A 72,089-nucleotide genomic window follows, 5' to 3' on the forward strand; every position below is an offset into this window, starting at 1 on the left:
AACATCATATTACACAATGCATATAGAGTTTGTTCGAAAATGTGCATATTTAGCGGCACAAATCGTGGTTATACAATGAGAAAAGTTGCCAAGCTGCCCAGAAAATGTCGGGCGCCATCTTGGAGAGGCACCTCTTCTAATCAATAAATAATCATAAACTTGACTAAAAAATACAGGGTGGACAGCAAATGAAAGACAAATTAGTTCTTAATGCAATCGCTTTGTTACATTTTTAAAATTAACCTTACTGCGCAATACAGCGTGCGCTAAACAGAGGCTACACAGAAATTAATGCCGGCTTATGCATTTAACATTTTTCAACAGAACAACGATTTATCAGCATAAATAGTTCTTACATTTCGATGAACTCCCATCAGAATCTTGGGAAAGGTGTCCTTTGTCCAGAACAATCGTCTTTTGGTCGAAAGATGTATTCTTGTCCTGTCGAAATAGCCGCTAACGTTCGGCATGTGCCGGAAAGGTGTCCAAATCTTGAAAGCGCGTCACAAAGAAATACCAGAAAATCGCAATAAACTGATATAAATTGCTATAAGTCGGTTTAAATTAACTACCTTATGATGTCTTTAACAACTATAACGAATAAAAACATGACCGGAGATATAGAACTGGCTAAACGAAAGCTTGGCAGGAGGCCACTCTGGTGTCCATACTGCGTCAGGCGCACCGTTGAAAAGGACGGTACTTCCGCTCCAGGGTCTTATATAAGGTCCCAGATTGCGCAATCCACTCCATTCAAATTCTCACCACTTACTGACATCTAGAGGAAGGCGTATGCAGTGTTTGTAGCCCCACAGCGTACACAGGGACTTATAAACTGACCCTAGAACAGGGACCTCGATTTCTGAAATCTCACTCCCTGGCAGGAAATGTGCTGCAGAAGGAGTTCTGTTTCACTCAGAGACATAATTCAAACGGTTTTAGAAACTAGAGAGTGTTTTCTATCCAATAGTAATAATAATATGCATATTGTACGAGCAAGAATTGAGTACGAGGCAGTTTAATTTGGGGACCAATTTTCACAAAGTTGAAACAGCACCCCCTATACTCTCAAGAGGTTTTAAAGCAGACATTGAATATCCCTTTGAGTATTGTGAAGTTAATGACACTTTGGATGTTATATCAATACACCCAGTCACTACAAAGATACAGGCGTCCTTCCTAACTCAGTTGCCGGAGAGGAATGAAACCGCTCAGGGATTTCACCATGGTGACTTTAAAACAGTTACAGAGTTTAAATTCTTTGACTGGAGAAAACTGATGATCGATCAACAACATTGTAGTTACTCCACAATACAAACATAATTGACAGAGTGAAAAGAAGGAAGCCTGTAGAGAACAAAATATATTCCAAAACATGCAATAAGGTTAAACTGCACTAAAGTTAAACTGCAAAGTTAAACTGCAAAAAATGTGTTAAAGAAAGTAACTTTATGTCCTGAATACAAAGTGTTATGTTTGGAGCAAATCCAACACAACACATCACTGAGTACAACTTTTCATATTGTTTAAGCATGGTGGTGGCTGCATCATGTTATGGGTATGCTTGTCATCGGCAAGGACTAGGTTGTTTTTTAGGATAAAAATAAACGGATTGAGCTATGCTCAGGCAAAATCCTTAAGGAAAACCTGGTTAAGTCTGCTTTCCAACAGACACTGGGAAACAAATGAACCTTTCAGCAGGACAATAACCTAAAACACAAGGCCAAATATACACTGGAGCTTACCAAGACGACATTGAATGTTCCCGAGTGGCCGAGTTACAGTTTTGACTTAAAATCGGCTTTAAATCTATGGCAAGACTTGAAAATGGCTGTCTAGCAATGATCAACAACCAACTTGAAAGAGCTTGGAGAATTAAAACATTTGTTTTTGCTAATATTGTCAAATCCAGGTGTGCAAAGCTCTTAGAGACTTACCCAGAAAGAATCACAGCTGTAATCACTGCCAAATGTGATTCTAACATGTACTGACTCAGGGGTGTGAATACTTATCTCATTTACATCTCATTTACACTTCTGTATTTCCTTATCAATAAATTTGCTAAGATTTCACGAAGCAGGTTTTCACTTTGTCATTGCGGGGTATTGTGTGTAGATGGATGAGATTTTAAAAAATCTATTAATCCATTTTGAATTCAGGCTGTAACACAGCAAAATGTGGAATAATTCAAAGGGTATATATACTTTCTAACAGCCCTGTAGGCTACTGTGTGTGTGTGTCAAATCAAATTGTATTTGTCACATACAGGGTGTTTACAAACACTACAGTAACAAGATCATTCACATGTATCGATCACAAAACCATTTGATGTTGGCAATTATTTTATTAATGATTACTTCATTGGCAAAGTTGGCAAACTTAGGCAGGAAATGCCAACAACGAACAGTGAGCAATTGTATTCATGCATAAAAACTAAAAATAATGAAAGAAAAGCATTGTAAGTTTGAATTTTGTAAAGTTAGTGTCGGAGAGGTGGAAAAACTATCGTTATCGATCAATAATGACAAACCTCCTGGCATTGACAACTTAGATGGAAAGCTACTGAGGATGGTAGCTGACTCTATAGCCACTCCTATCTATCATATCTTTAATCTGAGCCTAGAGGAAAGTATTTGTCCTCAGGCCTGGAGGGAAGCCAAAGTCATTCCGCTACCCAAGAGTGGTAAAGCGGCCTTTACTGGTTCTAACAGCAGACCTATAAGCTTGCTGCCAGCTCTTAGCAAACTGAAAAAAATATGTTTGACCAAATACAATGCTATTTCCATGTAAACAAATGAACAACAGACTTTCAGCATGCTTATAGAGAAGGTCACTCAACATGTACTGCACTGACACAAATGACTGATGATTGGTTGAAATAAATTGATAATAAGAAGATTGTGCGAGATCTACTGTTAGATTTCAGTGCAGCCTTTGATATTATTGACCATAACCTGTTGTTGAAAAAACTTGTGTTATGGCTTTTCAACCTCTTCCATATCATGGATTCAGAGCTATCTAATAGAACTCAAAGGGTTTTCTGTAATGGAAGCTTCTCTGTCAAACATGTAAAGTGTGGTGTACCGCAGGGCAGCTCTCTAGGCCCTCTGCTCTTTTCCATTTTTAGCAATGACCTGCCACTGGCATTAAACAAAGCATGTTTGTCCATGTATGCTGATGATTCAACCATATACGCATCAGCAACCACAACTAATGAAGTCACTGAAACCCTTAACAAAGAGTTGCAGTCTGTTTTGGAATGGGTGGCCATTAATAAACTGGTCCTGAACATCTCTAAAACTAAGATCATTGTATTTTGTACAAATCATTCCTTAAATTCTAGACCTCAGCTGAATCTGGTAATGAATGGTGTGGCTGTTGAACAAGTTGAGGAAACTAAATTACTTGCCGTTACCTTAGATAGTAAACTGTCATGGACAAAACATTTGGATTCAATGGTTGTAAAGATGGGGAGAGGTCTGTCCATAATAAAGAGATGCTCTGCTTTTTTGACATCACACTCCAAAAAGCAAGTTCTGCAGGCTCTAGTTTTGTCTAATCTTGATTATTGTCCAGTCATGTGGTCCAGTGCTGCAAGGAAATACCAGGTTAAGCTGCATCTGGCCCAGAACAGAGCGGCACGTTTTGCTCTTCATTGTAACCTGAGGGCTGATATAGATACTATGCATGCCAGTCTCTATTGGCTAAGAGTTGAGGAGAGACTGACTGCATCACTTCTTCTTTTTATAAGAAACATTAATGTGTTGAAAATCCCAAATTGTTTGCATACAACTTACACACAGCTCTGACACACACACTTACCCCACCAGACATGCCACCAGGGGTCTTTTCACAGTCCCCAAATTAAGAACAAGTTCAAGAAAGTATACAGTATTATATAAAGCCCTTATTGCATGGAACTTCCTTCCATCTCATATTGCTCAAATAAACAGCAAACCTGGTTTCTACAAACAGATAAAGCAACATCTCATGGCACAACGCCTCTCCCCTATATGACATAGATAGTTTGTGTGTATGCATTGATATGTAGGCTACGTGTGCCTTTTTAAAAATGTATGTAGTTCTGTCCTTGAACTGTTCTTGTCTATTGATGTTCTGTATTATGTTTCATGTTTCATGTTTTGTGTGGCCCCAGGAAGAGTAACTGCTGCTTTTGCAACAGATAATGGGGATCCTAATAAAATACCAAATACACATGTTAAGCAGATGTTACTGTGGGCATAGCAAAATGCTTGTGTTTCTAGCTCCAACAGTGCAGTAATATCTAACAAGTAATATCTAACAAGTAATATCTAACAATTTCACAACAATACACACAAATCTAAAGTAAAGGAATGGAATTAAGAATATGTAAATATTTTGGGCTCCCGAGTGGTGCAGCGGTCTAAGGCACTGCATTGCGTTACTACGGTCCCGGGTTCATATCCTGGACTGTGCCACAACCGGCTGTGGTCGGGAGTCCCATAGGATGGCGCACAATTGGCCCAGCGTCGTCCGGGTTAGAGGAGGGTTTGGCCAGTGGGGCTTTAGTTGGCTCATTGCGCTCTAGCGATTCCTTTTGGCGGGCCGGGTGCCTGAGGGCTGACCCCGGATGCCAGTTGAACAGTGCTTCCTCTGACACATTGGTGCGACTGGCTTCCAGACTAAGCTGGCTGGTGTTAAGAGCGCGGGTTTCTGAGGACGCTTTCTGAGGATGTTTCTGAGGACGCGTGACACAACCTTTGCCTCTCCCGAGCCCGTTGGGGTGTTGCAGCAATGAGCCAAAAACAAAAAGGGTATAAAATACAACAACAAAAATTATATATATATATATATAGGGCGGCCCGTCAAGAAGTCCAGGACCGAGTTGCACAGGGTGTGGTTCAGACCCAGGGCCTCTAGCATAATGATGAGCTTGGGGGGTACTATGGTGTTGAATGCTGAGCTATAGTCAATAAACAGCATTCTTACATAGGTATTCCTCTTGTCCAGATGGGACAGGGCAGTGTGCAGTGTGATGGCGATTGCATTGTCTGTGGATCTATTGGGGCGGTAAGGAAATTGAAGTGGGTCTAGGGTAACAGGTAGGGTGGAGGTGATATGATCCTTGACAAGTCCCTCAAAGCACTTCATGATGACAGAAGTGAGTGCTACGGGGCGATAGTCATTTCGTTCAGTTACCTTTGCTTTCTTGGGTACAGAAACTATGGTGGTGTGTGTGTGTGTGTGTGTGTGTGTGTGTGTGTGTGTGTGTGTGTGTGTGTGTGTGTGTGTGTGTGTGTGTGTGTGTGTGTGCGTGTGCGTGTGTGTGTGTGTGTGTGTGTGTGTGTGTGTGTGTGTAGTGATGGCAGTCAGGCAGGAATTGTTGTCGTGTACTTCCTTGTATTTGTTGGAGTAGATGAGTGTTTGTGGTGATGAGACAGATAAGGCATAGGTAATCTTTGATCAAACGGGGAAAAATATACCAGGGAGATATTTCACATATTGTAACATATTGTAAACTGACTGTAAGTCGCTCTGAATAAAAATGAGAGGTAAAATGTAATATAAATGTTTCCTCTGTGCAGTATTCAGAGGACACATGATCTTATAAGCAGAAGACAGATAACACACACAGAATTGACGATGCACAGAGTAACACATGAACAACAGGGAGCAAATGTAAGTAAGTACTGTAAGTAAATGTAACAAACAAACTCCATGATGATCCTATATTTACTGTGATTATCGAGCCACAATAAGACTTTTGAATGGACTTTTGAACAGCCCCCACCCATCTTTACTTTGAATCCAGACCATAACCATAACACCATAACACCATAACCATAACACCATAACCATAACACCATAACCATAACACCATAACCATAACACCATAACCATAACACCATAACACCATAACCATAACACCATAACCATAACACCATAACACCATAACCATAACACCATAACCATAACACCATAACACCATAACCATAACACCATAACCATAACACCATAACACCATAACCATAACACCATAACCATAACACCATAACCATAACACCATAACCATAACACCATAACCATAACACCATAACCATAACACCATAACCATAACACCATAACCATAACACCATAACCATAACACCATAACCATAACACCATAACCATAACACCATAACCATAACACCATAACACCATAACCATAACACCATAACACCATAACGTGCTCAGTCCCCTCCTGTACTCCCTGTTCACCCACGACTGCATGACCAGGCACGACTCCAACACCATCATTAGGTTTGCAGACGACACAACAGTGGTAGGCCTGATCAACGACAACGACGAGATATCCTATAGGGAGGAGGTCCTGGCCTGGGTGGTGCCAGAATAACAACCTATCCCTCAACATAATCAAGACAAAGGAGATGATTGTGGACTACAGGAAAAGGAGGACCGAGCACGCCCCCATTCTCATAGACGGGGCTGTAGTGGAGCAGGTTGAGAGCTTCAAGTTCCTTGGTGTCCACATCACCAACAAACTAGAATGGTCCAAACACACCAAGACAGTAGTGAAGAGGGCATGACAAAACCAATTTCCCCTCAGGAAACTAAAAAGATTTGGCATGGGTCCTCAGATCCTCAAAAGGTTCTACAGCTGCAACATCGAGAGCATCCTGACTGGTTGCATCACTGCCTGGTATGGCAACTGCTCGGTCTCCGACCGCAAGGCACTACAGAGGGTAATGCGAACGGCCCAGTACATCACTGGGGCTAAGCTGCCTGCCATCCAGTACCTCTATACCAGGCGGTGTCAGAGGAAGGCCCGAATAATTGTCAAAAAATTGACCCCAGCCACCCTAGTCATAGACTGTTCTCTCTGCTACCGCATGGCAAGCGGTACCGGAGCGTCAAGTCTAGGACCAAAAGGCTTCTCAACAGCTTCTACCCCAAAGCCATAAGACTCCTGAACAGGAAAACAAATGGCTACCCGGACTATTTGCATTGTGTCCCGCCACCCCCCACCCGCCAAGCCCTCTTTTTCGCTGCTGCTACTCTCAGTTTATCATATATGCATAGTCACTTTAACTATACCTACATGTATATATTGCCTCAATCAGCCCACCTGTACATAGCCTCGCTACTGTATATAGCCACGCTACTGTTATTTTCACTTTCTTTTTACAGTTGTTTTTATTTCTTTACTTATCTATTGTTCACCTCATACCTATTTTTTACTTAAAAAATGCACTGTTGGTTAGGGCCTGTAAGCAAGCATTTCACTGTTGTATTCGGCGCACGTGACAAATAAACTTTGATTTGATATAGTGAAGAATATGGTGGTGTACACACACAGTAACATGTGCATAAGCCTACTTGTTAGTACATGTTCCCGAACCAGCAGAGTTACTATCAAACTGACACTCTCACAGGTTCCACCCTCTCTCTCTGCCTTCACTTTGGGAACCCAACCCAGTATTCTTCTACTAGGTCAACATCAAATCTAGTCCCTGCCCTGAGCTTGTTTCTGGTCGTAGGCAACTACTTACTCATAGCTCTATTATCTACGGGTACAATTCAATAAGTGACGCATGTTTATTGCCGTGAGAATCACCTTTGCAACAGAAGTAAGAGTTCTGCAGAACTTGAGCAATGATGGTATGTTTTGGTGTGTTATCTTGGCACAGATAAAGAGAGGTGTGGCATCACAATACTACAGAGGAGTTATTTTCCTCAGTTAGTTTGTTTTCTTCCCCTTTCACAGCTCATGTAGTTTTGTTATGTTGAAGACAGGTTATTTGGATAATTGTTGGTATTGTGGCAGATTACATGACTAGTACAACACCAAACATTCCAATACATCTAATTTACTCTCATGTCGACTGAAATTTTTGTGGCGGTACCTCAAATGCTGTTGAAGAACGGTCTTCAGCGTTTTGGGGAAATGTGTCGTGAAGTACAAATAGTCACGCAACGCAGCAAACGTTGAAGCGAAATTAAATGCACCCCAGGTGTGCTATTGCGTTACATGTGTCTTTTTGCTTTCTCCTTGTATTCGGCGACCTCTAGCGCATGAGAAGAGAACGGCAGGCAACACCTGGAGTATCCTGCAGGTGGCACCAAATATCGTGGTAATGTCAAGTACGGGGCGGGAGCAATGCCCTGATTGGGTCAACTCGAGTCCCTCAAAAGCTGGCAAAACATAGCTGCTCGCTAGTTAGCTAGCCAATTACAGGCTAACGGGAAAAATGGCTTAGCGTGGTCCCCCCTCATTACATCGACAATCATATAGCTGTAATATTTTGTTGATACATATGATTTACGTTTTTAGTATTCCTTGTAAACGTACTTGATTCATGCAAACTCTCGTTCGTTGGATTTAGCAGGCTCATATGAACATCTTTTGACATCAACACGGCTCAGCTCAACCGGTGCAGGTACAGTAGGTTTGTTATGTTTAGCTAGCTAACCCAAAGGCTCTTTTGAAAATGCATCGATATAACAAAAATTATCTATTGGCTTGCATTATATATTATATAAATGCATGTGTGTTAAAGTTGTACTTTGATAATTAGCTAACAACATAGCAAGAAGCTGGACTTATCTTTAACTGTAAATTTTGGCGGCATTCAATGAAACTGAACGAGTGTGGGGACTGTTTGTGCCGCTGTTGCTAGCCTGTAATTTGTCAGCCTTTGAGGCTTCGGCCGTTATTTTAGGACATTTCTTTATTCATCATATCGGTATTATTGGTGCTAATCATGGGAGCTTGCTAGTTAATTGATCTAGGTAGAAAATATATTTAACCCCCGTCTATATGGCCTTGGCTTTATTGGCAAGCAGACGTTGCTATGATCAAATTGATTAGTTATCCCCCCACGATTAGCTCGTAGTTTGGTTGTTCGGATGATTTGATTACAAGCTCATAAACTGCTAATCTCACAACTAGTCCAGCTAATAATGAGCCATTTTACGCAACATTTTACGCAACGTACGCAACGTTTTCAACCATGATCTGTACCTCGCTGAGTGTCTGTACCCAAGATCTGATGGTTTGTTGTTCCTTGCGCGTGCTGCTGATCGAAACATTTTCTTCCTCTAGCAGACCCGGAGCAACATGGTAGTTCCGGACAGCGCCAGTGCGGCGCAACCAGCAGACAACGACTGTGTGAAGCCCTCCCAGCCGAGCTACGAGGAGGAGCAGGAGCTAGCAGGGGTGGAGTTGGAGGAGGTACGTAAGCTCCAGGAACTCATTCGAAGACTTGAGGTCCAGAATCAAACACTCCGCAACAGGGGAGGCAGTAAGAATCTCAGAGAGACCACCACAAACAACAGTAACCTCACAACCAGTACCAACATCAATGAGATAATCTCCTCCTGTGAAGGAGTGATCAACACCAACTCCCTTCTCAGGTTGGGGAGCAGTGGAAGTTGTGGAACGGAACTAGGAAGCAGCAGTAGTGACTTGGAGCTGTCCCCTCCTCAGGACAGTAGTAGCAGTGAGGATATGTCCCAGCTCCCTGTAGTTAACCGGGAAGAGGAGGATGGTGGACTGTGCGCAGGCTTTCTGACCCTGCCGTGCGGGAACGGACCAGGACCGGCACAGACCCAGGGGCTAAGCACAACCCCAGAGAGTCCCTCTCTGGACAGCTATGAGTCTGAGACCCTGGCGGAGAGCGACTCGGGATTGGACCAGTTAGCCCTGGATGAGGTGGATGTTCTGGACCTATGGGAGGACCTTGCAGAGGTGGATGACGAGGACAGCTGGTAGGTACCATGGTGATAAGAGAGAGAGGGAGAGAACGGCTGCATGTGAAATTGCACCCCATTTCCTGTATAGCTAATGCTGTACTTTTGACCGGGGCTTCATAGGTCTCTCATCCAGTAGTGCACTGTGTCGCGAATAGTGTCCTCTGCACACTGTCTGGAAGGTCCCGTATCTTTTTATTCGCTATGCTTGGATCATAAAGGATCTTAGTTCGCCTTAGGCGTGCCCCACGTGTGCATGTCAGTGTTTTAGTCTCCTGCCCCTTCCTTTCTGCTGCTATACCTGCAGATACTGCACGCTGTGCTCTGTCGTGAAACAACTGTTCAGATGAAACGTATTCCTAGTAGACATTCAGATCACTGCAGATGACAGAGGAATTCATTTAGACTAACTTTCACTAGTCTGTAGCCCACATGTTGGAGTGGCGACATCTGTTTACCACGGTCTCCAGGGGTCAGCTTGATGTCATACTGTGTTCACACTCAGCATGATGAAAGGCCCTATAGCCAGATGAGTTATTATGGTTCTGTTCTGTTGAACCTTTCACTCCTAGAAGTAGAGAGACTATGACCGCAACCTTTTTTTGTCATACAAAAATGTACATTTGACCTGGCTTACGTCCCAAATAGCATCCTATTCCCTGTAGTGCACTACTTTTGACCAGAGCCCTATGGGCCCTAGTGCACTAGGTAGGGAATAAGATACTGTTTGGGACGTAGACCTAGGTTGGAGTTGGGTCTCTGCAGTGGCAATTGGCCTGGTTTCAGTGATATGTAACAACCAGAGGAAACCGTGCAGAAAAGAGGCAGATTTTATGCAGCAGAGCCAGTAGGCTCCAGCAGCCTTTAGATGGAAATATCTGAGTGCTGCTTCTGCCTTGGAAATGCTCAGCTTTGTGGGCTGTATAAAATGGGCTGTGACAGGCAGTGCCTCTGATCACTGAATCTATGTGATTTGGAGAGAGAGAAAAGAGGGGGTAGTGTGGAGAGAGAGAGGATGGATAGTGACTGAGAGGGAGACTGAAATGGAAAGAGAGAGGGAGCACCTTGCTCTAGAGGGAGAGGGGCACAGCGGGAGAGAGGCCACTGTTGCCCTGGGTTAGGGGCAGCCAGCCAACATGATTTACTCAGTGCAGTGTGTGTGTGCGCGCTCAGCAGCAGTAGTGCTGTTCTCTGATGTGAATACCCAGAGAGGGAAGGAAGCTAGAGGCTTGAGCTCAGAGCCAGAACTAGCGCAGCACAGCTTGGCCTCTCAATGGTCAAGGACACATGGGTCCTATTCAATAGGCACCAAACCAAATAAAATGGACTGAAACAGGGACTACCGTAACTTGTCCAATAAGAAAGGCTTGTGTTAGTTTTCTGTTTTTAAAGCATTTTGCTACTGTGGGCCCTAATACATACAGCCATAGGCACTAAAACATACAGCCATAGGCACTAATACATACAGCCATAGGTACTCCAATGGCATGACTTAACTTATTGCTTCTTGGCAAAGTTCAAAAGGACACACGCAGTTACTTATGTGCCCATGTTAAACTGGGATGATCCAAGGCTACAGTCAATACAGCATTTTCCACAGCCAGAGAAGTGGAAACTAGGGATGCGCGATATATCGGTGAACATATTGGAATCGGACGATATTAGCTAAAAATGCCATCATCGGTATTAGCCGATGTCTAGTTTAACGCCCCAATGTGCAAAACTGATGTCAAAGCTGACATGCATACCTATATAACGTAGGTACATGACGTAATGACTCCACATCAAATGTTGCGCTAAACGTGCAACACAGCATTCCTAAACTAGCCCACAATGTCTGCTTGTGTGGATCGAGCAGTCATTTGAAAGAGTAACAAAATTTCAGCGAGACAACAAAAGCGAAATCCATTAAAGCCAAGATAATGGAATTTATAGCCCTTGACAATCAACCGTTCTCTGTCGTGGGTGATGTTGGCTTTCGCAGACTGGTCAAGCACCGGTACAAACTACCAGGTGTGCTATTTTTCAGATGTTGCCCTACCAGAGTTACACAGTAATAGCGTCACTGCTATTAGCTTCACGACATGCATACTATGGAACGCCGTTTGGGTCTTTGCCTGTCAAAAAAGATACAGTAGCACTGTCAAAGCTGTACAAAAAAGTCTGCAAACACCGGCCACAAACTATCTGTTCGCATTGGTAATAAAGCATCATTTGTTTGACTGCAACTTCTGGGGTAGCTAGCTTTAGCTTAGTACCTAGCTAGCACCAATACAGCCAGCCTGAAAACAATGACCAGTAGAACCTGCAGTCATTTTCATTATTCTTTCAATGATTTAGGAATCCTTGTAAGTATTAGCCAGGGTACCATTTGTTGTTCGCCTATTGAAATTGAACTTCAATTCATGAAAATAAATAGCTAGCCAGCTACTTAACCCTGTTTCCCAAAGCTAACGTTATAAGCAGCCAGCATCTGGCTAGTGAGGCTCAACTGCACCGGGTTATGTGTTGTGATGCTAGCCACAATGAGGATTAGGCACAATAGTGGAATTTGCGGTTTGCCTCCAAAATAAAAGTATGTCATTGCCTGTAATGCAAATTAATACAAATAGTAGTATTATGCCATTATTTTATTTTGAAGGCTAACAGCAAAGGCCACTTGTGGCTAATCCTTATTGTGGCTAGCTTCACATTGATCGGTCCGACCACAATTAACCAAATAACAACGCTCTTATAAATTAGGGTTATTTTTAGATGACACCTAGCTATATAGTTAGCTAGCTAACTATAGCTACTGAAACAGATGTGTTATTTTGACATCTTTTTTGACACACAAAGACCCAAACGGCGTTCCATAGCAATCCTGTTTGAGAATGAAACGACTGAACAACGAAACAGCACAGCAAGTAAGTGAAAGAAATAGGTTTTGATTATGTTTTACTGGTAATGGGGACATACGTAAATGCCAACAAAATAACTTGTGTGTGTGTAACCTTTATTTAACTAGGCAAGTCAGTTAAGAACAAATTCTTATTTACAATGACAGCCCTGACGACACTGGGCCAATTGTGCTCCGTAATATAGGACTCCCAATCACAACCGGAAGTGATACAGCCGGGATTCAAACCAGAGACTGTAGTGACGCCTTTTGCACTGAGATGCAGTGCCTAAGACCGCTGCGCCCATGTGTGTGTTAACTATTGAACTGTACTAGAATGCTTAAAAAGCCACTAAAATGGTAAATATCGGATATTGGTATCGGCCAAAAAATGTGATATTGGTGCATCACTAGTAGAAACAAGGCCTTGGTTGTCCTCTGTTTATCCTACATGCAGAGCTCCTAGTTCAGTCACTACTCCGGGCTTCTACTGCTGGCAAAGTCCTGGAAGTCAGTACCAAATGTTGCATTATTCTAATGAATGTCAGCCCTGTACTGTGTGTCTGGGTTCTTCTGTTGTGGAGAAACTGGGCTTGTTTACCAGAATTTAATTAACACGATTGGATTACCTCAATGTTTGTAATGGCAGACTGCTAATTCCCAAATAATCCATTTTAATTTAATTCTCCCTCTGTACACCACAAGGTTCATCTAGGCCTGTGGGTTGTGTGTGTTTGCCAAGTCCAGGGTGTTTTTTAAAACTCATTATGCGTTTGTTTATCCGTCCCATTTTGTACAGTATTGTCCAAGGCAAACAAACGGGTACCATATTGTATTCCTGGTGGCTACTTTAGCAGCTGATCTGTGGATTAACAATCCAAAGTAGCAAGGCCTTGTTCTCTCTACCACATCATTAACCAGTCTGTATGAGGCCCAGGAGGTTCTCTACCACATCATTAGCCAGTCTGTATGAGGCCTTGTTCTCTCTACCACATCATTAACCAGTCTGTATGAGGCCTTGTTCTCTCTACCACAACATTAACCAGTCTGTATGAGGCCTTGTTCTCTCTACCACAACATTAACCAGTCTGTATGAGGCCTTGTTCTCTCTACCACAACATTAACCAGTCTGTATGAGGCCTTGTTCTCTCTACCACATCATTAGCCAGTCTGTATGAGGCCTTGTTCTCTCTACCACATCATTAACCAGTCTGTATGAGGCCTTGTTCTCTCTACCACAACATTAACCAGTCTGTATGAGGCCTTGTTCTCTCTACCACATCATTAGCCAGTCTGTATGAGGCCTTGTTCTCTCTACCACATCATTAACCAGTCTGTATGAGGCCTTGTTCTCTCTACCACATCATTAGCCAGTCTGTATGAGGCCTTGTTCTCTCTACCACATCATTAACCAGTCTGTATGAGGCCTTGTTCTCTCTACCACAACATTAACCAGTCTGTATGAGGCCTTGTTCTCTCTACCACATCATTAGCCAGTCTGTATGAGGCCTTGTTCTCTCTACCACATCATTAACCAGTCTGTATGAGGCCTTGTTCTCTCTACCACAACATTAACCAGTCTGTATGAGGCCTTGTTCTCTCTACCACATCATTAACCAGTCTGTATGAGGCCTTGTTCTCTCTACCACATCATTAACCAGTCTGTATGAGGCCCAGGAGGTTCTCTACCACAACATTCAATAAATAATCCGCCCAGGCATGGACCCCCAAGCTGCTTTGGGCTGGAGGCTAGGGCTCAGGGTTACATCCCAAATGTACTATTATAGGGTGCCATTTGGGCTGGGGGCCGGGTGGATACTGCTGGGGGCCTGGTGGATGCTGCTGGGGGCCGGGTGGATGCTGCTGAAGGCCGGGTGGATGCTGCTGGGGGCCGGGTGGATGCTGCTGGGGGCCGGGTGGATGCTGCTGGGGGCTAAACTGCTTTGGATGGACTTAGGCAGCATGTGATCCTTCTGCTACTTAAATCATTTACTGGGAGGTTTGGAGAAATCCTAGTAATCTGAGGCTTGAAGTAACCCCACTGTGCAAGGAACCTGCCAAGAAACGGCACACCAGCTAAGGAGAAAAAAAGTGTGCAGGCGATGGCGTGAGAGCTTTGTTATGTGTGCAGGTGATGGCGTGAGAGCTTTGTTATGTGTGCAGGTGATGGCGTGAGAGCTTTGTTATGTGTGCAGGTGATGGCATGCCTACCGGTATATCTATCTCTATGCTAACCATGTGTATGTGACAAATAAAATTTGATTTGATTGATTTGATATGTAAAATCCCAAATGGTCCATTTACCAAATGATCTGCCCTTAGTGCCTCTACACTTCAACTGTAGCTCTGAGTATCACATGATCTGTTAAACAACTGGCCTAGCTAACTCGGCCTACTACTTAGCATCAGCCACTGCCGGTCAGCTCTTCAATTGCTTGTAAATGGTTCCAGGATCAAGTTGTCTGACTTTAGAGCCCTGACTGTCAGCTGTCCTGTATGTGAGAGTGACATGGATCATTTCTTTCTGTGTTGTTGCTGGTCCCAGTGGAATAGAGGGGTTGTGTTTGTCCAATGGGAAGATGAGCCCAAGTTGATTACTCAAAAACCAGTTAGCACAGCCAGGTGTGTGTGTGTGTGTGTGTGTCGTGGCTCAACCCATTCCCCATGTGACCCGGATCAAACGTCCTAACGGACTTGGCAGTCCCTCAACTCAAACACTCAACGCTACTTAGCTAGACTTCACATGTACTCTAGAAACGGTCAAAGCAATGCAAAAAATGCAAGACTCTCAGGCCGATCACTGATGTTAAATATAGATATCAGTTGAGATCATCACGTGAGGTGGTTGTGTAGTAGACTAGGCATATTGTCTATGGTAGGCAAGACGTGGTGTCAGCGGACAACTCAGGCAGTAGAAGGTAATGCATAGTGATGGCTGGGAGAGGACAGTACAGTAGAAGCTAATGCATAGTGATGGCTGGGAGAGGACAGCACAGTAGAAGGTAATTCATAGTGATGGCTGGGAGATGACATCACAGTAGAAGGTAATGCATAGTGATGGCTGGGAGAGGACATGACAGTAGAAGGTAATGCATAGTGATGGCTGGGAGAGGACATCACAGTAGAAGGTAATGCATAGTGATGGCTGGGAGAGGACATGACAGTAGAAGATAATGTATAGTGATGGCTGAGAGGACAGTACAGTATAAGGACAGTACAGTAGAAGGTAATGCATAGTGATGGCTGAGAGGACAGTACAGTAGAAGGTCATGCATGGTGATGGCTGGGAGAGGACAGTACAGTAGAAGGTAATGCATGGTGATGGCTGGGAGAGGACAGTACAGTAGAAGGTAATGCATAGTGATGGCTGGGAGAGGACAGCACAGTAGAGCCCTCATTAGGAGATGGGGCCATGCACAGGCTACTGTGGAGGGAAGAGGTCAGTGGCAGGGATGGACTGAACACACAGCACTGCAACTACTGTGGACTGGTTATTGCCTGGGAATATGGGATAGGCTTGAATGGGCAGAACTAAATGTGATGGGCTGTGTGCGCGTGTGTGGTTACTGTCTAGGTTTGAATAATTGGATGGGTTTTGGTCATAAGACTGGCCTGACTGTACTTCAAGTATACTGTATCCTTATCCTCCTGCCACACTGTATCCTTATCCTCCTGCCACACTGTATCCTTATCCTCCTGCCACACTGTATCCCTATCCTCCTGCCACACTGTATCCCTATCCTCCTGCCACACTGTATCCCTATCCTCCTGCCACACTGTATCCCTATCCTCCTGCCACACTGTATCCTTATCCTCCTGCCACACTGTATCCTTATCCTCCTGCCACACTGTATCCTTATCCTCCTGCCACACTGTATCCTTATCCTCCTGCCACACTGTATCCTTATCCTCCTGCCACACTGTATCCTTATCCTCCTGCCACACTGTATCCCTATCCTCCTGCCACACTGTATCCCTATCCTCCTGCCACACTGTGTCCCTATCCTCCTGCCACACTGTATCCTTATCCTCCTGCCACACTGTGTCCTTATCCTCCTGCCACACTGTGTCCTTATCCTCCTGCCACACTGTATCCCTATCCTCCTGCCACACTGTATCCCTATCCTCCTGCCACACTGTATCCCTATCCTCCTGCCACACTGTATCCCTATCCTCCTGCCACACTGTATCCTTATCCTCCTGCCACACTGTATCCTTATCCTCCTGCCACACTGTATCCTTATCCTCCTGCCACACTGTATCCCCATCCTCCTGCCACACTGTATCCTTATCCTCCTGCCACACTGTATCCTTATCCTCCTGCCACACTGTATCCTTATCCTCCTGCCACACTGTATCCTTATCCTCCTGCCACACTGTATCCCTATCCTCCTGCCACACTGTATCCTTATCCTCCTGCCACACTGTATCCCTATCCTCCTGCCACACTGTATCCCTATCCTCCTGCCACACTGTATCCTTATCCTCCTGCCACACTGTATCCCTATCCTCCTGCCACACTGTATCCCTATCCTCCTGCCACACTGTATCCCTATCCTCCTGCCACACTGTATCCCTATCCTCCTGCCACACTGTATCCCTATCCTCCTGCCACACTGTATCCCTATCCTCCTGCCACACTGTATCCCTATCCTCCTGCCACACTGTATCCCTATCCTCCTGCCACACTGTATCCCTATCCTCCTGCCACACTGTGTCCTTATCCTCCTGCCACACTGTATCCTTATCCTCCTGCCACACTGTATCCCCATCCTCCTGCCACACTGTATCCCCATCCTCCTGCCACACTGTATCCTTATCCTCCTGCCACACTGTATCCTTATCCTCCTGCCACACTGTATCCTTATCCTCCTGCCACACTGTATCCCCATCCTCCTGCCACACTGTATCCTTATCCTCCTGCCCCACTGTATCCTTATCCTCCTGCCACACTGTATCCTTATCCTCCTGCCACACTGTATCCTTATCCTCCTGCCACACTGTATCCCTATCCTCCTGCCACACTGTATCCCTATCCTCCTGCCACACTGTATCCCTATCCTCCTGCCACACTGTATCCCTATCCTCCTGCCACACTGTATCCCTATCCTCCTGCCACACTGTATCCCTATCCTCCTGCCACACTGTATCCCTATCCTCCTGCCACACTGTATCCCTATCCTCCTGCCACACTGTATCCCTATCCTCCTGCCACACTGTATCCCTATCCTCCTGCCACACTGTATCCCTATCCTCCTGCCACACTGTATCCCTATCCTCCTGCCACACTGTATCCCTATCCTCCTGCCACACTGTATCCCTATCCTCCTGCCACACTGTATCCCTATCCTCCTGCCACACTGTATCCCTATCCTCCTGCCACACTGTATCCCTATCCTCCTGCCACACTGTGTCCTTATCCTCCTGCCACACTGTGTCCTTATCCTCCTGCCACACTGTATCCCTATCCTCCTGCCACACTGTATCCCTATCCTCCTGCCACACTGTATCCCTATCCTCCTGCCACACTGTATCCCTATCCTCCTGCCACACTGTATCCCTATCCTCCTGCCACACTGTATCCTTATCCTCCTGCCACACTGTATCCTTATCCTCCTGCCACACTGTATCCTTATCCTCCTGCCACACTGTATCCTTATCCTCCTGCCACACTGTATCCTTTGGCTGTGGCTTATGTTTGCAACCAAGACATGCTGCTGTATGTTGGAACAAGTTGAGTATTTTCTAAGAATAAACTCTGTAAACGGTAATGTTCTCTGCCTCTCATCCTTAGCCGCACCTACAGTCCCACACCTCTCACTCCACCTACAATCCCACACCTCTTTCACTCCACCTACAATCCCACACCTCTTTCACTCCACCTACAATCCCACACCTCTTTCACTCCACCTACAATCCCACACCTCTTTCACTCCACCTACAATCCCACACCTCTTTCACTCCACCTACAATCCCACACCTCTTTCACTCCACCTACAATCCCACACCTCTTTCACTCCACCTACAATCCCACACCTCTTTCACTCCACCTACAATCCCACACCTCTTTCACTCCACCTACAATCCCACACCTCTTTCACTCCACGGGGAGTTGAGTGTAGCAGGGTGCTGTTCCCTCCTCCCAGAGGCATATGTAACCGCTAGCCTATTTCTAGTAGTAGATGATTAGTGTTATGAAGGATACTGAGTGTGTGTGTGGTGTTCCACCATGCGTAAAAGACGAAGGCATGCCTCTTGCAGACATTCCCACATACTAAAGGTTATTAAATGCATACCTCACAGGCCAGCGAACCATTTAATGCTGTGTTCTCATCCCAGTGTTCTGCTGTTCGCTTGGCTGCAGGCAGGCTGGATAAACAGGCTTTGAGGCTTTGCAAAATGTAAATTGCCTCCCTCTCTCCATCCACCACCACCTCACTTTCTCATCCTCTTCCTTTCATCACTCCCTGCCTCTTTATCTACCACATTGCTCTCCTTCTCTCTGTTTTCCATCCCCATCTGCCTGCCTCATCTCTTCTCTCTCTGTCTCTGCAGGTTGTATGTCTCCCCTATGAAGCAGGTAGTTGCTGAGCCCAGACCTGAGTCTCCTCTGAAGTGGTGTCGGAAGGTTCTGGACCACCCCAGCCCAGAGACGGAGGTGGCCTGTCGCACCCTGCTCAACCGTCTCGACCAGAGTACGCACCTACCTCGTAACCTTTATAATTACCTTACGATGACCATATAACAACCCTAAAGTAACTATACTATAGTAACCTTACACTAACCATGTACAATAACCTTATAATAATCCTACAATAACTTAATAATAATCATACATTTTCATGGCCATAAACATAACTGTATAATAACCTTACAATAACATAACTGTATAGGAATCCTTCCATACAGTAACCTTATAATACCCAACAACCTGTCCTACACCCAATAACCTCATAACAAGCAAGAGGGAAGAGAAGAGGACAGTACAGTAGAATGCAATAACCAGTACGGCCTCCTGTCCAATAACTGTCATGACTAGAACTACTGTTCCCTGAAGGAAGGGAACTAAGTACACCATGCTATGGGGAGTCACACTCTCACGACTTCAGTCTAAGGATTTACAATCACTCCTGACATGGTCAATGAAGTCTGCGCCTCGCTGGAAGCCCCGCGTTACACAAGTGATGAGCGTGAGGCTCGGATTCATTCCTTCAATTTCATACCGCTCTTCACCGAGCCCGGGAACAGGCAGTGTAGGGTCAACGTTGTTTCCCTCCTTCAGGGAACAGTAGTTAGTCATAACGTTACGTTCCCTTTGTCAGTCAAGCACATACTATGGGGAAGTATAATCATGCCCCAAGTCGACCCCAATGGATACTAAGTTAAATGGCCCATGGCAGACCACCCAGACCTGACCGCATTAGATGCGGCAGTCTGGGTATTGCGTGCTACCTGTTGACTTTCCCCTGTCCCAGCAGTCAGCACCCTGTGGGCTACACTGGGAGCCGTAACAAGCTATAAAACCTCACAAAAAGTGTGTGGTGATGCCCCACTCGCCGCGGCAGAAATATCTCCTATAGTCAACCTGTGATAAGACGCTACCAGACCCCTGGTGGAGTGGGCACTAGGTAACACTTGCGGCTATATGCCAGGGAGAAGCAATCCAGTGGGAGAGACACTGCCGCGAGCGATTTGCCAAAACAGACGACAAGCTGGGCACATAACCGGATATCCCAGGTCCATTCTATGCACCGGACACAGGGCAACCTCTGTTGCTCATCAGAAGCAAAAGGAGGAGATGAAAAGGGAAATGTTCATCTTAGTTAGTTCATCTTGCAGAGTGAATAGCTACACTGTTTGTATTCGGGCATGTTTCCGGTCGCCTTGCCATAATTAAAAGCAGTGGTTCGCGCTTTCAGTTTTGCGTGAAGGCTGCCATCAATCCACGGTTTCTGGTTGGGTAAGGTTTTAATAGTGCTAGATAGTCAGCTAGCTTGCCATCCACCGGAGGCGTGTGCAGCAGTCCATCCTTTCCAGATCCTGAAGGGGCCACACCCATGCAGCATCAGCATAGCTGAATGCGGGTTGGACCAGGTTGTGGCACAGTTTTATGAATGATATGTTGGATACTAGTTTTGCTCCCGCTACTCCCGTAACTGTCCCGGAACTAAGTCCTCTTCGTTACCTGAGAAACCCCCATTGCCATCCGAACGTGGGCCTTGTATCTAACCAGCCACCTCACCATCTCCCCATTGGAATGCTAGTTCCACCTGTTCCGACCACAGCCCCAAGCCACCTCACCATCTCCCCATTGGAATGCTAGTTCCGACCACAGCCCCAAGTCTCTCTCCGCTTCCTACACCTCGGTCCCAGCCTAGGTACCGGTATCCGGGAAAGAGAAGTTGCCATCGGTAACTCCAAGCTTCCTCAAGAGTGCTACATATCTTTCCAGGGAGTGTGCACGCATTACATGGCAATATGCACACAGAATGGTTTGAGCCTATGGCCCAGGTCAAAAGTAGTGCACTTAGCACCCTATTCCCTGTTATTTGGGACACAGACAATTGCTAGGTCAACACCTTTGCCATGGTCAATTTCAGTGGACCTTTGAAACAGTTTATCTATCTGTGCCCTCTGTAGTCTTGTTTACTGCTCATTTTGTGTGTAGGGCTCTAAAATGCGCCAAAGTATTTTTCTGCGCGACCAGGAGTTTTATTTTGTACGGAAGGAAGGAAGTCTAGAGAGGACATTTATAATACTTTTTTTTTTTTTTTTTAAATAGCGATCACAAGATACTTTTCTGGTGATCAAGACGTAACAAAAGCTGTTTTGTCGATCACGAGAAATTCTATAAAAAAGGATTGGGTGTATTGAGGATAGATTGACAGCAGCTGGTGCTTTGATAAGAAGGCCCAGGTCTATGCATCAGCACATGGCTACTTATGGCAAATGTGGTCTAATCAAAGGTCTAATCAAAAGTCTGACTGCTTCTGGTGCACTATGACACTGCTGTCAACTTGTCCTCAAATACATCCACCCCTAATGTAGACCGTGTCCTCATACATCCACCCCTAATGTAGACTGTGTCCTCATACATCCACCCCTAATGTAGACTGTGTCCTCATACATCCACCCCTAATGTAGACCGTGTCCTCATACATCCACCCCTAATGTAGACAGTGTCCTCAAATACATCCACCCCTAATGTAGACAGTGTCCTCATACATCCACCCCTAATGTAGACCGTGTCCTCATACATCCACCCCTAATGTAGACAGTGTCCTCAAATACATCCACCCCTAATGTAGACCGTGTCCTCAAATACATCCACCCCTAATGTAGACAGTGTCCTCAAATACATCCACCCCTAATGTAGACAGTGTCCTCAAATACATCCACCCCTAATGTAGACCGTGTCCTCAAATACATCCACCCCTAATGTAGACAGTGTCCTCAAATACATCCACCCCTAATGTAGACAGTTTATCTCGTAATCTTGACAAAACAATTTTATGATGGATTACCTTGCCCTGGGTCAGATAGTCTTATAGCACCAGAACACAGCTGTCTGTTAGGGCATGAAACTACCCACCTTAGAAGGGAAACGTTGACATGCACACCACCGTGCTACTTTCATGTGTGGTACAGGAGACTACAGCTCCAGAGTTTACACTCACTGTATTACATCACCTACCCACTGGCAGCGGGGAAATATAAAAAGTCATTCACTAGGCTATAACCTACCCCGTAGTTATGAGTCATGTTATAAAAGTGTGATATTGGACAGTTTCACCCTGCTAAACTTGTGTTGTTGTGGCCCATTGGCTCAATGACTGACCGAGCCAATGGCAGACAGTGAATAGCAAACAATACTGCTTCCTGGATGAAATAAAACATAAGAATCAATAATGACCTGCCATAGCCTCATTGCTTCCTCTCATAGCCTATAAGGGTGATCAGTTACACCCCTCCCAAACTTGTGTTGTGGCCCATTTGGCACCTGCAATGAGTCTGAATGGAGGTAGTAGCTGACAATGACGCTGTGTGAAGTCAGTAAAAATATAGACACCAATGACGCTGTGTGAAGTAAGTAAAAATATAGACACCAATGACGCTGTGTGAAGTCAGTAAAAATATAGACACCAATGACGCTGTGTGAAGTCAGTAAAAATATAGACACCAATGACGCTGTGTGAAGTCAGTAAAAATATAGACACCAATGACGCTGTGTGAAGTCAGTAAAAATATAGACACCAATGACGCTGTGTGAAGTCAGTAAAAATATAGACACCAATGACGCTGTGTGAAGTCAGTAAAAATATAGACACCAATGACGCTGTGTGAAGTCAGTAAAAATATAGACACCAATGACGCTGTGTGAAGTCAGTAAAAATATAGACACCAATGACGCTGTGTGAAGTCAGTAAAAATATAGACACCAATGGGGCTGAATAGAATGACGGTAGTGTGTATATCAGCAAACAAGGACACTTGATGAAGAGAACATTATATAGAACCCATTGCCCTAGGAATTAATGTCCTGTCACAGCCTCCATTGTTAGCTCTTATGTAAGTGTTGATATAGGACAGTAAGTTCTAAAAGCTGTTGGGAAATCAATGCCTCTAGTCTCACAGCTCAAAATGAACCAGCCACGACCATTTAGAAACTCAGAAAGTTGTACTTTCTCTGATCAGGAATGACTTTTTAAAGTTCTTGTTCACTTCAGACTCGGTATCTAAAGAACCGGTAAAGGAATCCTGAACACATACTCACTCCCACCCCAATGTTGTTGTTTTTCTGCCTACTAGGCACAGATGTTGGCCAAAAAAGTCCTAACACGCTCTAGTGAAGTGAACACTCTTTTGGCACGATACAGGCTGCCTTAAACTGTGCCTTGACTCTGTTTTATGTAACTGTGTGAGTCCTGTCTGTTCTCCTGTGTGCCTTTTTTAGCGTCTCGCTGGAGGAACATCTACAGCAGCTCTGGTCAGACGGGGGAGGCTGGCTCCTCTGGCCTCCTCTCTCCTGGGTACCACCACAAATCCACTAACAAAACCCTACTAGCCAGTGGTGGCTCAGGTATGAATGATATTAACGTGCTTTACATTCAACTCCTCTCTGGGGTTTTTGTGTTGTTGGAACTCAAGATAAAGTAGTATCAGATTTTTTAAAACTTGAATTCTTAAAGATGCGCTCCATCTATTTTCAAACTTTTCCTTTTTGAAAGACAATACCCCATGTATAATAGAGTAATCTGGACACCCGGACCACCTAATGGGATGGGCGTTTTAAATACAACGGGTGATGAATGAGCTGAAAGGGAGACTGGAGTAGGACTTTTAAAAGTAAGACATTTGTAAGGGGTTTTTAATATTTGAAATGTTTAATGTTTGCTGTATTCTGCAACATTTCTTCAAAGGGTTGTTCTCCTCAACTCAACGACGTAAGGTTGGATCTATTGTGTATATTGGCCTACTATAGCCAAGATGCTGAATGGTATTATGCATTGATCATTATTTTACCAAAACAAATGGAATTTACAGGCTTGCTTTGCAGAGTGGTGTGGATATACTTTGACCCTTAGCGATACTGTGAAAACAAACATTTTAACTTCTCAATGTGTGGGTGGCGCTATATAAACCAACACAATGCTTATGTTATTATGAACACAGACTGTAAATAACACTCCTTTGCATGAAGTATGTGAATGTTTTGCTTGCTGGTGACCCCTCCTAATCCCACATCTGTTATATAACCAAACGCCCTGGATGCTGTTGTTGCCTCTGTGTCAGTTTGAATGAAGGGGGTGTGTGTTCCAGTTTGGGGGGGTGTGTGTCAGACGATGGCCCTGCTGATGTCTAGTAGACACCTCATGCTTCCAGCTATCCTCAGAACTGTGTCTAGACTAATCCAGTAGGACAGACAGGGAAGTCAGGACTTCTAAGTATCTCCTCTCATAATGCAGGTCTGATCCAGAAACATTGTTACTGGACCAGCCCTCAGTCTATGATTGGAGACTAATACAGATAGACTACTGTATAGCTGTGTATGGATAATGTATAGTTGCATGTCCTTGGTTTTCAGGTTGTATTATAGTCCTTTTATCTCTCAAGGGGCTGTTGTGTGTGTCAACTGTGGTGGATTCTGAAGTAGTGTGATCTAAATCACGGTTGTGTTATTGTACTTTCAGGCTACGTGAGTGTGCACTCTGCTCTGAGTTCCCAGTCTTCTGTAGACAGTGAGCTGAGTACCTCAGACGACTCCATCACCATGGGTTACAAGCTACAGGACCTCACTGACGTCCAGATCATGGCCCGCCTACAGGAAGAGAGTGAGTGTTACCTAGAATAATGACTGCTGTGATCATGTGTTTCAGGAAGAGGGAGTGGTGTTGTCTTGAATACTGTGTTACCAAAGTCTAAAGGGTTACATCATTGTTATTTACTATATTCTTAGCATATTGACGACTGAGAATATGCTGACTCTTTGTGGTAGTGCGTGCTTAGGGCAGGACTGTGTTTGTGTGGGTGGGTGTGTCCATGTCTTTCAGGGTTACTGTCCATGTAGATACTAGATATACACTTAAGTGATAATGCCTGAGAAGCCAGTGTTACCCGTGCCAATATATCCTCCAAACACTGGCTTCGAGGGCATTATCGCTTTTATACAACAAGTTACCAACACATTCAAATAATGATTGACATATATTTTCATTCAACTTTAAAAGTGATGAATTTATTCATACAATTTCATCCTTCCACAAGATATAGTCCTGACAAACATCTAGGGTTGCTAGCTAGCCATCTAAGGCTAATTTACAGTCACATCAAACAGTTCAGCCAGAATAACAACAAAGTAGCTGCATTTGTTTGTTCTCCGGTGCCATTTATTTGGATACATCCATAACATGTTAGCTAATGATGCGCAAATTCACTTGGTATAGAAAAATGTGCTCTCTCGTCAGGACACTTCTACGAGAGCTAGCCAACAACACAGCTAACACACTAACATCAAACTGAAGCTGGAAAGACTGCAAACTAGCTGCACTTCATTTCGTTTGACCTTTGACCTGTTTTCTGTTAATAGTTCTTTGTATACAGTGCCTTCGGGAAGTATTCAGACCCACTGACTTTTTCCACATTTTATGTTACAGCCTTATTCTAAAATGGATTAAATAAAAAAAATCCTAAACAATCTACACACAATACCCCATAATAACAAAGCAAACGCGGGTTTTTAGAAATACCTTACTTACATAAATATTCAGACCCTTTGCTATGAGAATCGAAATTGAGCTCCGGTGCATCCTGTTTCCATTGATCATCCTTCAAGTTTCTACAACTTGATTGGAGTCCACCTGTAGTAAATTAAATTGCTTGGACATGATTTGGAAAGGCTGTCTATATAAAGGTCCCACAGTTGACAGTGCATGTCAGAGCAAAAGCCAAGCCATGAGGTCGAATAAATTGTCCGTAGAGCTCCGACACAGAATTTTGTCGAGGCACAGATCTGTGGAAGGGTACCAAAACATGTCTGCAGCATTGAAGGTCCCCAAGAACACAGTGGCCTCCGTCAATAAGAGCACCTCCTCCCAGCTGCTCACTGCACTGAGGATAGGAAACACTGTCACCACCGATAAATCTACGATAATTGGTTTGGCCATGCTTTCCACCTGGCTACCCCTACCCCGGCCAACACCTCAGCACCCCCTGCAGCAACTTGCCCAACCTCCCCCCCTCCCTTCACCCAAATCCAAACAGCTGATGTTCTGAAAGAGCTGCAAAATCTGGATCCCTACAAATCAGCTGGATTAGACAATCTGGACCCTCTCTTTCTAAAATGATCTGCCGAAATTGTTGCAACCCCTATTACTAGCCTAATCGACCTCTTATCGTCTGAGATCCCTAAAGATTGGAAAGCTGCCGTGGTCATCCCCCTCTTCAAAGGGGGAGACACTCTAGACACAAACTGTTATAGGCAGGGCAGGATGGATATAGGTCTATCTAAAATCTTCGAAAGCCAAGTTAATAAACAGATCACCACCATTTTGAATCCCACCGTACCTTCTCTACTATGCAATCTGGTTTCCGAGCTGGTCATGGGTGCACCTCAGCCACGCTCAAGGTACTAAACGATATCATAACCGCCATTGATAAAAGTCAGTGCTGTGCAGCTGTCTTCATCGACCTGGCCAAGGCTTTCGAGACTGTCAATAACCGCATTCTTATCGGGAGACTCAACAGCCTTGGTTTCTCAAATGACTGCCTTGCCTGGTTCACCAACTACTTCTCAGATAGAGTTCAGTGTGTCAAATCGGAGGGCCTGTTGTCCAGACCTCTGGCAGTCTCTATGGGGGTGCCACGGGGCTCAATTCTCGGGCCGACTCTCTTCTTGTATATATCAATGATGTCGCTCTTGCTGCGGGTGATTCTCTGATCCACCTCTATCCCTACGACACCATTCTGTATACATCTGGCCCTTTGGACACTGTGTTAACTAACCTCCAAACGAGCTTCAACGCCATACAACACTCCTTCCGTGGCCTCCAACTGCTTTTAAATGCTAGTAAAACTAAGTGCATGCTCTTCAACCGTTCGCTGCCCGCACCCGCCCGCCCGACTAGCATTCACTACTCTGGACGGTTCTGACCTAGAATATGTGGACAACTACAAATACCTAGGTATCTGGTTAGACTGTAAACTTTCCTTCCAGACTCACATTAAGCATCTCCAATCCAAAATGTAATCTAGAATCGGCTTCCTATTTCGCAACAAAGCCTCCTTCACTCATGCCGCCAGCCAAACATACCCTCGTAAAACTGACGATCCTACCGATCCTTGACTTTGGCGATGTCATTTACAAAATAGCCTCCAACACTCTACTCAGCAAATTGGATGCAGTCTATCACAGTGCCATCCGTTTTATCACCAAAGCCCCATATAATACTCACCACTGCGACCTGTATGCTCTCGTTGGCTGGCACTCACTACATATTCATCGCCAAACCCACTGGCTCCAGGTCATGTATAAGTCTTTGCTAGGTAAAGCCCCGCCTTATCTCAGCTCACTGGTCACCATAGCAACACCCACCAGTACCATGCACTCCAGCAGGTATATTTCACTGGTCATCCTCAAAGCCAACACTTCCTTTGGCCGCCTTCCAGTTCTGTGCTGCCAATGACTGGAACGAATTGCAAAAATCACTGAAGCTGGAAACTCAAATCTCCCTGAAGCTGGAAACTCAAATCTCCCTCTAACTTCACGCATCAGCTGTCAGAGCAGCTTACTGATCACTGTACCTGTACACAGCCAATCTGTAAATAGCACACCTGACTACCTCATCCCCATATTATTACTTACCCTCTTGCTCTTTTGCACCCCAGTATCTATACTTGCACATCATCCGCACATATCACTCCAGTATTAATGTTAAATTGTAATTATTTTCACCTCTATGGCCTATGTATTGCCTACCTCCCTACTCTTCTACATTTGCACACACTGTACATAGAACTTTCTATTTTTCTTTTGTGTTTTGACTGTACGTTTGTTTGTAACTCTGTTTGTGTCGCACTGCTATGCTTTATCTTGGCCAGGTCGCAGTTGTAAATGAGAACTTGTTCTCAGCTGGCCTACCTGGTTAAATAAAGGTGAAATAAAAAATTAAATAAAATTCTTAAATGGAAGAAGTTCTGGGGAAGGGTATGAAAACATTTCTGCAGCATTGAAGGTCCCCAAGAACACAGAACACAGTGGCTTCCATGATTCCTAAATGGAAGAAGTTTGGAACCACCAAGACTCTTCCTAGAGTTGGCCACCTGAGCAATCGGTGATAAAATACAGTAGACCCTTGTTCTTTCATGTGTGTCCTCACCTGTGGCAGCGTCCAGGGCCTGTAACTCTCTCTTTCTCAGGTCTGAGACAGGACTATGCCTCCAGCTCTGCCTCAGTGTCTCGTCGTAGTTCCTCTGCCTCCCTCCAGTCTCTACGTCGGGGTGGGACCTACAGCGACCAGGAGTTTGACACCTACAGCCTGGAGGATGAGGAGGATGAGTGCTGCTCTCTGCCCCAGCGACGCCTCCGCTACTCCCCCTCTCCCCTGAGCTCGCCCCGCTGCCTCTCCCCCTCCACGGGTTCCCAGGGCCAGGCAGAGTACAGCAGGCTGGGGGCCCCCCGACAACGTGTTCCACGGCGTTCGCTACAGGGGCCCGGGCCCGAGCTTCTAAAGTTCGCCAAGACCGAGGGTAGGAGACTGGAAAGGAGTGTTCCTGTATCGCACACAGACCAGACACATAGCAGTGTCTGTACACAGTCAGAACTACAGGGAATTCAGTTAGATGTACTCTGTTTGAAGACATGACTTATAAATGGATTAGTGCTATAGAACAGTGTTTCCCAAACTCGGTCCTTGTGCCCCCCCAGGTTCTTGTCCTAGACCTACACAGCTATTTCAAGTAACCAACTCATCATTAAGCTTTGATTATTTGAATTAGTTGTGTAGTGCTAGGGAAAAACCCAAAATACGCACCCACGGAGGGCCCCAGGACCAACTTTGGGAGATGCTGCTATAGAATGCAGTTTCAGTTTGGTCTTTCTCTAACTGTAGCTGTTTGTGTGGTTCCAGAAGAGGTGAGGCACAGCATGCCTAACCTGGCCCCCCGCACCAGCCTGCGTTCCCTGGAGGCGGTCAGGAATAGCCGCAGCATGGAGGCTAACCTCCAGAGCTCTGGTAACCGTATATCACACCTACCCTACTCCCCCTCAGGCAACCCTTATCTACACCTGCCCCCCCCCCCCCCCCCCCCTCAGGCAACCCTTACCTATGCCTGCCCCCCCCCCCCCCCTCCTCAGGTAACCCTTACCTACACCTGCCCCACTCTCCCCTCAGGTAACCATTGTCCGTCCGTCCACCCCACAGCAGATAAATCAGACCTGCTCACAACTTCACCTCAGTTCCACTAATATTCTTCTGGGTACAGGCATCTAGCCTACAACTCCTCCCTCAGTACTGTCCCTCCCTCCCTGATTATTCACGTTAGTTCCACTAATATTCCTCTAGGTACAAGCATCTAGTCTACAACTTTTTGCTGCCACAATTCCTGATGTCAAGTATACAGAAAATGTGCTCTTCTCTCATGTCCTATATTGTACTGTCATCAGAGCATTGGCATATGAACATGAAATAAGTGAAAGACCACATGGAAACTTTTTGAGGATACTACTTTGCAGTGTGTGGATAGTGCTCTCCTAAACCCATCTCATCATGCCCATCACCCCCAGGTATGTCATCCAGTCGGATGCGAGGCAGTGGCCAGTCCCATCTGTCTATGCGGGTCCCTGTCAAAGCCATGGGCTCCATGCCGGGGGCCCGCCAGCCCTCCAGGGGCCTGCCTGTAGTCCAGAGTGGACCCAATGGAGGGGTACGGAGGGTCCAGTCCCCAGGGCCTGCCAATGGGGAAGCCTACACAGCCGGGAGAGCCTCTACTGTGGGTGGGAGGCAAGCAGCAGCCCCATCCTCAAGGAGTAGACTGGCCCATCCTCATAGAAGGTGATTGATTGATTGATCATTTAGAAATACACATTCAGCATTATGACTTGGAATGATTACTCAAAGTGAGTTGATACGTGTGACTTTCAATAGTCATTCCGTTGGTTAAACGTGATTACTCCTTATCAGTGGAGGGCACAAACCGTTTGAATGGCTCTCGTACAAGTATCAAGACTTATGTCATTGTTGTCTTTGTTCGTTAGGTCTATGGGGATGACTAGAACGAATGGCCCAATCTCAAATGAGTCGTGGAGAGACGGCTGCTACTGAGGCAACAAGGAAACTTCCTCCACCTCTCCTTTATCTCACGTTTTAGTATAAACACCAACTTAATTGCCTCTGAACGTACCCCTGTAGGCAACACCAACTTACATGTCTCTGACCATACCGCTGGCCTATGAACATACCTCTGTAGGCTGGACCACTGTAGATGAACAGAGCTTCCCTGGCATGGAGAACCCTCTCACCCCACGGATACACTGGAGACAGGACCTAGACAGCTCTCCTGGCATGGAGAACCCTCTCACCCCACGGATACACTGGAGACAGGACCTAGACAGAGCTTCCCTGGCATGGAGAACCCTCTCACCCCACGGATACACTGGAGACAGGACCTAGACAGCTCTCCTGGCATGGAGAACCCTCTCACCCCACGGATACACTGGAGACAGGACCTAGACAGCTCTCCTGGCATGGAGAACCCTCTCACCCCACGGATACACTGGAGACAGGACCTAGACAGCTCTCCTGGCATGGAGAACCCTCTCACCCCACGGATACATTGGAGACAAGACCTAGACAGCTTCCCTGGCATGGAGAACCCTCTCACCCCACGGATACACTGGAGACAGGACCTAGACAGCTTCCCTGGCATGGAGAACCCTCTCACCCCACGGATACACTGGAGACAGGACCTAGACAAAGCTTCCAGAGTACAGAAGATGTTTATAACATGTCGATTCCAATTCCAGTCTATATTTTATGATAGTTGAGAGAAGACAAAGGGTTGTTTGTCTACGTTCTGTAGATTTACAAATGATTGATGACTTTGGATGGACTGTTTGTTCTATTGTGTGTGTGAAGTTGAACTCTGATATGAAAGTGATCACATCTGTTACTTGGGTGTTGCATGATGTTTAGTTCTCTTTTCTCTGAGGACAAAGAAATTAGTTTGTTATATAATAGCCTTAGAAATAATAAGTCTGTTCTTCCAAGGAACAACCCTCATGTTGATGCGTGTGGGAAGTTTTTTTTTTTTATGTTTGTGAGGGATTGGTTGTGATTCCTGTATAATTGTGTTTTGCCGACTAACACAACAGCTCTGGACCACACTGCCCTTCCATCAAGACCCCCCTTAAGAACTTTTATTTTATTTAAATAAAAAAAAACATATAGTTGGGATAAATTCTTTGTGCCAAGGTGCATATCTGTTGCTGCAGCATTGTTTCTACAAATCCAACAAACTACTACTTGTAGTTGAGATACTGTATACATTGCTTTACCACAGTTTACTGCATATCGATTGGTGAATCTGAGTGTTGTTGTTTTTTTAATACCACTGTACTAATAAAACAAACTGACGCACGAAGTAAAGGCCTTATGCTCTTTCTAAGAGACAACCAGCTATGCACCCTCATGCGGAGTGCCTCTGGAAATGAAGAATAAAACCTACCCAGAACTTGAATATTTACTTTGCTGCTCATGTAGATGCTCTTCCTCTGCATGCACCAGATAGTGATGTGCTGTAGGCTGGAACAAATTCTGGTGAATAAAAATAATCTGTTCTGTTTTTGAAACTCAATCTAAGAATAATCCTACTGTTATGTTTTATTGAGCCAGTCAATAAATGTCTATTCCAAAACGTGTAGTGTCGTTGTAGTAGGGGAGAACTTTTTATTAGGAACTATGAATGTGTATGCACATGATTGATTATAACTTCAATGCACTGCTGTCCTCTATCCAATGTTGAACCTTGCTTGATAATCACACACACATAAAGTATATTTTTTATTTAATCAACTGCTGTAACAATCCTGATCAATCGGTAAATAGTACGTTGTCTATCAACTTGACAACATCGATTTGGACTCGAAGCTCTCCCTTGCGTGACGCAAATAGACAGGGATCAGCGCTAAACGAGGCCACGCATTGTCTGCCCTCCCTTGGTTGCAAGCGAGCAACGTGATTGGCCCAGGCCTCGGAAAGAGTGCCCGGGGATCCAAATGTACAGGCCGCATTTAGCTTAGTGTCGAAAAATATATCCAAACAATAACAGACAAAACCGAGAAAGAAGAAATAACGACGATATATTTGAAGGAGTCCATAATCAGGTAAAAGCATTCGAAACGATTGAAATTGCATATCGTATATGAGACTAGGGCCCAGTCGGCTGTTGCGGGCCTTCAGCTCCCCGGGAAACAACATGGTTGATTATGCCGCATGCGCTAGCTAACATGTCCCTTCTCAATTAAAAATGCATCGATAAATGTTGTGAATGCACACGTCGCTTGTGTTTACATTGTGGTATCGGTTGCGTGTCAAGTTGTTCATTTAGCACCAATCGTTGATTTGTGGAGGTTTCTGGAGTTTTAAAACACGCTAACTAACAAGCTATCTAACCAAAATGGCGGAATCGATATTGGCTAACGTTGTTGTGGGCGCAACGTTTCAGAAATATACAGTAAAGAACAGCCATTAAGCACCACACACACAGTTCAACGACAAATGACTATTCTATATACATCTCCTTTCTTTGCAGTATTGCACAACGTTGCGTTTGTGGAATTTCCCCCCAGATATCGGCATCCGCAGCAAAACGTCTGCACAGCGCCAAACAAGCTTGCTTAGCTAGCTAGGTAGCTTATCTAGTTATTAGCTAGCTGACTAGCCCGTTACATATATCCCACCCAATGAATGTGGATTGACTAACATGTTTGCAAGTGTTACCACGGACATTTGGCAATCAGGTGGATGTGGTAACACTAGGTAGTTGGTTATCTTGATTTATTTTAAATGGCGAGTGCTCGCTAGCTTGCCCTGCTTCAGATGCATAATCCAGGCAACCATGAAATTGGGCAATGAACGGTGGGCGTGTGTGGGACAGCGCAAATCATTACAATTAAGAAGCAGGAAAAACAACAGATCCGTTCTAGGTCCTTTTCGACATTTTAAACCTGGAACGGTCTCATAATAGAAATATATGGCTCAATATCTCATTATTCATTCATATTCAATATGAGCTAGGACTGACTCAAACGGCATCAACAAGTGTTAACTAATCAACACTTTCCACTGCAGCACCAGTTGAGTATGTGGTCATATTTTTTCCAGACATTAATTATGGCAAGACAGACACCAGCAGCTATACCAGCAGCTAGAATACTGCAGTTTCAACATCCTTATCATCATAAAATAGCTTACACAGAGAATATCTTGTCAAAGACTGTTCTCTCTGCCTCCGCACGGCAAGCGATACTGGAGCACCAAGTCCAAGAGGCTTCTTTACAGCTTCTACCCCCAAGCCATAAGCTAATCAAATGGCTACCCAGACTATTTGCATTGCCTCTATTATCTATGCATAGTCACCTTAACTCTACCTACATGTACATACATGTACATATTACCTCGACTAACTGGTTCCCCTGCACATTGACTGTGTACCGGTACCCCCTGTATATAGCCTCCACATTGACCCTGTACCGGTACCCCCTGTATATAGCCTCCACATTGACTCTGTACCGGTACCCCCTGTATATAGCCTCCACATTGACCCTGTACCGGTACCCCCTGTATATAGCCTCCACATTGACCCTGTACCGGTACCCCCTGTATATAGCCTCCACATTGACTCTGTACCGGTACCCCCTGTATATAGCCTCCACATTGACTCTGTACCGGTACCCCCTGTATATAGCCTCCACATTGACTGTGTACCAGTACCCCCTGTATATAGCCTCCTAACATTGACTCTGTGCCGGTACCCCCTGTATATAGCCTCCACATTGACTCTGTACCAGTACCCCCTGTATATAGCCTCCACATTGACTCTGTACCGGTACCCCCTGTATATAGCCTCCACATTGACTCTGTACCGGTACCCCCTGTATATAGCCTCCACATTGACTCTGTACCGGTACCCCCTGTATATAGCCTCCACATTGACTCTGTACCGGTACCCCCTGTATATAGCCTCCACATTGACTGTGTACCGGTACCCCCTGTATATAGCCTCCACATTGACTGTGTACCGGTACCCCCTGTATATAGCCTCCACATTGACTCTGTACCGTAACACCCTGTATATAGCCTCCACATTGACTCTGTACCGGTACCCCCTGTATATAGCCTCCACATTTACATTTTTACATTTTAGTCATTTAGCAGACGCTCTTATCCAGAGCGACTTACAGTAGAGTGCATACATTTTTATTACATTTTACATACTGAGACAAGGATATCCCTACCGGCCAAACCCTCCCTAACCCGGACGACGCTATGCCAATTGTGCGTCGCCCCACGGACCTCCCGGTTGCGGCCGGCTGCGACAGAGCCTGGGCGCGAACCCAGCCCAGCCTGGGCGCGAACCCAGAGACTCTGGTGGCGCAGCTAGCACTGCGATGCAGTGCCCTAGACCATTGCGCCACCCGGGAGGCTGTACCGGTACCCCCTGTATATAGCCTCCACATTGACTCTGTACCGTAACACCCTGTATATAGCCTCCACATTGTCTCTGTACCAGTACCCCCTGTATATAGCCTCCACATTGACTCTGTACCGTAACACCCTGTATATAGTCTCCACATTGACTCTGTACCGTAACACCCTGTATATAGCCTCCACATTGACTCTGTACCGTAACACCCTGTATATAGCCTCCACATTGACTCTGTACCGTAACACCCTGTATATAGCCTCCACATTGACTCTGTACCGTAACACCCTGTATATAGCCTCCACATTGACTCTGTACCGTAACACCCTGTATATAGCCTCCACATTGACTCTGTACCGTAACACCCTGTATATAGCCTCCACATTGACTCTGTACCGTAACACCCTGTATATAGCCTCCACATTGACTCTGTACCGTAACACCCTGTATATAGCCTCCACATTGACTCTGTACCGTAACACCCTGTATATAGCCTCCACATTGACTCTGTACCGTAACACTCTGTATATAGCCTCCACATTGACTCTGTACCGTAACACCCTGTATATAGCCTCCACATTGACTCTGTACCGTAACACCCTGTATATAGCCTCCACATTGACTCTGTACCGTAACACCCTGTATATAGCCTCCTCACATTGACTCTGTACCGTAACACCCTGTACATAGCCTCCCTGCTGTTATTTTACTGCTGCATGTTACTTTTATTTTTTTACTGATCTGTTTTTTACTTAACACTTTTTCTTAACTGCATTGTTGGTTAAGGGCTTGTAAGTAAGCATTTCACTGTAAGATCTACACTTGTTGTATTCGGCACATGTGACAAATAACATTTGATTTGATCTACCGGGTATGTGATGTCATCAGCCTTTCCCACATTTCCTCTCATGGCACATGGATGAAAGATCAATGTTTTCAGTGGCATCTATCTCACAGCTTATGTTGTCCCTTCCTTTGCAGGGTTCTCTCCCCCGATGGAAGGAAGAAACACCAGCAACACACTGTTCTTATTTTAGAGAGCATTGGCATCAAATGTGAAGGTAATACACACTGACACTAATCAATATCCAGGGCCTGTATCCACAAAGTGTCTACCAAGTAGGAGTGCTGATCTAGGATCTGTCCATGTAATATTATTCATTATGATCTAAAGGCCAAACTGATCCTAGTTCAGCACTCTGAGATGCTTTGTGTAACGAATATAGAACCTCTGAAATGATGTGTAGGCCTAACATTAATCATTTTATTTACGCCTTTTTCAGATCAAAGAGATGGACCACGGCGGAGGGATCCTGGAGCTACACACACAGGAGTTAAAGATGCCTCACACCATGATCATGCAGGACTTTGGTAGGTCAATATGGCCTTTTGATAATGTATATGTTGTGTTCATTAGTCTTCACATGAGAGCCCAATGCCTCATGCAAAGCTAGATGCTGACCACACTACAGCAATGTATTGTGTAGCTGTATCTTACAATCCTTTTTTGGGTGTTTTTCCACTAAGAGGATAGCCTGGAAAAGCCTCAGTCCAAACCAGGGCTGCAGTGGAAACTTTCCTATAATAATATTCCCCTCTTACTGTTTCCCTGTACAGTGGCAGGAATGAGGGGCCTGGCCCACATCGAAGGGGATCACATTGTGGTATCCATGCCAGAGGGCATGCTCCTGTCTGACGTCATGACGGACGAAGGCATTCTGCTGGAGCACGGCCTGGAGGTGGAGGGCCTCGAGACGGAGGTGGAGGGCCTCGAGACGGAGGTGGAGGGCCTCGAGACGGAGGTGGACGGCCTCGAGACGGAGGTGGACGGCCTCGAGACGGAGGTGGACGGCCTCGAGACGGAGGTGGACGGCCTCGAGACGGAGGTGGTGGAGCTGGAGACACAGATGGTCGAGGGCCTCGAGGAAGACCTAGAAACGGAGGTGATTGAAGGCCCTGACATCGGCCACGAGCACTTGCTGGGCGCCGAAGTGGCTATGGACTCTCACCACCTTCACCATGTTCTAACCTCAGACCTCATTCAGGACTCAGTCCACCATCACCACCACATGCCAGACCAGCTCTTTGTGGAGCACCAGGAGGAGGACGGGGTGGAGGGCTTGGACCAGGAGGTGCTTGTTGGGGAGGAGTTGGGGCAGGAGGAGACAGTGATCCAGGCCCACGAGGAGCTGGAGGTGGAGGCTGTCTCTCTGCAGACTGATGAGGATGAGGAGGATGTGAAGAGCACCTCGGAGGACTACCTCATGATCTCCTGTGAGTCAACTAACCAACTAGCCCTACAACCTACACTGAACAAAAATGTAAAAGCAACATGTAAAGAGTTGGTCCCATGTTTCATGAGCTGAAATAAAGCACAAAAAGCTTATTTCTCTCAAGTTTTGTGCACACATTTGTTTACGTCCCTGTTAGTGAGCATTTCTGCTTTGCAAAGATAATCCATCCACCTGACAGGTGTGGCATATCAAGAAGCTGGTTAAACAGCATGATCATTACACAGATGCACCTTGCGCTGGGGGCAATAAAAGGCCACTCTAAAATGTGCAATTTTGTCACAGCACAATGCCACAGATGTCTCAATTTTTGAGGGAGTGTGCAATTGGATTGCTGACTGCAGGAATGTCCACCAGAGCTGTTGCCAGGGAATTGAATGGTCATTTCTCTACCATAAGCCACCTCTAATGTCGTTTTAGAGAATTTGTCAGTATGTCCAACCGGCCTCACAACCGCAGACCATGTGTATGGCGTCGTGTAGACGAGCGGTTTGCTGTTGTGAACGGAGTGCCCCATGGTGGTTATCGTATGGGCAGGCATAAGCTACAGACAACGAACACAATTGCATTTTATCGATGGCAATTTGAATGCACAGAGATACTACGACAAGCTCCTGAGGCCCATTGTCGTGCCATTCATCCACCCGCCACCACCTCATGTTTCAGCATGATAATGCACAGCCCCATGTCGCAAGGATCTGTACACAATTCCTGGACGCTGATAATGTCCCAGTTCTTCCATGACCTTCATACTCACCAGACATGTCACCCATTGGGCTCCAGAGTGGCGCAGCGGTCTAAGGCACTGCATCTCAGTGATAGAGATGCCCTGGTTCAAATCCAGGCTGTATCACAACCGGCCGTGTTTGAAGTCCCATAGGGCGGCGCACAATTGGCCCAGCGTCATCCGGGTTTGGCCGGTTTAGGCCGTCATTGTAAATAAGAATTTGTTCTTAAATGACTTGCCTAGTTAAATAAATAAAAAATAAAAACATGTTTGGGATGCTCTGGATCGACGTGTCTGACGGCGTGTTCCAGTTCCCGCCAATATCCAGCAACTTCGCACAGCCATCGAAGAGGAGTGGGACAACATTCCACAGGTCACAATCAACCGCTTGATCAACTCTATGCGAAAGAGATGTCGCGCTGCATGAGGCAAATGGTGGTCACACCAGATACCGACTGGTTTTCTGATCCACACCTCTACCTTTTTTTGATAAGTTGTGTGTGACCACCAGATGCATATCTGTATTCCCAGACATGTGAAATCCATAGATTAGGGCCTAATGAATTTATCTAAATTGACTGATTTCTGTATTACTGAGTTACAGTTCATATATCTTTGAAATTGTTGCATATTGCGTTTTTATTTTTGTTCAGTGTATAAAAAGGCTTGATTTCATTGAATGATTTGCTGGGATTAGTGCTCTACGGTGTGGCGCTGTTGTGTCTTTTTAATCATTGTTTACAACTACTGCAAATTAATAGGCTAGAATACATCTGAAGGATTGTTTGGAGAGCATTTCATGAGCTCTTCTGGACATTTTTGCCTCGCAAGTCCTTGTTGTCCTACCCTGCTGTGGGGTAAAAGCTAACTGCGATGTGTTATTTGTGTTTATCCAGTGGATGACGTTGGTGAGAAGCTGGACATAGGAGACACTCCTCTAGAGATCACTACTGAGGTGATGCAGGACGACGCCTCCAACAAGGAGGGGTCAGAGGTCATCAAGGTCTACATTTTCAAAGCAGAGGCCGATGACGATGTGGAGATAGGTGAGTGGTACTTCTGTCACGTTCAAAACAACTGGGAACTCGGAAATCTCAGACTTCAGTGCGTTCAAGACGACTGGGAATGCATAAAAAACAAACTCCAACTGGGAAAAATCGTTTTGAACGGTCATCCACCTTGGAATCCCTACTCGGAAACTCTGGCATCTTTCTTGAGCTACGAATTTCCGACCTGAAGATCAACGACGCTATGATTTGAACTCGGTTATTTCAGAGTTCCCAGTTGTCTTGAAAGCACCATTCTTTCATCAAAGAGTCCAACATTTCAAGAGGCTCATGTCAATTGAAACGCGAAGCAGCATTTTGCATATTGTGAATGGCATCAAACTATTATCTTGTAACTTGTAGTATCAGCTACATACATGGATATGATACTTTAGATGGTAAGGCTTCCTCAGAGGAGTAGTTTACACCATCTAGGTTTCCATCCAATTAGCAACCAGATTTTCATGTGAATATTCCAAAATTTGCATAAAGAAAATATGTGCATTTTGCCACCAGTGGTGTTTCCAACAAAAGGACTTGTTGCTGATTTTATATAAATCAGTGTGTGATGACGTAGTGCACACAATGTAGTTTTTCGCTTAAGTTTTCATGTGGTGAATAAAAATCTCATGGTCAATGTGTTTCCATTTGTAACTCTACCTATAGTTTTGTCACAAACTGTTACGTTAAATGTCAGATGTGCCTACACTGGTCTTGGCACAACAGCTCACGTATACGGTGAGGATAGACTAGTCTACATGTCGAGATTATTATGGATAAAAGCCTGAATATTTTTATTTGTCAAACGGCAGTCAAGCATCAATCATCATGTCACCAGAATTAGACCATCGATATTTATTGGAAAGGAGCAACAAGATCACCGTGCTCTTTCACCACCCTGTAAAGTTTATTTAACTTTTCATCTGTAGTCTAATAAACTGCTTTCCTGAGTCATAGTGAGAGGACCACACACACCATGTCACGTGACTCATAAGTTTACTTCCATATGATGCTTATTATATTATCAATATTTGATTATAAAGACGTCCCCACCGCAATTTCTCGCATAATTAACTTTACTGACTTCCATAACGGCCACCATGTTGTACGGAAGTCTGGGGGAGGGGCCAAACATGGTCTGGGGGAGGAGCCAGACATGGCCGGGGGGGGGAGTCTGGGGGAGGAGACAGACATGGGGGGGGGGGGGGAGTCTGGGGGAGGAGCCAGACATAGCTGGGGGGAGGAGACAGACATGGCCGGGGGGAGGAGACAGACATGGCCGGGGGGGTGTCTGGGGGAGGAGACAGACATGGCCGGGGGGAGGAGACAGACATGGCCGGGGGGGGTCTGGGGGAGGAGACAGACATGGCTGTGAAGGACCAATCCCAGTCAGAGGAAGATATCAGTGAGTAAACACTCTTCTTTAAAGAAATAACTCCTCTCACATGACTGCAGCTGTGAATGTTTTTTTAGTGGAACCCTTCATTCCACCTGTCCAATCATGTGATCAAACGTGACTGGATAGGTCAACAACAACAAAAAGGTTCCAACAAATAGCTTTCACAGGTGCACTTCAAAAGGATTTGAACAGGGCTTCGAACAGGGCTTCAAATGAAGAAAGTGTTTGTACATGTCCTGTAACTGACTATCTCTGTGTCTCTGTATTCCAGACTGGGCTGACATGGCTGAGCAGGTGTAGGTGATTGTAGGTGAGGAGGAGGGTAAGGGTTGTTACTGAATCTGTCTGTCTCTGTGTGTTTACAGATGTGTCAGACATGGCAGAGCAGGTGTACATGGAGGTGATTGTAGGAGAGGAGGAGACCTCAGCAGTCCAGGAGAACCAGCTAGATGACTCTCCAAACAGCAAGATGTTTGTCCCGGTCTCCTGGGCTGCTGCCTACGGTAAGGAATAAGGATTCACTACTGTCTTGTGATCAACTGGTTTTATATTCAGTAATAACAGCATTCCTTCAGCTGGATATAACACACACACAACTATGGGCTCTATTAAAACAAACCTAATGAAATGGTAAATCCAAGCGCTGGCAGTACCACTATCGGTTCGGGGGCGTGTCAGAAATATTTTTGCTATTTTCACAACCCCAAATGCAGTGCTGGCGGTGGCGCGAAGGACTGGGTTTTGATGACTCAACAAATTGTGGGTGTGTTAAGGCTTGGCCAATCACAACGTGCTCCATGACTAAATATGTGGTAGCTTCAAGTTGTGTATTTACGGTCTTTTATGTGTTGCCTTGAAATCAACTCCAATTCCAATGTTAGTCCATTTTTTGTTTGTTAAACATCTTACAGTAACAAAATGCAGACCTATCCATCTTTGCTAAGTATGTTAACTTGAACCTGTTTGCAGTCCACACTGTTCTACACTGAACAAAAATATAAACACAACATGTAAAGTATTTGTCCCATGTTTCATGAGCTGAAATAAAAGTTTCCAGACATTTTCCATACACACAAAGTTTCTCTCAAATGTTGTGCACAAATTTGTTTACATCCCTGTTAGTGAATGTTTCTCCTTTGCCAAGATAATCCATCCACCTGACAGGTGTGGCAAATCAGGAAGCTGATTAAACAGCATGATCATTACACAGGTGCACCTTGTGCTGGGAACTCTAAAATGTGCAGTTTTGTTGTCACACAACACAATGCCAGAGATGATTTGGAAAGGCACACCTGTCAATGTAAGGTCCCACAGTTGATAGTGCATGTCAGAGCAAAAACCAAGTCATGAGGTTGAATCAATCATACATAGAGCTCAGAGACAGGATTGTATTGGGGCACGGATCTGGGGAAGGGTATCAAAAAGCGGCATTGAAGGTCCCCAAGAACACAGTACACAGTGGCTTCCATGATTCTTAAATGGAAGAAGTTTGGAACCACCAAGACTCTTCCTAGAGCTGGCCACCTGGGCAAACTGAGCAATCGGGGGTGAAGGGCCTTGGTCAGAGAGGTGACCAAGAACCTGATTGTTCCTCTGTAGAGATGGGAGAACCTTTCAAAAGGACAATCATCTCTGCAGCACACCACCAATTGGGTCTTTATGGTAGAGTGGCCAGACGGAAGCCACTCCTCAGTAAAAGGCACCTAAAGGAATCTCAAAACATGAGAAACAAGATTCACTGGTCTGAATGCCAAGCATCACTTCTGGAGGAAACCTGGCACCATCCCTGTGGTGAAGCGTGGTGGTGGCAGCATCATGGGAGACTAGTCAGGATCGAGGGAAAGATGAACAGAGCAAAGTACAGAGAGATCCTTTATGAAATCTGCTCCAGAGTGCTCAGCACCTCACACTGGAGGGAAGTTCACCATACAACAGGACAACGACCCTAAGCACACAGCCAAACGCAGGAGTGGCTTCGGGACAAGTCTCTATGTCTTGAGTGGCCCAGCCAGAGCCCAGACTTGATCCCGATCGAACATCTCTGGAGAGACCTGGAAATAGCTGTGCAGCGACGCTACCCATCCAACCTGACAGAGCTTGAGAGGATCAGAGAAGAATGGGAGAAAGAATCTTCTGCAGAGAAGAATGGGAGAAACTCCCAAAGTACAGGTGTGCCAAGCTTGTAGCATCATACCCAAGAAGACTGTAATCACTGCCAAAGGTGCTTCAACAAAGTACTTAGTAAAGGGTCTGAATACTTATGTAAATATGTTTTATTTTTTATACATTTTCTAATACATTTAATACATCTAATACATTTTGTTGCTTTGTCATTATGGGGTATTGTGTAGATTGATGAGGGGGGGGAAAACTATTGAATCCATTTTAGAATAAGGGTGTAACAAAATGTGGAAAAAGTCAAAGTGCCTGAATACTTTCTGAAGTAGGTGTCTCCCCCCTGCTGTTTATATATAGATAACAGTGTGGACACAGTGAAGAATGGAGGGACCAGGCCCTACATCCAGATCAGAGACAGTCAGGGTACCAACAGAGCCCTCAAACAGAAGATCAAGAAGAAGAGGAGGAAGGGAGAGACACGGCAGTGCCAGACCGGTACAGACAGACATTACATTATCACGGCAGTGCCAGACCGGTACAGACAGACATTACATTATCACGGCAGTGCCAGACCAGTACAGACAGACATTACATTATCACGGCAGTGCCAGACCGGTACAGACAGACATTACATTATCACGGCAGTGCCAGACCGGTACAGACAGACATTACATTATCACGGCAGTGCCAGACCGGTACAGACAGACATTACATTATCACGGCAGTGCCAGACCGGTACAGACAGACATTACATTATCCCTTCGGCTGACATGAGCCCAAAGAACATACATTCAGGAGATATAACTAGTTGTATCAAATTATCAGAGGGGTGGAAACATGGCAGAAATTCCCTTTTGCTTTCTTTTTGTGGCTTGAAATTTAGCTTATTGTTAGATCTTGTAGTGCGTTTTTTTGATCTAGTCCTCAGTAATATACAGTATCTCCCTGTCTCATCCCAGCTGTGATCATCGGTCCAGACGGCATGCCCCTGACCGTCTACCCCTGTCACATCTGTGGTAAGAAGTTCAGATCACAAGGCTTCCTCAAGTGCCACATGAAGAACCATCCTGACCATCACGTTAAGAAGTACCAGTGTACTGACTGTGACTTCACCACCAACAAGAAGGTCTCTGTCGTCTCTCATATCTCTGATGTTCCCGTCATTGGACCTTATCTGTTATTATTCCTCTTTTCTTCTCCCCTTCATTCTCTCTATTATTTTATGTTATTTAAGCAGTAATGCCTGAGAATCCGGGAATTATCATATGACAACTTCTGACAAGTTCTGTTCTGAGGCCCAAGGTGAAGTCAAGGGCCGGGATACAGCCCTTGGAGGGAGTTGTCCCACTATAATTCCCGGGTATAATTCCCAGGTTCGAGGGCATTATTGCTTTTATGAAACGGTTGCCAACATATTTATAAAAAAATATGAATTATATTTTATAATTATAAAACTTTATTTTTAATGAGTACACTTGTTTTTGCGTTCTGTAGTTGCTACCAAGCAGGCTGGTCCATTCGACTTTGCTATGCTAAACAAATCATTTGCATGTACAGTTGAAGTCGGAGGTTTACATACACCTTAGCCAAATACATTTAAACTCAGTTTTTCAATATTCCTGACATTTTAATCCTAGTAAAAATTCCCTGTCTTAGGTCAGTTAGGATCACCACTTTATTATAAGAATGTGAAATGTCAGAATAATAGTAGAGAGAATGATTTATTTCAGCTTTTCTTTCTTTCGTCACATTCCCAGTGGGTCAGAAGTTTACATACACTCAATTAATATTTGGTAGCATTGCCTTTAAATTGTTTAACTTGGGTCAAACGTTTCGGGTAGCCTTCCACAAGCTTCGCACAATAGGTTGGGTGAATTTTGACCCATTCCTCCTGACAGAGCTGGTGTAACTGAGTCAGGTTTGTAGGCCTCCTTGCTCACACACACTTTTTCAGTTCTGCCCACAATTTTTTATGGGATTGAAGTCATGGCTTTGTGATGGCCACTCCAATACCTTGACTTTGTTGTCCTTAAGCCATTTTGCCACAATTTGGGAAGTATGCTTGGGGTCATTGTCCATTTAGAAGACCCATTTGCGACCAAGCTTTAACTTCCTGACTGATGTCTTGAGATGTTGCTTCAATATATCCACATAATTTTCCATCCTCATGATGCCATCTATTTTGTGAAGGGCACCAGTCCCTCCTGCAGCAAAGCACCCCCACAACATGATGCTGCCACCCTCGTGCTTCACGGTTGGGATGGTGTTCTTCGGCTTGCAAGCGTCCCTCTTTTTCTTCCAAACATAACAATGGTCATTATGGCCAAAGAGTTCTATTTTTGTTTCATCAGACCAGAGGACATTCATCCAAAAAGTACAATCTTTGTCCCCATGTGCAGTTGCAAATCGTAGTCTGGCTTTTTTATGGCGGTTTTGGAGCAGTGGCTTCTTCCTTGCTGAGTGGCCTTTCAGGTTATGTCGATATAGGACTCGTTTTACTGTGTATATAAATACTTTTGTACCTGTTTCCTCCAGCATCTTCACAAGGTCCTTCGCTGTTGTTCTGGGATTGATTTGCACTTTTCGCACCAAAGTACATTCATCTCTAGGAGACAGAACGCGTCTCCTTCCTGAGCGGTATGACAGCTGCGTGGTCCCATGGTGTTTATACTTGCGTTCTATTGTTTGTACAGATGAACGTGGTACCTTCAGGCGTTTGGAAATTGCTCCCAAGGATGAAGCAGACTTGTGGAGGTCTACAATTTACTTTCTGAGGTCTTGGCTGATTTCTTTTGATTTTCCCATGTATTCAAGCAAAGCACTGAGTTTGAAGGTAGGCCTTGAAATACATTCACAGGTACACCTCCAATTGACTCAAATGATGTCAATTAGCCTATCAGAAGCTTCTAAACCCATGACATCATTTTCTGGAATTTTCCAAGCTCTTTAAAGGTACAGTCAGCTTAGTGTAAACTTCTGACCCACTGGAATTGTGATACAGTGAATTATAAGTGAAATAATCTGTATGTAAACAATTTTTTGAAAAATGACTCATGCACAAAGTAGATGTCCTAACCGACTTGCCAAAACTAGTTTGCTAACAAGAAATGTGTGGACTGGTTGAAAAACGAGTTTTAATGACTGACCTAAGTGTATGTAAACTTCAGACTTGAACTGTAGCTAGCTAGCAGAGATTAAATGATGACGAGAGATAAATATTTTCAATAGGCCACACTGCGCTAATGAATGAATGGAATTCGGAGTGTTTACTGTTTCCATGGTGAATAATTAGTTTCATGTTCATTCTTGGGCTAGCTAGCCTATTGGCACAGGAGAGATCGAATTAGTAAAATGGTACATTGTTGCACAGGTCGTAGAGGCTTACAGGTAGGTTTATTCAACCCCCAACTGTTGCAAACCAAATGGTAGCATTGGAAGAATTATGTGTAGATGCTTTTTTCCCTCGGGAGATAAAGTTGATGAATTTCCTGCCTGGGATGAGGGACAGTGGAATAATGAGATGAATTCTTCATTGTATTTTGCAGGAGTTGTTGTCCCACAACTCCCATATATCAACCAATCAGCCTCCAGTATCGAAACAACCTGTTTTATATTATTACGTTGTTGACATTTTTCATTGTGATTGTTTCCCTTCCTACTTTTCCCTGTTAAGTGTGTTGCTCTTGTGACATGTCTGTGAAACACGCTATAAATAAAATCTGTTTTGTTTTTCAAGGTCAACTTCCACAACCACCTGGAGTCCCACAAGCTACTGGTCCATCGCAGTGACAGAGACAGAACCTCTTCCCCAGAGTACCCAGAATACAACAGGACCACCCCAGAGTACCCAGAATACAACAGGACCACCGCAGAGTACCCAGAATACAACAGGACCTACACAGAATACACCCGGCGTTACCACGAAGACAGCCAGCTAGGGTCTAACAAGCTGATCCTGAGGGACAAGGAGTCCAAACTGCACCACTGTAAGTACTGTGACTATGAGACTGCAGAGCAGGGGCTCCTCAACCGCCACCTATTGGCCGTTCACAGTAGGAACTTCGCCCACGTGTGCGTGGAGTGTGCTAAAGGCTTCCGTCACCCGTCAGAGCTCAAGAAGCACATGCGGACCCACACGGGCGAGAAGCCGTACTGCTGCCCGCACTGTGACTTTCGCTGTGCAGACCAGTCCAACCTAAAGACTCACATCAAGAGCAAACACGGTGCCGACCTGCCTTTTAAGTGTGGCCACTGCCCCCAGGCCTACGCAGACGAGGGGGAGCTGCAGCGCCACACAGAGATGGTGCAGGGACACAAGACCCACCAGTGTCCCCACTGTGAACACAAGAGCACCAACTCCTCTGATCTAAAACGACACATTATATCTGTTCACACCAAAGACTTCCCTCACCAGTGTGACGTGTGTGAGAAGGGCTTCCACCGGCCCTCTGAGCTGAAGAAACACTCCGAGATGCACAAGGGCAACAAGGTGCACCAGTGCAGGCACTGTAACTTCACGACCTCTGAACCTTTCACCCTCAGCAGACACATCCTGTCCGTTCACACCAAGGACCTCCCCTTTAAGTGTAAACGCTGCCGGCGAGGGTTCCGCCAGTCCACGGAGCTGAAGAAACACATGAAGACCCACAGCGGGAGGAAGGTGTATCAGTGTCAGTACTGCGAGTACAACAGCCCGGACGCTTCAGGATTCAAACGCCACGTGATCTCGATCCACACCAAGGAATACCCCCACTGCTGTGACTACTGTTGTAAAGGCTTCAGAAGGCCCTCGGAGAAGAGCCAGCACATAGCCAGACATCACAAAGATATGCTGATGGAGCGATGTGAATACAGTGACGACACAACGTTACCCGGATAGAAACAGACTGCACACACTCCTCAGTCTACGTAGACCTGTTTCACACGACAAAGGGGGGAACACATTTAGGCAGTTGATAAGGATGGAATGGTACATTTAGACTGGTAGCGATGATAACATTCTGACTGACTGCTTCTCTTTTTCTACTGGTTGTATAGAGTAGGAATAGGTCTCACCAGACCCCCCCATTCCCTCTCCCCCAGGTGTAATCAAACTAAGTATATTGTGGAAGTTGGAGAAGATTAAAACCAGGGTACATGTAGTCTTTATGTATGTATTTATCTGCAGAGAGAGGATTCACCATATGATGAACATTTATTCAGGGTCTCAAATTAAGTCTTATTTTTATACATGTTGAAACTGTGGGGAGAAAGACAGACGGTTATTTGAGAACATTCAGGCCTCTTCTATCCCTCTCTCTGTCTCTCTCTGTCTCTCTCTATCTCTCTCTCTGTCTCTCTGTCTCTGTCTGTCTCTCGCTCTGTCTCTCTCTCTCTTTCTCTCTGTCTCTCTCCCTCTTTCTCTCTGTCTCTCTCCCTCTCTATCTCTCTCACTCTCTCTCGCTCTCACTCTCTCCAGACTGTATCAAACTAGTGCATACAGGAGAGCTGCATCGCTCTGCTCTCCACTCTACCAACTAGTATCTCCAAACCTGGGTTCAAATCGTTTGTCAATTATTTCTTATACGTTTCAGCGTTTGCTTTATCCTGCCTACAAGGGGTTTGGACTTTTGCAAATCTGTTGGTTCCATTGTGCCAGGCAAGCCCAACTAAAGTATGTATTTGAAATAGTTTTTGAACCCAGGTCTAAGTATCCTCCCAATAACCTGCTTTTTACCATAATACCGTTTGGTTTTAAAGGCAATCTGAATCACAATCATGTAATCATTATGAATCTGAGTAACATAAGTGGCCCGTTTGGGTGGTCCACCTGTGACGTCAGAGTGGAACAATGTTTACACAAGCACCTTAACCTATGAGCTACGAAACCAACTCATTTAAAAAATTAAAAAAAACAGAACTTTTGTTTCGTTTCTTAACAGTGCCGACTATTATTAATTAAACTTGTTGAATGTTTTAATGTCATGTTAGGTGGACAGATGGTTCCGTTCTGTGTGTTTGGGTAAGAAGCCCTGCAGTTGTCACTGCAGTTGTTTTTACCCTTGTTGTGAATGCCACTGTAAGATTTGTATATGATGTGTACGTGTCATCACATAGAACACAGATGTGGTCAAACAAGCCAACCATCCGATGGGCATGTCTTATATGTTCTGTTTCTCCTCATGCACTGAGCTCTGCTAAAACAGAAATCTGAAAAGTAAAGTGATTTTAAGTCTCAAACGTACGCCGTGTAAAGTACCATTCTCTAAGAGATTATGTGTGTCTGTTTGAGTCGGTAGAAAGCACTTTATTATTTTGTTAATTTTACATGTATGCAAAGGGTGTATAATTTATATTCCCTGAATATAACAGACAATATGAGTGGTGGAGAGATAATTTAGGGTATATCAGGACCTTGTATAGGTGGGACGGTAGCGACCGGTATTCATATAAATGTATTATCAATAGGAAGACAGCTGAACTGTTTTGTATTGATAGCTCATAGGTAAATGGTTGGTCTTTCTGGTAAGAGTTCTGCTCACTGGTATCCAGCAACCCCACAGTGACTGGGCTACACACACCTTGAATACAATGGTTGAAAGATTGGCATTGGATTCTTAAAGTATGCACATAATATGCTGTCCATGCAGTTAATTGTGGTTAAAAATGTATGCATTTCCTTGTACTTTCGTTGTCAAATTTTCTTGTCTGATTGTTCAGAAACTACTGTTGAGGAGGAACCAAAATAAACAGTTATCTTTTTAGTTTCTGCTGCCTTTTTTGGGGGGGATAACTGAGTCCCAAATGGAACACTATTCCCTAAAGGCCTTTAATTCTCTGGTGAAAAGTAGTGCACGACTAGGGAATAGGATTGATCTCTACTTGCTCAGTAATCACCACAAGATGGTGGTCTAACTCCATGGAAATATGAATGACTAGTATGACAACATAAATGACCAGATAAAATACCTAGTCATTAACTTGTCTAGAGTGGGTTATCATTTTGAAAATGGGGAAGAACTTCTTTGCTGTGTGTCCAAAATGGCACCCTGTTCCCTATATAGGGTGGACACTACGGGTGATTAGTCCTGTAGTTGAACCCAGAGAGAGAGGCTGGACACTACGGGTGATTAGTCCTGTAGTTGAACCCAGAGAGAGAGGCTGGACACTACGGGTGATTAGTCCTGAACTTGAACCCAGAGGGAGAGGCTGGACACTACGGGTGATTAGTTCTGTAGTTGAACCCAGAAGGAGAAGGTGGATGCGGGTGATTTGTCCTGTAGTTGAACCCAGATGGAGAAGGTGGACACTGGGGGGATTTGTCCTGTAGTTGAACCCAGATGGAGAGGCTGGACACTGGGGGGGGATTTGTCCTGTAGTTGAACCCAGATGGAGAGGCTGGACACTGGGGGGGATTTGTCCTGTAGTTGAACCCAGATGGAGAGGCTGGACACTGGGGGGGATTTGTCCTGTAGTTGAACCCAGATGGAGAGGCTGGACACTGGGGGGGATTTGTCCTGTAGTTGAACCCAGATGGAGAGGGTGGACACTGGGGGGATTTGTCCTGTAGTTGAACCCAGATGGAGAGGCTGGACACTGGGGGGGATTTGTCCTGTAGTTGAACCCAGATGGAGAGGCTGGACACTGGGGGGGATTTGTCCTGTAGTTGAACCCAGATGGAGAGGCTGGACACTGGGGGGGATTTGTCCTGTAGTTGAACCCAGATGGAGAGGCTGGACACTGGGGGGATTTGTCCTGTAGTTGAACCCAGATGGAGAGGGTGGATACTGGGGGGGATTTGTCCTGTAGTTGAACCCAGATGGAGAGGGTGGACACTGGGGGATTTGTCCTGTAGTTGAACCCAGATGGAGAGGGTGGACACGGGGGGGGGGGGGGATTTGTCCTGTAGTTGAACCCAGATGGAGGGGGTGGACACTGGGGGGATTTGTCCTGTAGTTGAACCCAGATGGAGAGGGTGGACACTGGGGGGGATTTGTACTGTAGTTGAACCCAGGTGGAGAGGGTGGACACTGGGGGGGATTTGTCCTGTAGTTGAACCCAGATGGAGAGGGTGGACACTGGGGGGGATTTGTCCTGTAGTTGAACCCAGATGGAGAGGGTGGACACTGGGGGGGATTTGTCCTGTAGTTGAACCCAGATGGAGAGGGTGGACACTGGGGGGGATTTGACCTGTAGTTGAACCCAGATGGAGAGGGTGGACACTGGGGGGGATTTGTCCTGTAGTTGAACCCAGATGGAGAGGGTGGACACTGGGGGGGGATTTGTCCTGTAGTTGAACCCAGATGGAGAGGGTGGACACTAGGGGGGATTTGTCCTGTAGTTGAACCCAGATGGAGAGGGTGGACACTGGGGGGGATTTGTCCTGTAGTTGAACCCAGATGGAGAGGGTGGACACTGGGGGGGATTTGTCCTGTAGTTGAACCCAGATGGAGAGGGTGGACACTGGGGGGGATTTGTCCTATAGTTGAACCCAGATGGAGAGGGTGGACACTGGGGGGGATTTGTCCTGTAGTTGAACCCAGATGGAGAGGGTGGACACTGAGGGGGATTTGTCCTGTAGTTGAACCCAGATGGAGAGGGTGGACACTGGGGGGGATTTGACCTGTAGTTGAACCCAGATGGAGAGGGTGGACACTGGGGGGGATTTGACCTGTAGTTGAACCCAGATGGAGAGGGTGGACACTGGGGGGGATTAAAATAAAATGCGCCGAATACAACAGGTGTTGACCTTTAGAGTGAAATGCTTACTTACTTGAGCCCCTAACCAACAATGCAGTTAAAATAAATATGGATAAGAAATAAAAGTAACAAGTAATTAAAGAGCAGCAGTAAAATAACACTAGTGAGACTATATACAGGGGGAGTACCGGTTAGTTGAGGTAATATCTACATTTAGGTAGAGTTATTAAAGTGACTATGCATAGATGATAACAACAGAGAGTAGCAGCAATGTAAAAGGGGGGTGGTGATGCAAATAGTCTGGGTAGCCATTTGACTAGATGTTCAGGAGTCTTATGGCTTGGGGGTAGAAGCTGTTCAGAAGCCTCTTGGACCTAAACGTGGCGCTCTGGTACCGCTTACCGTGCGGTAGCAGAGTGAACAGTCTATGACTAGGGTGGCTGGAGTCTTTGACAATTTTTAGGGCCTTCCTCTGACACCGCCTGGTATAGAGGTCCTGGATGGCAGGAAGCTTGGCCTGAGTGATGTACCCTCTGTAGTGCCTTGCGGTCGGAAGCCGAGCAGTTGCCATACCAGGCTGTGATGCAACCAGTCAGGATGCTCTCGATGGTGCAGCTGTAAAATCTTTTGGACCCATGCCAAATCTTTTCAGTCTCCTAAGGGGGAATAGGTTTTGTGCCTTTTTCATGACTGTCTTGGTGTGCTTGGACCATGTTAGTTTGTTGGTGATGTGAACACCAAGGAACTTGAAGCTCTCAACCTGCTCCACTGCAGCCCCGTCGATGAGAATAGGGGCATGCTCGGTCCTCTTTTTCTCCTTTGTCTTGATTACGTTGAGGGTGAGGTTGTTGTCCTGGCACCACACGGCCAGGTCTCTGACCTCCCTATAGGCTGTCTCGTTGTTGTCGGTGATCAGGCCAACCACTGTTGTGTCGTCGGCAAACTTAATAATGGTGTTGGAGTCGTGCCTGGCTGTGCAGTCATGAGTGAACAGGGAGTACAGGAGGGGACTGAGCACCCATCCCTGACGGGCCCCTGTGTTAAGGATCAGCGTGGCGGATGTGTTGTTACCTATCCTTACCACCTGGGGGCGGCCCGTCAGGAAGTCCAGGATCCAGTTGCAGAGGGAGGTGTTTAGTCCCAGGGTCCTTAGCTTATTGATGAGCTTTGAGGGAATTATGGTGTTGAACACTGAGCTGTAGTCAATGAATAGCATTCTCACATAGGTGTTCCTTTTGTCCAGGTGGGGAAGGGCAGTGTGGAGTGCAATGAAACGTTGATTAATGTGCACTGTCCCTGTAAAAATAAACTCAAACTCAATAGAGATTCCATAATCTGTGGATCTGTTGGGACGGTAAGCAAATTGGAGTGGGTCTAGTGTTCTGTGTGTGTGTGTGTGTGTGTGTGTGTGTGTGTGTGTGTGCGTGTGCATGTGTGCATGTGTGAGCGAGAGCGCGAGAGAGAGGATTCAACTGTCCACTTCCACTACCCTCCTGACACATTTTCTCCCCCCTGGAACACTGGTGTGTCAGGAGGACTCCTGTAGGAGCTGGAACACTGGTGTGTCAGGAGGACTCCTGTAGGAGCTGGAACACTGGTGTGTCAGGAGGGACTCCTGTAGGAGCTGGAACACTGGAGTGTCAGGAGGGACTCTTGTAGGAGCTGGAACACTGGTGTGTCAGGAGGGACTCCTGTAGGAGCTGGAACACTGGTGTGTCAGGAGGGACTCCTGTAGGAGCTGGAACACTGGTGTGTCAGGAGGGACTCCTGTAGGAGCTGGAACACTGGTGTGTCAGGAGGGACTCCTGTAGGAGCTGAAACACTGGTGTGTCAGGAGGGACTCCTGTAGGAGCTGGAACACTGGTGTGTCAGGAGGGACTCCTGTAGGAGCTGGAACACTGGAGTGTCAGGAGGGACTCCTGTAGGAGCTGGAACACTGGTGTGTCAGGAGGGACTCCTGTTGGAGCTGGAACACTGGTGTGTCAGGAGGACTCCTGTAGGAGCTGGAACACTGGTGTGTCAGGAGGGACTCCTGTAGGAGCTGGAACACTGGTGTGTCAGGAGGGACTCCTGTAGGAGCTGGAACACTGGTGTGCCAGGAGGGACTCCTGTAGGAGCTGGAACACTGGTGTGTCAGGAGGGACTCCTGTAGGAGCTGGAACACTGGTGTGTCAGGAGGGACTCCTGTAGGAGCTGGAACACTGGTGTGTCAGGAGGGACTCCTGTAGGAGCTGGAACACTGGTGTGTCAGGAGGGACTCCTGTAGGAGCTGGAACACTGGTGTGTCAGGAGGGACTCCTGTAGGAGCTGGAACACTGGTGTGTCAGGAGTACTCCTGTAGAAGTGATTGGAATACTCCCTGTTCTAATAGGGTGCCATAATCATCAACCAGACCACATCTTATTGAACAGCAGTTTATTCTAAAGTGCAATTGCAAATCAAATATCTTATAAACAAGGCACGTGGATGTGGCTCAAATCTTGTGTTGTTCTAACCGCTAGGCTAGCTGCCAGGTAGGCAGGTAACCGAGTGGTTGGAGAGGCGAGCGCATGTAGCCTAGTGGTGAGAGAGGCGAGCCACCAGCAGGAGGGTTACCTGTTCTAGTCCCGGGTCAGACAGGAAAATACTGTCGGGAAATGAGCAGGCTACCAAAGGGTTGCTGGTATCATATCATAGATACCATTGCTTGTTTTTTTGCCCTTGAACAAGGTACTTAACCCCCCACTACAACAGCTCCCTGGGCACCCAGTCTGGCAGCACCCGCACCTCTCCTCCAAATAACGGTATATGTGTGTGTCTTTCAGAGGGGTTGGGTTAATAGCGGAAGTAACATTTTGGTTGGACCTTGTGTGCAATCGACCAATAAAGTGATCTTAATTACAATGCAATTTATATTTTTTATTTATTTATTTGGAATTCAAATTATATCTAACGTTTTTACGGAGTGCTAAATGTTTTGTATTTAGTCTTGGGTATTTGCCATTGTTGTAGTTGTCGTTATATCCAATAGGTGTCGCTGCTGTTCTGTTATATTATAGGGATCTGAGTTTTATTATAAGGACCGTTAATGCCAATTCTAAGGACCCCTAGTTGGTCATTTACACCCCTGTTTACTATACTATTCACCGTTGATGTTCAAAAACGGACAAATTAATTGAAATTGACACTGCAAATCAAATTGACATCTCAATTGCTTTGCTATATGGCTCATGACAGCAATGACATGACACCAAATGATGAATCATCTCCATAATTCCATTTGATGAATCATCTAAACAATCAAAGATCTGCCTTTGTGTTTATAGGTGTAAGTGAAACTGTTAGTTTAGCATAATATAAACACTGACCCGGGCCGGGGCAAAGCTAGAGCGCGTCACCGGCAGGTAGGTGGGGTTTAACAGGGCTGATTATTTACGGTTTTTTGCAGCAGCAGAGCTCTCCGGGATGGCATAAGAGAGTGGCTATTACTACGGGAGGAGAAAACCTACCGAACGAAAGACAGATAGCGTCGTCCCCTCGGCGATGGCACGACTAGAGGTGTTTTTGTTCACGGCTCTAGCTCGTATTTCGTCTGGGAATTCTGCTTCCTTTATTGGCTATTCCTGATCCGTACTCCAACCGACATCTCCAATTATGGATTGTACTGAAGTTCCACCTATCGGTTTTTTGAGTCAAGACAATCGAGCGAAATAAGAGGAAACGATCAAGGACTGCTGTGGGCTATTATCCATTCCGGACTGTTCTCCATATATAGACAAGAGTCGTTGAGAAATGCATGCGTGTTTAGGATTTTGGTAGGCTATTTTGTTTCAATCCTCCGGTGCAATATTCAGGATATTCCATTGGTTTACGCGTAAAGGACATGGGCACAAGGTGTTTTAGCTACCAGAAACTATCCCTGTAGTTAGAATAGATGCCTTCGTGTTGGCACGTTTTGCTATTAACGGCCTGAGATGATATAACTGCAGTTTAGATGATTGCTTTGCTCTGTTAGGAATAGTGCGCTGCTGTAGTTAAGCCTTTTTTTTAACAGCTGATCACCTTTAGGGTTTCAGAAATACCCTTTTATTAATTTTGACAACAGAAAACTATTTTTTAATTTTTAATTTTATTCATATGTATTTCATATGAACGCAAGTAACCTATTCTGAGCTGCTGTGTACAGTTGTAGGCTATAACTTGGAAACAAATCTCCCCACCTCACTAGCAAGGTGACAGTAGGAGTAGGGTTGCAGAGTGAGCAGAGTTCTCTGTAACAGAACGACAGAAGGACAATAGCCATGGCTCTCCCCGATAACACCCCCAGCATTCCTTTAGGGGAAGAAGTCATCTTCCCTGAGATAGTAGAGCTGAACGTGGGCGGTCAGGTGTACATCACTCGCTACTCAACCCTCATCAGCGTACCAGACTCTCTCCTGTGGGAGATGTTTAGCAGGAAATCCACCAAAGGTCTGGCGAGGGACACCAAGGGCCGTTTCTTCGTGGACCGTGATGGTTTCCTGTTCCGGTATATTCTGGACTACATGAGAGATCAGCAGCTGGTGCTCCCAGACCACTTCCCAGAGCGGGGTCGCCTGCAGCGGGAGGCTGAGTTCTTCAACCTACCTGAGCTCATAAAGATTCTGGCGCCCAAATTCAGCAAGCAGAACTCGCTAGGCGACGAGGGGTGTCAGAGCGACCCGGAGGACTCCTCGCCGGGCATCGACACTGGGCGCAACCTGGCCTCGCTGGGCACTGCCGCCTGCGCCAGTCTGGTCCCCAGTGGAGACGGTAAACGCTCTGGATTCATCACCATCGGTTATCGCGGCTCCTATACATTGGGGCGTGACAGCCAGACCGACGCCAAGTTCAGACGAGTTGCTCGCATTATGGTCTGTGGCAAGACGTCGCTGGCTAAAGAGGTGTTTGGGGAGACGCTGAACGAGAGCCGGGACCCGGACCGACCTCCAGAGCGCTACACGTCACGATACTACCTCAAATTCACCTTCCTGGAGCAGGCCTTTGACAGGCTGGCAGACGCCGGGTTTCACATGGTGGCCTGTAACTCCACGGGGACCTGCGCCTTCGCTCACGAGCAGACGGACGACAAGATCTGGACCAGCTACACTGAATACGTGTTCTACCGTGAGTGAGACCATCATCATCATCATCCCTGGTCCCCGGTCCCCCTAGTGGTCCCCAGCATCCAGCCTCCTCTACTCTTGCCTCCCTGGATCCACCCCTGGGTCCCCTTGCCTCCCTGTATCCACCCCTGGGCCCCCTTGCCTCCCTGGATCCAGTCCTGGTCCCCCTTGCCTCCCTGGATCCAGTCCTGGGCCCCCTTGCCTCCCTGGATCCAGTCCTGGGCCCCCTTGCCTCCCTGGATCCAGTCCTGGGCCCCCTTGCCTCCCTGGATCCCCTTGCCTCCCTGGATCCCCTTGTCTCCCTGTATCCAGTCCTGGGCCCCCTTGCATCCCTGGATCCATCAATTTTTCCCTTGCCTCCTGGACCCCAGCCTCCAGCCCCTGCCCCCTAGCCCCTGCCCCTTGGCTCCAGCCCCCTTAGTGTTCCCTAGCCTCCAGCCCTTGCCCCCCCCCCCCCCCCCCCCCCCACCAGCCCTGGATTCCTGCTTCAAGCACCCCTGGCCCCAATCTCCATGGGCCCTGACCCCCTGCGTCAAGCCCCCCTGCCTCCAACCAGCCGTCCCCTCTCTCCATATTTCTCTCTCACCCATCAGCTGTAATCCTTACCACCTCTGCGGTCCCCTCTCCTGATCCAGCTATAACCCAACCATCGCCCCCGCACCAAGCCTCAGAGACCCGACCACAACCCCCCTAACCATCCTACAGAGACTGCCCCCCCCACCCTCCATGTACTGTCCTTCCTCCTGTATATAGTATCTGCCTTGGTGAAGCACAATGCTGTGTGTAAAATAGCTTGTTTAGTCCAGTTCAGGTCCTGCCTGGTCTGTGTATAACTAACTTTAGCGGGCTGGAAGGGGCCAATCGGAGAAGGGCCTAGATTGAAGTACTACTTTGTTCTGAACCTCTGCTGCTGCTTACTCCAACAGACCCTCCTGCTCCTCTGAACTAAAATGGCCAAATAATGTGACATCTAAGCAGCCTAGAGGAATGAGCGAGAGAGAGTGGCCAGCCCGGCACAAACAAGAACAAAGTGTCACACACAACGAAAGTCTTTTATTTCCTCCTTCCCCTCTTCTTATTTTCCTTATATGTCTGAGACCAAACTGTTGGGAAAGGCGCCGTTCACTTTTACTATTCAAATGTGGTGGCAGGTACCCTAGTGGTTAGAGCGTTGGACTAGTAACCGAAAGGTTGCAAGATCGAATCCCCGAGATTGAATCCCCGAGCTGACAAGGTAAATATCTGTCGTTCTGCCCCTGAACAAGGCAACCACTGTTCCTAGGCCGTCATTGAAAATAAGAACTTGTTCTTAACTGACTTGCCTAGTTAAATAAAGGTCAAATAAAAAAAATATCATATTTTTCTTGTAAAGATAACGCCTCACCTTTTAAGTCTCTGCTTGTGAAGACAACCAGCTTACATGATGCCATCTTGTCTCACAAAAAAGCACAGTGAACTCCTTATAAGGTAAAAGAGGACCTATATGGACCATCAATATCCTCTCGAGCTGTTCATGTATATATTCTTTAGGACAACCCAGGTATTTGCATTCTAGAGGGGATTCTTAATGCTAGAAAAACAACGGTGCGTCTTGTCCGAGAGTCAAAGCTAACAAACAAGGGGGGAAAATGTGAGAATAGATCAAGTTGTGTATTTGACTGCAAGAAAGAGAAATAACTGGTTTTAGTACAGAGTGAGGGTTTGTCGGAAATGGCACCCTATCCTCTATGTAGTGCACTACTTTTGACCAAAGCCCTATGCAGGCCCTGGTCAAAAGTAGTGCACTACATGGGGAATAGGGTGCTTGAAGTGTGTTATTTGATTGTTCGAAGGATTGTTGAGAATTCTAATGGCCCATGGCCCATGCCTGGTAGACCAGAGGAGATGTGAAGTGTTACATCACAATGTTCACAAAACCTCTCCTTCTACTCATCCTCGTACTCTTCCTCCTCCTCTCATCTTGGTTTTTATACCACCTCTCAGTTTTTTACTTTCTTCAAACTGTATCATTTTTACAGGGATGCGATTATTATTGAATGCCCACAGCGTTTTGGCTCTTAGCCCTCTTCTGAAACTGTGGTTTACATTTATGAAGGACAATCCTTTTTCTCATTGGAGTGTGTTTTTAACTCTATCTATCCCAGGCTCTTCTATTCAGTTCAGTATTCCACTTTTAAGCTCTTTGGTATGTGGTAGCTTTCATTGACTGTAATGTGTACACCCATGAGAAGAAGATAGGTTTACACCATTACCGGCCAAAGAACGACATTCTCTCAAAACTCTAGCAGCTAAACAACAGTACAGGACTGGACTTTGTATAGGACATGGATATTGTGCATATTGTTGAGGGAATGTTGTAGTACAGTTGATTCCTGATAAGTACACCTCTTACAAGTGCAAAGTCACTGGTTAGTGCACGTCGTCAGTACAGTCACACCAGTTGTATTTTAGGAATTGACTGTAGTTGGACTGAACAGTAATTGTACCCACAGCAACTATAACCACAGTAACAGGAGAAAGTGTGTGAATGGTTAAAGGTTAAGAGGGGTTAAGACAGGGTGAAAGGTTAAGAGGGGTTAAGACAGGGTGAAAGGTTAAGACAGGGTGAAAGGTTAAGAGGGGTTAAGACAGGGTGAAAGGTTAAGAGGGGTTAAGACAGGGTGAAAGGTTAAGAGGGGTTAAGTGGTAGGGGTCATGTTCAGGTATACCCTCAGGGCAAGTCTGCATATCAACAACAACCTCACAACTTGAACCTACAGTACCTCAGTGGGTAAAATAAAGAATCATCTCCAAATACCAAGGAACACTAATTATCTGAAAAGGCTCAACTTGTATCAGTAATAATCAATGGATCAACTAGTAATATGACTTGTAAAGTACAGAATATTCACCCTGATAAAGAGAAACTCTTCTTCAAGAAACTGCCTTGACGGTTCGGTAGACATAGTGATTTTAATTTGAGTGAAGGTGTGAAGAAGACATTCTGAATGCCTGACGGATGATACATGTTTTATTGGATATCGCTAGAGTATGATGGCACATTCTTAGAGTATGATGGCACATTCTTAGAGTATGACGGCACATTCTTAGAGTATGATGGCACATTCTTAGAGTATGATGGCACATTCTTAGAGTATGATGGCACATTCTTAGAGTATGATGGCACATTCTTGGAGTATGATGTCACATTCTTGGAGTATGATGTCACATTCTTAGAGTATGACGTCACATTCTTAGAGTATGACGTCACATTCTTAGAGTATGACGTCACATTCTTGGAGTATGACGTCACATTCTTGGAGTATGACGTCACATACTTGGAGTATGACGTCACATACTTGGAGTATGACGGCACATTCTTGGAGTATGATGGCACATTCTTGGAGTATGATGGCACATTCTTGGAGTATGATGTCACATTCTTAGAGTATGGCGTCACATTCTTGGAGTATGGCGTCACATTCTTGGAGTATGACGGCACATTCTTGGAGTATGACGGCACATTCTTGGAGTATGACGGCACATTCTTGGAGTATGACGGCACATTCTTGGAGTATGACGGCACATTCTTGGAGTATGACGGCACATTCTTGGAGTATGACGGCACATTCTTGGAGTATGACGTCACATTCTTAGAGTATGATGTCACATTCTTAGAGTATGATGTCACATTCTTAGAGTATGATGTCACATTCTTGGAGTATGACGGCACATTCTTGGAGTATGACGGCACATTCTTGGAGTATGACGGCACATTCTTGGAGTATGACGGCACATTCTTGGAGTATGACGGCACATTCTTGGAGTATGACGGCACATTCTTGGAGTATGACGTCACATACTTGGAGTATGACGTCACATACTTGGAGTATGACGTCACATTCTTGGAGTATGACGTCACATTCTTGGAGTATGACGTCACATACTTGGAGTATGACGTCACATTCTTGGAGTATGATGGCACAGTGTTGACAGGAGCATTGAGTCGTCAATGTCAGCTTCAGTGTCGATGTCACAAGGCAAACGTAGACCAAACAGCAATGGGGGGAAAAAACATGTTTGTCATACAGTAGGTATACAGTACACCCTGTAAAACATGTTTGTCATACAGTAGGTTGCTATACCTTCTAAATGTTTGGGAACATAATTAGTTTCTTTTCATAGCTTACTCTCCGTTAATCAGAACCTCTACAAAACAGTTGTTGGGTGTGCGTCAGCTTATTCCTTTTCTTATACAGCAGGCAAAAGGAAAATGTAGTCTGTCAATTCAAATGTGTTATTTATCTTCTATTACACTTGCATTGTACATTGTTTTATGAATTGTTTAGTAACTAAGCTGGTAAAGTAGGGTGACATACTTCAGTAGAGTTGTGTACGCTCTCATTGATATTATTATTATTGTTGTAACTGAAAAGTGTTAAAAGAATATAAAATATTTCACAAGTAAATCCTTTCAAATGTTCATGTTTTTACTGTCTGTCTGTCTGTCTGTCTGTGTCTCTCTCATCTCTCTCTCTCTCTGGTCTCTCTCTCTCTCTGGTCTCTCTGGTCTCTCGTCTCTCTCTGGTCTCTCTTCTCTCTCTGGTCTCTCTGGTCTCTCGTCTCTCTCTGGTCTCTCTTCTCTCTCTGGTCTCTCTGGTCTCTCTCTCTATTAGACCTGAATATACCATAGCAACCTAGTATCAGTCAGACACCAGACATTAATACACATAGTTGTTGTTGAGTGGTAGTCAGGTAGATTGCAAACAGGGATCACTGATTTTTTCCCCCATTGAATACAGTCAACAGTCTCAAGGAGTATTTTTCTCCCATTGCCCTCTCTGATGCTCAAACAGCAAGATGTACCATTTGTGGGCGATGGGCGATGGTGCAGACAGGTCGTTCTAGATTGGCGTCAAAATTGGACAACTATCCAGGTCCTGACGACGTTGGAAAATGCCTTCAAAACCAGCCACTAGGGGCAAAGTGAGCGCTATTACCAAGTAGACTTGGGTAATCCCTCGACTCTGGATCAGAAGGTTGGGTGTTTGATCCCAGTTGTGGACACTGGTTTTTATTTCTGGTTTCAACCATATCCCAAACCGTAACCATTTGGAATGAGTGCCTAAATTTAACCTTTAACTACAGAGCAGCAGGAGAACGTGGCTGGACATCTCATTTTGCTGTGAGACCGTGATATCTTGTTGGATGGTGTGACTTGTGTGTGAGGTGTAAAAATTTTTTTTTTTAAATTCTCACAATTAAGTGTGAATCCACTCAACGCAACATGCCCTTGTTATGTAAAGTGAGGTGAGTGAGTCTATTAAGTATGAATCAAGTCAATGAATCATAACCTTATGTAAAGTGAGGTGAGTGAGTCTATTAAGTATGAATCAAGTCAATGAACCATAACCTTATGTAAAGTGAGGTGAGTGAGTCTATTAAGTATGAATCAAGTCAATGAATCATAACCTTATGTAAAGTGAGGTGAGTGAGTCTATTAAGTATGAATCAAGTCAATGAACCATAACCTTATGTAAAGTGAGGTGAGTGAGTCTATTAAGTATGAATCAAGTCAATGAATCATAACCTTATGTAAAGTGAGGTGAGTGAGTCTATTAAGTATGAATCAAGTAAATGAACCATAACCTTATGTAAAGTGAGGTGAGTGAGTCTATTAAGTATGAATCAAGTCAATGAACCATAACCTTATGTAAAGTGAGGTGAGTGAGTCTATTAAGTATGAATCAAGTCAATGAACCATAACCTTATGTAAAGTGAGGTGAGTGAGTCTATTAAGTATGAATCAAGTCAATGAATCATAACCTTATGTAAAGTGAGGTGAGTGAGTCTATTAAGTATGAATCAAGTCAATGAACCATAACCTTATGTAAAGTGAGGTGAGTGAGTCTATTAAGTATGAATCAAGTCAATGAACCATAACCTTATGTAAAGTGAGGTGAGTGAGTCTATTAAGTATGAATCAAGTCAATGAATCATAACCTAATGTAAAGTGAGTAAGTCATAAATGTTTTAAATGACTTAGACGTCGGAAGCTCTCAAAATATTCTCAGTCTGGCGCTCGCTCGCACGCAACTTTATGTGCTGCCTCTTTCTCTTCTAGATCTATCTATGGATGACGGCGGTGGAATCCTCAATAGTGTGTTGTCACAGTGCCTGGAATGTTTTTCCCACCAATCCAAACTGAGTCTGGAGTTAATGAGGCGGTGGTATGAGTGTGGGTTTTGTCTCGTCAGTGAGTGACTGCACATCCACATCGTAGTGTAAAACGCCATAGCAAGCCATTAGCTGCGAGGTGCAGAAGCACATTGAGAGAATTTCAGAAGGTAGTGTCCATGCTACAGGTCTATACCTCTGTGGTTAACTATGAGGCTCAGCATTCAACAGTAATTACTTCACTACTATTGGCTTATATTAACTGCCTTACCTCCTTACTCCATTTGCACACACTGTATATAGATTGTTACTGACTGTATGTTTGTTTATGTGTAACTCTGTGTTGTTGTTGTTTTTGTCGCACTGCTTTGCTTTATCTTGGCCAGGTCGCAGTTATAAATGAGAACTTGTTCTCAACTAGCCTACCTGGCTAAATAAAGGTGAAATAAAAAAGATATACATTTTTTAAACCACTGATGTAAGAGTGTCACTTAGATACGCTGAAGCTATCCCGGATGGGGATCTAAAGCTGGTTTGAAAAGTCTAGCATGTTTGGTTGTGAGCCATATAGTGAGCAGGTGTAAACAGGCACCAGAATGCCATATCATGATCGTACAATAAAGACATTTTATCATGAATGGTTCTTATCTACCTTTTTTAATATGCTGTCCAGATTCTTGTACAGCAAGATAGTTACAGTAAGCATGCATTCATAACACTGTGTCATCTACCTCCTCTTTCTGTTGTTATATTTCTCACCCTCTCGGTCTTCACGTCCTTCAGAATACAACATGTGAGAGGGGGAGTATTGTAGAGTGTTCCAGAATCTACTGGAATGTAGCTATAGAGTGCTCCGGAGTGTTCTAGAATCTAGAGTGTTGCTATTAGAGCCCTCTAGCACCAGGCAACATTACGACTGGTGCTCTATGTGTGGACTGGAGAGTGGAGTAGAGAGAGCCAGGGACACAGTAGGCCTTATAATGTAGCTTAGCCTTGAAAGTCCCTGAGCCAGAGAGAGATAAGGCCCCGTGCATCTTCAGGACAACATGCCTTCAGCAGTCAGATTCAATCTCTCTGTGTTTGCGTAACAAATTACACCCTGTTCCCTATGTCGTTCCCATAAAGCTCTGGTCAAAGGTAGTGCACTAAATATGGAATAGGGTGCCATTTGGCATACAGACAGTGGGATAGATAGATATACACATAGAGGGAATAGATATACACAGAGGGAATAGATATACACATAGAGGGTATAGATATACACATAGAGGGAATAGATATACACATAGAGGGAATAGATATAAACACAGAGGGAATAGATATAAACACAGAGGGAATAGATATACACATAGAGGGAATAGATATACACATAGAGGGAATAGATATACACATAGAGGGTATAGATATACACATAGAGGGAATAGATATACACATAGAGGGAATAGATATACACACAGAGGGAATAGATATACACATAGAGGGAATAGATATACACATAGAGGGTATAGATATACACATAGAGGGTATAGATATACACATAGAGGGTATAGATATACACATAGAGGGAATAGATATACACATAGAGGGAATAGATATAAACACAGAGGGAATAGATATACACATAGAGGGAATAGATATACACATAGAGGGAATAGATATACACATAGAGGGAATAGATATAAACACAGAGGGAATATATATAAACACAGAGGGAATAGATATACACATAGAGGGAATAGATATAAACACAGAGGGAATAGATATAAACACAGAGGGAATAGATATAAACACAGAGGGAATAGATATACACATAGAGGGAATAGATATACACATAGAGGGTATAGATATACACATAGAGGGTATAGATATACACATAGAGGGAATAGATATACACATAGAGGGAATAGATATACACATAGAGGGAATAGATATAAACATAGAGGGAATAGATATACACACACAGAGGGAATAGGTATACACAGAGGGAATAGATATACACATAGAGGGAATAGATATACACACAGAGGGAATAGATATACACATAGAGGGAATAGATATACACATAGAGGGAATAGATATACACATAGAGGGTATAGCTATACACATAGAGGGAATAGATATACACACAGAGGGAATAGATATACACATAGAGGGAATAGATATACACATAGAGGGAATAGATATACACACAGAGGGAATAGATATACACACAGAGGGAATAGATATACACATAGAGGGTATAGCTATACACATAGAGGGAATAGATATACACACAGAGGGAATAGATATACACATAGAGGGAATAGATATACACATAGAGGGAATAGATATACACACAGAGGGAATAGATATACACACAGAGGGAATAGATATACACATAGAGGGAATAGATATACACATAGAGGGAATAGATATACACACAGAGGGAATAGATATACACATAGAGGGAATAGATATACACACAGAGGGAATAGATATACACATAGAGGGAATAGATATACACAGAGGGAATAGATATACACATAGAGGGAGAACGAGAGGCAGGGAAATACAGAGAGAAATACAGAGAGAAATACAGAGAGAGGGACAGAGAGAGACAGAGAGAGGAGAGAGAGAGAATATCAACAACAGTGTTTCGGTTTCTAATCTAATCTTCCGCTGAGCCTCTTGGATGAATCCTTTCAGTGGCCACTTATTAAGATTCTGCTGGCAGTTATAGTAGTTCTGTGCTGTGTAGTCCTGTGTAGCTCTGTGCTGTGTAGGTCTGTGTAGCTCTGTGCTGTGTAGTTCTGTGTAGCTCTGTGCTGTGTAGCTCTGTATGGCTTTCTGTCCCAGTCAACACACACACAGAGATTCCAGCTCAGCATTTAACACCATAGTACCCTCCAAACTCGTCATTAAGCTCGAGACCCTGGGTCTCGACCCCGCCCTGTGCAACTGGGTCCTGGATTTTCTGACGGGACGCCCCCAGGTGGTGAGGGTAGGAAACAACATCTCCACCCCACTGATCCTCAACACTGGGGCCCCACAAGGGTGCGTTCTCAGCCCTCTCCTGTACTCCCTGTTCACCCATGACTGCGTGGCCATGCATGCCTCCAACTCAATCATCAAGTTTGCAGACGACACTACAGTGGTAGGCTTGATTACCAACAACGACGAGACGGCCTATAGGGAGGAGGTGAGGGCCCTCTGAGTGTGGTGTCAGGAAAATAACCTCACACTCAACGTCAACAAAACAAAGGAGATAATCGTGGACTTCAGGAAAGAGCAGAGGGAGCATCCCCCTATCCACATCGACGGGAAAGTAGTGGAGAAGGTGGAAAGTTTAAAGTTCCTCGGCGTACACATCACGGACAAACTGAAATGGTCCACCCACACAGACAGCGTGGTGAAGAAGGCGCAACAGCACCTCTTCAACCTCAGGAGGCTGAAGAAATTTGGCTTGTCACCAAAAACACTCACAAACTTTTACAGATGCACAATCGAGAGCATCCTGTCGGGCTGTATCACCGCCTGGTACGGCAACTCCTCCGCCCACAACCGTAAGGCTCTCCAGAGGGTAGCGAGGTCTGCACAACGCATCACCGGGGGCAAACTACCTGCCCTCCAGGACACCTACACCACCCGATGTCACAGGAAGGCCAAAAAGATCATCAAGGACAACAACCACACGAGCCAGGGTAATATTATAGCTACTCTCTATCTCCTACCAGGGTAATATTATAGTTACTCTCTAATTTCCTACCAGGGTAATATTATAGCTACTCTCTCTCTCCTTCCAGGGTAATATTATAGCTACTCTCTCGCTCCTTCCAGGGTAATATTATAGCTACTCTCACTCTCCTTCCAGGGTAATATTATAGTTACTCTCTCTCTCCTACCAGGGTAATATTATAGCTACTCTCTCTCTCCTTCCAGGGTAATATTATAGCTACTCTCTCTCTCCTACCAGGGTAATATTATAGCTACTCTCTCTCTCCTACCAGGGTAATATTATAGCTACTCTCTATCTCCTTCCAGGGTAATATTATAGCTACTCTCTATCCCCTTCCAGGGTAATATTATAGTTACTCTCTATCTCCTTCCAGGGTAATATTATAGCTACTCTCTATCCCCTTACAGGGTAATATTATAGCTACTCTCTATCCCCTTCCAGGGTAATATTATAGCTACTCTCTCTCTCCTTCCAGGGTAATATTATAGCTACTCTCTCGCTCCTTCCAGGGTAATATTATAGCTACTCTCTATCCCCTTCCAGGGTAATATTATAGCTACTCTCTATCCCCTTCCAGGGTAATATTATAGCTACTCTCTCTCTCCTTCCAGGGTAATATTATAGCTACTCTCTCGCTCCTTCCAGGGTAATATTATAGCTACTCTCTATCCCCTTCCAGGGTAATATTATAGCTACTCTCTCTCTCCTACCAGGGTAATATTATAGCTACTCTCTATCTCCTACCAGGGTAATATTATAGCTACTCTCTATCTCCTACCAGGGTAATATTATAGCTACTCTCTCCTACCAGGGTAATATTATAGCTACTCTCTATCTCCTACCAGGGTAATATTATAGCTACTCTCTATCCCCTTCCAGGGTAATATTATAGCTACTCTCTATCTCCTAACAGGGTAATATTATAGCTACTCTCTATCTCCTACCAGGGTAATATTATAGCTACTCTCTATCTCCTTCCAGGGTAATTTTATAGCTACTCTCTATCTCCTACCAGGGTAATATTATAGCTACTCTCGCGCTCCTACCAGGGTAATATTATAGCTACTCTCTATCTCCTACCAGGGTAATATTATAGCTACTCTCTATCTCCTTCCAGGGTAATATTATAGCTACTCTCTATCTCCTTCCAGGGTAATATTATAGTTACTCTCTATCTCCTTCCAGGGTAATATTATAGCTACTCTCTATCCCCTTCCAGGGTAATATTATAGCTACTCTCTATCCCCTTCCAGGGTAATATTATAGCTACTCTCTCTCTCCTTCCAGGGTAATATTATAGCTACTCTCTCGCTCCTCCCAGGGTAATATTATAGCTACTCTCTATCCCCTTCCAGGGTAATATTATAGCTACTCTCTATCCCCTTCCAGGGTAATATTATAGCTACTCTCTCTCTCCTTCCAGGGTAATATTATAGCTACTCTCTCGCTCCTTCCAGGGTAATATTATAGCTACTCTCTATCCCCTTCCAGGGTAATATTATAGCTACTCTCTCTCTCCTACCAGGGTAATATTATAGCTACTCTCTATCTCCTACCAGGGTAATATTATAGCTCCTCTCTATCTCCTTCCAGGGTAATATTATAGCTACTCTCTCTCTCCTACCAGGGTAATATTATAGCTACTCTCTATCCCCTTCCAGGGTAATATTATAGCTACTCTCTATCCCCTTCCAGGGTAATATTATAGCTACTCTCTCTCTCCTTCCAGGGTAATATTATAGCTACTCTCTATCCCCTTCCAGGGTAATATTATAGCTACTCTCTCCCTCCTACCAGGGTAATATTATAGCTACTCTCTATCTTCTACCAGGGTAATATTATAGCTACTCTCTCCTACCAGGGTAATATTATAGCTACTCTCTATCTCCTACCAGGGTAATATTATAGCTACTCTCTATCCCCTTCCAGGGTAATATTATAGCTACTCTCTATCTCCTAACAGGGTAATATTATAGCTACTCTCTATCTCCTACCAGGGTAATATTATAGCTACTCTCTATCTCCTTCCAGGGTAATTTTATAGCTACTCTCTATCCCCTTCCAGGATAATATTATAGCTACTCTCTCGCTCCTTCCAGGGTAATATTATAGCTACTCTCTATCCCCTTCCAGGGTAATATTATAGCTACTCTCTCTCCTACCAGGGTAATATTATAGCTACTCTCTATCTCCTACCAGGGTAATATTATAGCTACTCTCTCTCTCCTACCAGGGTAATATTATAGCTACTCTCTATCTCCTACCAGGGTAATATTATAGCTACTCTCTATCCCCTTCCAGGGTAATATTATAGCTACTCTCTATCTCCTACCAGTGTAATATTATAGCTACTCTCTATCTCCTACCAGGGTAATATTATAGCTACTCTCTATCTCCTTCCAGGGTAATATTATAGCTACTCTCTATCTCCTACCAGGGTAATATTACAGCTACTCTCTCTCTCCTACCAGGGTAATATTATAGCTACTCTCTATCTCCTACCAGGGTAATATTATAGCTACTCTCTATCCCCTTCCAGGATAATATTATAGCTACTCTCTATCTCCTTCCAGGGTAATATTATAGCTACTCTCTATCCCCTTCCAGGGTAATATTATAGCTACTCTCTATCTCCTACCAGGGTAATATTATTGCTACTCTTTATCTCCTACCAGGGTAATATTATAGCTACTCTCTCTCTCCTTCCAGGGTAATATTATAGCTACTCTCTCGCTCCTTCCAGGGTAATATTATAGCTACTCTCTATCCCCTTCCAGGGTAATATTATAGCTACTCTCTATCCCCTTCCAGGGTAATATTATAGCTACTCTCTCTCTCCTTCCAGGGTAATATTATAGCTACTCTCTCGCTCCTTCCAGGGTAATATTATAGCTACTCTCTATCCCCTTCCAGGGTAATATTATAGCTACTCTCTCTCTCCTACCAGGGTAATATTATAGCTACTCTCTATCTCCTACCAGGGTAATATTATAGCTCCTCTCTATCTCCTTCCAGGGTAATATTATAGCTACTCTCTCTCTCCTACCAGGGTAATATTATAGCTACTCTCTATCCCCTTCCAGGGTAATATTATAGCTACTCTCTATCCCCTTCCAGGGTAATATTATAGCTACTCTCTCTCTCCTTCCAGGGTAATATTATAGCTACTCTCTCTCTCCTTCCAGGGTAATATTATAGCTACTCTCTATCCCCTTCCAGGGTAATATTATAGCTACTCTCTCCCTCCTACCAGGGTAATATTATAGCTACTCTCTATCTCCTACCAGGGTAATATTATAGCTACTCTCTCTCTCCTACCAGGGTAATATTATAGCTACTCTCTATCTCCTACCAGGGTAATATTATAGCTACTCTCTATCCCCTTCCAGGGTAATATTATAGCTACTCTCTATCTCCTAACAGGGTAATATTATAGCTACTCTCTATCTCCTACCAGGGTAATATTATAGCTACTCTCTATCTCCTTCCAGGGTAATTTTATAGCTACTCTCTATCTCCTACCAGGGTAATATTATAGCTACTCTCGCGCTCCTACCAGGGTAATATTATAGCTACTCTCTATCTCCTACCAGGGTAATATTATAGCTACTCTCTATCCCCTTCCAGGATAATATTATAGCTACTCTCTCGCTCCTTCCAGGGTAATATTATAGCTACTCTCTATCCCCTTCCAGGGTAATATTATAGCTACTCTCTCTCCTACCAGGGTAATATTATAGCTACTCTCTATCTCCTACCAGGGTAATATTATAGCTACTCTCTCTCTCCTACCAGGGTAATATTATAGCTACTCTCTATCTCCTACCAGGGTAATATTATAGCTACTCTCTATCCCCTTCCAGGGTAATATTATAGCTACTCTCTATCTCCTTCCAGGGTAATATTATAGCTACTCTCTATCTCCTTCCAGGGTAATATTATAGCTACTCTCTATCCCCTTCCAGGGTAATATTATAGCTACTCTCTATCCCCTTCCAGGGTAATATTATAGCTACTCTCTCTCTCCTTCCAGGGTAATATTATAGCTACTCTCTCGCTCCTCCCAGGGTAATATTATAGCTACTCTCTATCCCCTTCCAGGGTAATATTATAGCTACTCTCTATCCCCTTCCAGGGTAATATTATAGCTACTCTCTCTCTCCTTCCAGGGTAATATTATAGCTACTCTCTCGCTCCTTCCAGGGTAATATTATAGCTACTCTCTCCTACCAGGGTAATATTATAGCTACTCTCTATCTCCTACCAGGGTAATATTATAGCTACTCTCTATCCCCTTCCAGGGTAATATTATAGCTACTCTCTATCTCCTAACAGGGTAATATTATAGCTACTCTCTATCTCCTACCAGGGTAATATTATAGCTACTCTCTATCTCCTTCCAGGGTAATTTTATAGCTACTCTCTATCCCCTTCCAGGATAATATTATAGCTACTCTCTCGCTCCTTCCAGGGTAATATTATAGCTACTCTCTATCCCCTTCCAGGGTAATATTATAGCTACTCTCTCTCCTACCAGGGTAATATTATAGCTACTCTCTATCTCCTACCAGGGTAATATTATAGCTACTCTCTCTCTCCTACCAGGGTAATATTATAGCTACTCTCTATCTCCTACCAGGGTAATATTATAGCTACTCTCTATCCCCTTCCAGGGTAATATTATAGCTACTCTCTATCTCCTACCAGTGTAATATTATAGCTACTCTCTATCTCCTACCAGGGTAATATTATAGCTACTCTCTATCTCCTTCCAGGGTAATATTATAGCTACTCTCTATCTCCTACCAGGGTAATATTATAGCTACTCTCTCTCTCCTACCAGGGTAATATTATAGCTACTCTCTATCTCCTACCAGGGTAATATTATAGCTACTCTCTATCCCCTTCCAGGATAATATTATAGCTACTCTCTATCTCCTTCCAGGGTAATATTATAGCTACTCTCTATCCCCTTCCAGGGTAATATTATAGCTACTCTCTATCTCCTACCAGGGTAATATTATAGCTACTCTTTATCTCCTACCAGGGTAATATTATAGCTACTCTCTCTCTCCTTCCAGGGTAATATTATAGCTACTCTCTCGCTCCTTCCAGGGTAATATTATAGCTACTCTCTATCCCCTTCCAGGGTAATATTATAGCTACTCTCTATCCCCTTCCAGGGTAATATTATAGCTACTCTCTCTCTCCTTCCAGGGTAATATTATAGCTACTCTCTCGCTCCTTCCAGGGTAATATTATAGCTACTCTCTATCCCCTTCCAGGGTAATATTATAGCTACTCTCTCTCTCCTACCAGGGTAATATTATAGCTACTCTCTATCTCCTACCAGGGTAATATTATAGCTCCTCTCTATCTCCTTCCAGGGTAATATTATAGCTACTCTCTCTCTCCTACCAGGGTAATATTATAGCTACTCTCTATCCCCTTCCAGGGTAATATTATAGCTACTCTCTATCTCCTACCAGGGTAATATTATAGCTACTCTCGCGCTCCTACCAGGGTAATATTATAGCTACTCTCTATCTCCTACCAGGGTAATATTATAGCTACTCTCTATCCCCTTCCAGGATAATATTATAGCTACTCTCTCGCTCCTTCCAGGGTAATATTATAGCTACTCTCTATCCCCTTCCAGGGTAATATTATAGCTACTCTCTCTCCTACCAGGGTAATATTATAGCTACTCTCTATCTCCTACCAGGGTAATATTATAGCTACTCTCTCTCTCCTACCAGGGTAATATTATAGCTACTCTCTATCTCCTACCAGGGTAATATTATAGCTACTCTCTATCCCCTTCCAGGGTAATATTATAGCTACTCTCTATCTCCTACCAGTGTAATATTATAGCTACTCTCTATCTCCTACCAGGGTAATATTATAGCTACTCTCTATCTCCTTCCAGGGTAATATTATAGCTACTCTCTATCTCCTACCAGGGTAATATTATAGCTACTCTCTCTCTCCTACCAGGGTAATATTATAGCTACTCTCTATCTCC

General features: G+C 44.8%; 3 protein-coding genes across 4 annotated transcripts; all 3 read left to right on the top strand.

Moving 5' to 3' along the window:
- Window positions 1-8,200: 8,200 nt before the first annotated feature.
- LOC120062398 (SLAIN motif-containing protein-like) lies at window positions 8,201-30,477 on the top strand. Of its 2 annotated transcripts, none has more exons than XM_039012349.1 (9): window positions 8,201-8,420; window positions 9,086-9,750; window positions 19,166-19,305; window positions 23,565-23,690; window positions 24,802-24,942; window positions 28,526-28,855; window positions 29,236-29,340; window positions 29,892-30,159; window positions 30,363-30,477. In XM_039012349.1, the coding sequence occupies exons 2-9, from the start codon at window positions 9,101-9,103 to the stop codon at window positions 30,427-30,429; spliced, it is 1,827 nt and encodes a 608-aa protein (XP_038868277.1). In that variant the 5' UTR covers window positions 8,201-8,420; window positions 9,086-9,100; the 3' UTR covers window positions 30,430-30,477. The 2 variants fall into 2 exon arrangements, with proteins under 2 accessions (XP_038868277.1, XP_038868278.1); XM_039012350.1 differs by having other exon boundaries at window positions 9,089-9,750.
- A 1,810-nt stretch (window positions 30,478-32,287) lies between these two features.
- Window positions 32,288-49,134, top strand: LOC120062399 (zinc finger protein 711-like). The gene is made up of 9 exons (XM_039012351.1): window positions 32,288-32,489; window positions 35,792-35,871; window positions 36,094-36,181; window positions 36,428-37,084; window positions 38,725-38,874; window positions 40,639-40,776; window positions 42,749-42,886; window positions 43,351-43,517; window positions 46,128-49,134. The coding sequence occupies exons 3-9, from the start codon at window positions 36,103-36,105 to the stop codon at window positions 47,268-47,270; spliced, it is 2,472 nt and encodes an 823-aa protein (XP_038868279.1). The 5' UTR covers window positions 32,288-32,489; window positions 35,792-35,871; window positions 36,094-36,102; the 3' UTR covers window positions 47,271-49,134.
- Window positions 49,135-54,484: 5,350 nt separating this feature from the next.
- LOC120062400 (BTB/POZ domain-containing protein KCTD12-like) lies at window positions 54,485-57,441 on the top strand. The gene has a single exon (XM_039012353.1). The coding sequence runs from the start codon at window positions 55,351-55,353 to the stop codon at window positions 56,200-56,202; it is 852 nt and encodes a 283-aa protein (XP_038868281.1). The 5' UTR covers window positions 54,485-55,350; the 3' UTR covers window positions 56,203-57,441.
- The last annotated feature ends 14,648 nt before the right edge of the window (window positions 57,442-72,089 follow it).

The sequence above is a fragment of the Salvelinus namaycush genome, chromosome 17 (genome assembly GCF_016432855.1).
Source record: "Salvelinus namaycush isolate Seneca chromosome 17, SaNama_1.0, whole genome shotgun sequence".
In the NCBI taxonomy this organism is placed as follows: Eukaryota; Metazoa; Chordata; class Actinopteri; order Salmoniformes; family Salmonidae; genus Salvelinus; species Salvelinus namaycush.

What these genes read in the sequence shown, in the direction of transcription:
- LOC120062398 (XM_039012349.1), top strand. Translation starts at nt 9,101, where the DNA reads ATGGTAGTTCCGGACAGCGCCAGTGCGGCGCAACCAGCAGACAACGAC. An exon ending in GGCTAACCTCCAGAGCTCTG is followed by an intron (nt 29,341 to 29,891) that starts GTAACCGTATAT and finishes CATCACCCCCAG; the next exon opens with GTATGTCATCCAGTCGGATG. An exon ending in CTGGCCCATCCTCATAGAAG is followed by an intron (nt 30,160 to 30,362) that starts GTGATTGATTGA and finishes TTTGTTCGTTAG; the next exon opens with GTCTATGGGGATGACTAGAA.
- LOC120062399 (XM_039012351.1), top strand. Translation starts at nt 36,103, where the DNA reads ATGGACCACGGCGGAGGGATCCTGGAGCTACACACACAGGAGTTAAAG. An exon ending in CTCCTGGGCTGCTGCCTACG is followed by an intron (nt 40,777 to 42,748) that starts GTAAGGAATAAG and finishes GTTTATATATAG; the next exon opens with ATAACAGTGTGGACACAGTG. An exon ending in ACTTCACCACCAACAAGAAG is followed by an intron (nt 43,518 to 46,127) that starts GTCTCTGTCGTC and finishes TTGTTTTTCAAG; the next exon opens with GTCAACTTCCACAACCACCT.
- LOC120062400 (XM_039012353.1), top strand. Translation starts at nt 55,351, where the DNA reads ATGGCTCTCCCCGATAACACCCCCAGCATTCCTTTAGGGGAAGAAGTC.